General features: G+C 41.9%; 1 protein-coding gene across 1 annotated transcript; it reads left to right on the top strand.

Annotated features, from left to right (window-relative positions):
• Positions 1–31723: 31723 nt before the first annotated feature.
• oprd1a (opioid receptor, delta 1a) lies at positions 31724–51013 on the top strand. Its single transcript, XM_076011714.1, has 3 exons — positions 31724–32246; positions 49261–49616; positions 50303–51013. The coding sequence occupies exons 1-3, from the start codon at positions 31987–31989 to the stop codon at positions 50830–50832; spliced, it is 1146 nt and encodes a 381-aa protein (XP_075867829.1). The 5' UTR covers positions 31724–31986; the 3' UTR covers positions 50833–51013.
• Positions 51014–72089: the final 21076 nt, after the last annotated feature.

The following is a 72089-nucleotide window of genomic DNA, read 5'->3' as shown; positions in this document are numbered from 1 at the left end:
AGACCTTTCACGTGAGTTATAGCTGCTCTGCTGCAGTGAGTCTGGTTTAGCCGCTTTGATGAAGATGTTGAAAGGAGGAGGAAATACAGGGAGATCTACAAGCTCCGTTTCTATATAGCTTGATTTAATCTAGAGTCTGTGTCTAATCAAAAGGGTACTGTCTAATTTGAATGGCACACAAAGGGGTGCCAGCCAACATCAAATGCAATTATAACTGTGATTAATGCTGAGCTGTGCATAAAGGGTTTCTGAGACACATCCATGTTAAATGAATTATCTCTTTCAACCCAATCAAAACTGGGTGTGCATTCTGCCGCTTGCAAACAAACCACTTGACCTGCAGTGATGCCATCACTTTTCTGAACGCATCACAGATTTAAAAACACTGACCCTTTCCTATCTCCTTTCTGTCTCAAAAACCCAATGTTATCTCATCATCTTCACAAAGCATGCAGACCGATGTGTCCAGAGCAAAGACAGCCTGAGCACTGGAAGTGAGTCCTGCTGGTTGGATCGCACACAGATGCGTCCAATGGATTCTTGCATCACCTTTAATTTAACCACAATCACAGCTGGCAATAATTGAGAGTAATTTTGCCTTCTGATGTAACAGAACACAATTGTGTGACGCTGACGGTGAAATGGCCTCATCAGGTAAAATTACAACAATTTCATGTTTTTTTTTTAAATAGTCTGGTTCAACAGAAGCAACTGAGACTTTTTAAACACGCCAAGTGTTCCAACAATTTTTGCAACCACTGTATCTTGAGAAGAAAGCAATGCAAGACCAGCGGCATATTTTAATGAGTTTGCACCTAAGCAAATCCACAAGCTTTAATCTGATGCGCACAGCATGGAAACTTAAATTGTCTCACCGTGCTTGCCGCCTTGTTGGAACCACAATCAATCCAGAATTAATTTTGCTCTCTCGCTGAGAAGAAAATGTCAACAAAAATAATGAGGGGGAAATTGTCGCTCATTTTAAATTTCAATTAGCCTCTTAGAGCACCGTAAATTTCATTCGCGGATGAAGAGAAAAAAATAACACGTGGCCATAGGCTCACAAAGGCACCATAAAAAACATTGATCGTTGAGTCACTATTAAGGAGTGCTAGCAAGACCGCGCGGGCTAAGAAGATTAACAGACCGCGTGGCGAGAACGTTTATTTCCCCCTCGATTTTATTTACCTTGGCTTATCGACAGACCAGATATCTAGTCGCGGATACAAAGACACCGGCTGATGTTTTCAACAAATGCAACTATCCGTCTCCGGCACTGGAGCCGACATCCCAGCCTTCGGCTTGACGCGATGTCATAGACACAGCGCGGCAGATCAATAGCGCGCTCCAAACATTGCCGGCTGCGCTGCGCACATATTGCGCAGCTGATTTACGAGGTCTCCGTCTGCGGCAGGACAGAGAAGCCATGCAGGACAGTGACGGAGGGATCTCCATCAGAGGTCAGGTCCAAGTTAAACCCGCAGGACCTTGCAGCGAGCACGTCGTAGCGTCTGCCCTGTCCACTTTACACATCAGCCAGATATTTTACGCGTTGCCTCGGGAATTTATTTTCATGGTAGCAGTCAAAGCCATTTTTTATTTGCCAGTGTCAGCAAATCCGTTCAGCTGTTCCCTTCAAGGGTCCACGGTGAATTGATTAGCATGTTGGTTTCCCTTCCTGACACAACCCTTGCATTTATCCAAGCTTGGGGACTAACACAAGGAGGACACTCAAGGAGCGCCCCCATGATGCTTTATCACTGAGGCGCTGTGCTCCTCTCATCTACATTGCCCTCTCCCTAGTATTATATGTGAGGCAACGAACACCCACTTAGTGAGCAAGGAAACTGTGGAGTGAAGATGTAAATCTAGGAAGCATGGAAATGTCGAGTGAACAAGCTACTTATCAAACGATGCTGGATTTCACCGTAACTCTGGAGGGAGCATTGTTTCCATTGTTGTGTTTTCACAGGGGTACCTGTGTCAGTGACGGACCCGCCTCCAACTCAGAATTTTGCTACCGTGCAAGACTTTGACTCTATCCGAAACCCACCAATCATTCCCTACTCCCTTTATAGGGAGTTGTATATACAGTATAGCATGTAGCCAACAAGAGTATATCAAGCACTCATTAGCAATTTATGAAAATAAAAAGGAAAAATAAAACATAGTCGGATACCACAATAAAGCCATTGCGGTCACAGTATTAAAACGCCCTGTTAGCAGGTGGCAATAAATAAATATACAATGCGGGACCTTTGAAATAGAGTGACCATCGGTTATACACTACTTTCAAGCGATGCTTTGGAGGACACATTGAGTGGACTATATACTATACTATACTACTACACTACACTATACTGTGGTGAATACCTATGCTCACTCCGAATTTCACCAACCTTTTAGAAGCTGAGAGCTACTTCATGGCTACTGAGTCATACAAAGGGCAACCAGTTTGCTACACTCTCCTGATATAACACATTTTCTCAGTTAGTCTTTGGTTATATATTATTAATGATACTGATATTTGTGAAGACACTGATCACGTTAATTTCTCTCAATAATAATCAATGGCTCAACAAGGTTGGATACAGATAATATCAATGTTCAACACTTTATTTCTATTAATCGGAATTCAACCAAACTTCTCTACATGTCTAATAAAATATTTTTAATCATTTCATTTTTAAGATAAAATTGAATTTTAGACGGAGCTCAACGAGTTGTGCTATTTTTTAGAACAGGCCTGCGGGCGCTTCGTGGTCTGTGTGGGCTACCTGGTGCCGGTGGGAACCTTGTTGGCATATGCAGTGTACTATATATTGAGTAGGGTGAGCGATTTTGGATACAGCCTTTTTCTTTGGCCAAAGTTAGTGAAGGTAAAACAAACTAAAACCACTATTTCAGTCTGGTCAGCTGCTCTCTTGCTGCTCAATCAGCACACCTGCCGCCTTCTCTCATCTTCGGTCTGTACCACTGCAACTTTCCGGCCACACCTTCCAACCATGTCACACCTGACAGAGAGGGCGTGTGATGCGATGCTCTACCCCATATGAAATAACACCACTTCACCATTTTTTTTAAGATTAACTTATATCTGACAGTGAAGAAACATGGTTACACTGATTACCCCTTTAAATAGAAGTGTTGTTTCTTCTGTCCTCTATTGGTGCCACAACAACAGTTGTAGCCAGAACAGTTTGAGCGACTTCAAGCAGAAACCTAGTTTGGCAGCTCCAGCCGTGCAAAAGTAAACGGTAACAAAGCAGCTGTCGTGATGTCCTCTCAGTGGTTGTTGGCTTTCCCTTTGATGGGAACATGACTGAATGCTTAATGAAATCCAGTGCTGTCCCTTTGAACAAGTTTTTTTTTTTTTGGCTCTTATGATGTGTGAGACGTGACTTGATTTCTCCCTAACTTAGCCTTCGGATTCAGCTCACCCACACTGAGCTACTCGGCTGTCTTGCTGTGTCCTAGATGAGTCACCTTGCTAATGTCTGAATGGACTGTTTGAGTCTGAATCAACTTAGTATCCAGCTGTGTTCCAATCCAACCAAGCAATTTAGGAGTCAGTCATGCACAAACTACAAGTCAAAATATCAATTGGATGTGCTCTGTTTCAAAAAGAGTTTTTGTATTTGGTACACATCTAGCAGGGTGGTTACGATGAAATGAAATTCCTTACAGTGGAACATTGAACCTAGATATTGTTAGCAGAAACTTTTTTGTAAAAAGAAAAGCTTTTTTTTTTTTGCAAAAAGACAAACTTTGGTTTGGGCTCATAATGAACATTCCAACTTCTCTGTAGGAACCACGATCTGAACAGTGACTCACAACAGAGTAAAACGCCGTAAGGCCACATGGCTTTAATAAAACATCAAACTGTGAGAATCTTCATTTATTTATCGATCAAAAACACTGCATTCAAAAGCGAGATTCAACACCAGCTTCCTCGTTGGCTTGGGACCGTAAATAATTCAAATATGATTTCACAACTAGAAATGCAAAATACATATTTTATTTTTCACTTTTTTAAATAGATTTAATGATGGATTTTTTTTTTGTAGTGGTTGTCATGACTGTTTATTTTGCATTTTTAAAGTCTGAGCATGCAAATAAGTGTCTGCCATGACGAGGAGGTCATTGACGGAGTGCTTTCCATTCCTGGCTGGTGACTGAGAACATATTTCATATACAGGGCAAGGTAGTCGACGATTCCCCTGAGCTTTCAACCAGCCACACATTGTGCACTGCTGTTGGTTATTAGTTCTGTTTGTTCTCTTTCAGTCGCAGGGCTGGGAGTGGGACTGCCACTTCTTATTTTCTCCTGATTATATTTAGTTAAGTAGAAAAGAGTTTGGTCCTCTAGGTTTTGCTGTTTTTGTTTGGACATTTGATTACTTAGCAGATTGCTTTGTTTGTTACTTTAGCCTTGGCGCACCCTGAAATCACCATCAGCTCAACTTTATACTTTTAAGAACGATTGATGATCTTATTCAATTTATTTTTAAGTTTATTTTATTATTATTATTATTATTATTATTATTATTATTATTATTATCATTATTATTATTATTATCATTATTATTATTTTATTTTTATTTTTTTTAAAGCAAACTTGGGACTTGGGGAAAATGGAGTTTTTTATTGTTGTGCCTCAGGCACCCCAGAATGGGCATAGCGGGGATGTAACAATTTCTGACTTTCTAAACTTTTATCAAACTTTTATGTTAAGAAATATTGAGATAAATGGCAGTTTAGCAATGGATGGCGCCGGAGGAACATACCGTTGCAAAATTACCAAAGTCAGCCACACGGGAAATAAGAAGTGTTGCCAAACTCATACATTATTTAATAGAGGGATTTTTGTTTGTTCCCTATTTCATTCGTTTACTTTTTGTTCTTGGAACCTCGGCTATACTTGGGAGTAATTTATACAGCTTGAACTCTGAAATTAAAATTTCCTGTGAAAGGTGTAATCTACTCACTCTCTTTGTCTTTTTTTCCCCTTTAAACAGTGACATTAAACGGGTGCTGAAGATGAAGATTTTTCTTGGAAGAAAACTTTTTTTGTTTTTTCATTCTACTCCCAAATGCCCTCTGTGTTGCAGTTGGATGCAGGGTGGTGACACGAGGCTTTTGTCCTGCCTTGCACCAACGGACTCTTGCCACATTAAGCGAGTGCTAATACATGCAGCTGGTCTGTTTTGATGTCATGGACAGGTGTGTTCGCTCGATCACACAAGTTTTGCCTCTCCATCACACACCCCTTCTATGGGCACTTTATAAGATGCACACAGGTTAAGTCAGAGGAACGAGATCAAATTTACAGGAAACATTTTGTTATCACATTAGATGACTGACGAGAGGGAAACATTTCTAATCACGCATCCTTTACTTTTAGGCCTTCTAAACAGATTTGATTTTTTTCTTGAGATGGGTAAGGAAATCGTTAAACAACCATTGACAGTGGATGCCGGTATGGAAGTGGAAGTGGTATGGAATTACTTGAATTAATATGCATGTGTAAAATAACAAGGTCAATCAATGTTGTCATTTAATAAAGATAAAATAGTTCTAGTAGGAAAGAAAACACACACAAAAAAAGATGTGAAAATGAAGAATTGAATTTACCACAGGTTATGATCACATTTATGGAGTGCATTGGGCCAAAAAAGTGTGACAACGACTGAAAAACACTCCCGCCAAGAATGTCTCGTCACTGTGGCCTAATGGAGGCTGAAAGGAGTGAGGATGTGGAATGCTGGAGAAAAGCAACAAAGGGATGCTGAGCAGTTTTCTTTTTTTAGCAGCTTGGGGTGGAGTGCGACGCAGCCCTTACGCAAATTCCACCGCCTTTGAAAAAGAATGTTCAGAGCCCTTACATGTTTTGTTGTTTTGTTTTTCACTTTGGCACTGATTCAAATTGCAGATGAGCGTTTCATCTCACCTACTGATCGTACCTTGTGGTGCTGGGATTTTCTTTGTTTGTTCTTTTTCTGTTGGCAGCTAGTTGAGTGGACTTTGATCTAAAAGTAAGAAAGTGGCGCATCTAAAGTATAGTTTACACAAACACACACACACACACACACCATATATATATCGCTTCCACTCTTTTTTTTTTGGTTTTTGTTGAGCTACACTTTTTTGTTTCGCTTTATGACTATTTTAGAAATGGTTGACGACTTAATGAAATTAGTTAAAATACAGCTGCACGTCAGTCTAATGCAGGGGTGGGCAATTATTTTTTGCAAAGGGCCACATGACAAACCTGAATCGTGTCGGTGGGCCACGGAAGTTTTGTCGACGGACCCGGTGGGTGAAATCGCGCTTTCGTTGATGGGGACTGGGGAAACGCGCTATCGCTATCGTGCTAACGTGCTGACAAGCTTTCGGTGACGGCGGCGGCGGGGGTGAGGGGGGGGGGGGGGTGATCAGCCTCACGCGGGCCGGACAGAGACACGCAGCGGGCCGGATGTGGCCCGCGGGCCGTACTTTGCCCAGGTCTGGTCTAATGCAGTACAATTAAGAAACACTTCGCTAATGGCTCAGATGTTTCTTCACCTGTAGGTCACAACCGCTATGCAGGTTAGGTCAGGAAATGTAACTCTAATACTGTAACTCTAATGCAACTCTTCCCCAATTACCTTTGGTTATGTTTTGTTGAGTTTTGGTTGCCTTATTAAAATGTTCACCATAAACACACAAGCACTTTCTATTTCATTTATATAACTGAATACTATATTTTGTTTAGCTTAACAGCACATTCATTTAATTGCATTTAGCTTTTTTATGAATTTTATCTCATTTTATCTATCCAGGAAAAAGCTCTTATGTATACAGGAAGAGCAGTCAGGACATACCAACTGTCTGTTTCTTTCGATTACTTTTGGATATTTTTTTAGATAATTTACTCTGTGTTTTTTTTTTTGTTGTTGTTGTTATTTTGAGAATCAAGTTGTTGTGTAGTGTTTGCATGTTAACTCCCTGGGATATTTTCTGGTCTCAGCAGTATCAGCAAGTATGTAAGTTCCCCAATTGTCACTCTAAGGTAATTTTCACACCTACTAACTCATTTGCTCAGTAGCTTTTCCCCCCGTCTCCACTCGTCTGAGAGGGCATCGCCTCACGGGAAACGCTCACCTTACATCCAGTCGGATTTGCTCCGGCAACCCTTGAGCCTGATAAGAATAATGATTCTAGAAAATAATCAGGCAGCCAGTGCTATCGCTGTGGCACGCAGCGACATATTGCAACACCTTGCTCTCCTCTTTAACGCTCCTCTCGTCTTTAGCTCCAGCCGTTTCCTCCCACACGGAAACCCATGAACATCCCATCACCTGCTCGCTGTCGGTCCAGCGATGATCCCCATTATCGTGATGGATGCCTTCTGTCAGGCCACTCCACAGGGCCACTCAGTCAGATTGTTACATCAGTTAGTGCTCATGCAGCAGCTTGCTTGATGAGCTAGTTTGTCTACCCCGGGACTGAGAGAGGCTTGGCTGCACCAGCTACTGAGGGACACAGAGAGGAGGATTTCTTCAAAGCAATAATTTTGCCTCGGGAGAACCAAATTTTAATCTGGCCCTTATCTGAAACTAAAAACTGCACAGTATATCTATGATCTAAGCAGCATCCATCTGTCTCGACACTTTCATTGCATTTTGCCCTGTTACACATCTGCAGTGCACTTATACAGACTTTGGGATCACAGTTATGACTTAGGTAGGACTTTTTTTTTTACGGTTTTCTCTTTGTGCAAATAAACAACAACACCTTGTTTCAGTACCCAGGATGGGCACTTATGGCCGATTGATGAGATTTATTTCCTGGAGACTTGCTGGCCAATTTAGTAGATACCCAGTACATTCATACAATAGAAGCTATACTGCAGGCTGTAACCAGTGGTTATTTGAGCTCCTCTTGTCTCCCTGGTCTCCAACCAGTGTGTCCATGCTGACACCTGACATTAACAAGGCATTTTTCCTCCACACAACTGGACATTTTCTCTTTTTTAGACCATTGTCTGCAAACCCCAGAAATAGTTATGTGTGGAAAGTCTCCCGTAAATCAATGTCTGTCTGTACAATACACCCACCAGTCTAAATATCATGCCAAAGTCCCAGAATTTCTGCATTTTTCAACATCTATACATGAACATTTCACTTAATTAAGGGGCCAGTGACTGGAAAAGAAAAGGGGTATGTTAGCACGGGATATGCTTTCCACTTGAAAAATAAACCAGTGAACTAAGTAAAATAGCGTTACCAAATGTCGTGTTAGATCGATAGTATATTAAAAATTGTACTATAATTTCAGAGAAGGCATACTTAAAATATTTAGAAATTAAGAAAACTTTGAGTATCATTTGAGTATTTCACTACTAGGCCAAGTGTCTTGTTTTTTGGCAATAAACATATGGTTACGTAAGATCTATGATTCTAAGGGATAGAATTGTATAGCAGTTATTGGCTTTATTTTATCGTTATTATTATTTTTTGTTTGCTTATTTGTTTTTTGATTGGCTACAGCTTTGCAAGACAGTCAGCAGCAAGGTTAAGGACTAAATGGAGTAAATGTGCCATATATATATATATATGTATATATATATATATATATATATATATATACATTGGTATTTTGGTAACTGTTTTTCCACATGAAGATCTGGAATTGATATTGTGTGTATATACATATATATGTATATGTATATATATATATATATGTATATATATATATATATATATATATATATATATACATATATATATATATATATATATATATATATATATATATATATATATATATGTATATACACACAATACCAAAATCAAGTAATGGTGTTTAGAAGGAAACAAATGAAAACATAAAGGAGAAACTTAAAACAAAAAAAGGCGATACTGATATTGAAATGTTTTTTTCCTCCTTCCTCCCTCAGCAGCTCAGCAGCAGTGCAACAACTCCTGCAATGCTCATTCAACCCACTAAAGCACATGTAGAGCACAGCTTTCACTATTAATCACCGCCGTCAAAACTCCCGGGAGCAACATTTTGTTTAACGGACACACACACAGACTCAATGAACTGATTTCATTGTTTCTCATCACTGGTAATTACATGTCCAATGTCCCCCAGACAACATTAAAACGTCCCATGACTAACTGTACAATAATAAAGAAAAGAAAATGAGAATGCAGTACAGTCACACCCCCAGGGACCGACAATAAAGAACCAAGTCTGGCTGGTCCTTCAACGAGTTACTGACTAGATCCAACCCGCACATTTAATCAGTGGATGGCAGGAGTCATTATACACTTCATTAAGTTCACAGCATGACCACAGCTGCGGGAAAAAGAGCCTTTTGAAAAGGAAACAACTATATTTCTCCACGACGGACAATGGGCACTATTCAACAATGTCCCGATGGTGTGGAAAACAGCCCTAATCATGACGAAAGTGTGCGGCCATATTTGGTCAAGTTCGACACGTGTTTGGAGAAGGAGGATTGAAGGTTATTTGCCGCAGCAAAACTTCTTAAATAGCAACATCCAGATTCTCTGTTGGAGGTGATTCAATGATGATAGTAGTATTTAGGAATAAAAAAAAATTGTCAAGCTAAGCGAGTATTTCGCTGTTGGTCATTAATTACACATTAACACTGTGTGTTACTAATGAGCTGTTTAGCTTCAGAATGAATGTTTTAGTATTATTATTATTTATTATTATTTCAGTCATTTTCTACACCCGTGGTTACACCCTGGACGAGTCACCAGTCTATCTAGAAAGAGAAACAACCACCTGCAGTCGCCTCATATGCATGCCTTTGGTCTGTCGGAGGAAGCGGGAGAACCTGGAGAGAACAGGGAGAACATGCAAACTACACACTAAACTTCCAGGCCCTGGAATCGAACCCACGACCCTGCTGTGGAGCGACAGTGCTGACTACTGCACCACTTAGTGACAGAGATTTAAATATATACTTTTAAAACAAATCTCAAAAAAAAAAAACCACACAAACACACATTGATTTTTTTATTTGCTTAACACACAGCAAATAAAAACAAAGGCCAGTCATTTTGAAACATTTTAAGGTCCTCATTGATTTTCACACTTGTCAATCACCTACTTTCATTCTTCATGTTCCCCTGGGGGCTTTTTATGATTAGCTTAAAAGACGGCACCGCTTGATCATTTTCTCAGCCAAAGAAAGCCAAGCCAAATAATGAGGACTTGGAATCCATTGGCTGTGGTAAATGCTTTTCGTACCTGAAAAGACTTTGTGTGTTGACAGAAATGTTTTTCTTGGCTTTCTTAACAGCTTTGTTGGCAAAAACACAGCGGAAAACGCAGGGAGCCGCCGCCCCGGCTAACAAGCTGTCACTTTCCCCGCCACAATGGTTTTTGCCAACTTCTATCTCTGTGCTGTTTTTGGCTTGTCTTTATGCCAGAAGGCTTTCTGTCTCATTCGATTAATCTCATTTCCACACCAGACAAGCCACATGGCGGGAACGCAGGTCAGCCACTGCCAACCAATCTTGAAAAACTGTGCATTTACACTTGAGCCATCGCTGGATTTGCATATAGATAGTCGTATTTTGGCAGAAAGCGAGACCACTAATTGAGGCGGGTCGAGGTAGGGGACGGGGATGGTAGCATTGATATGGTGCGTGCGCTTTATCTACACATTATTCATACATGTTTTGACTCAAAAATTGTTCAAGATTAACAATGATAGGCTGCGTTAGGGATGAGCAGGCATTTCCATGACAGAAGACCCTGAAGGTGACCTGGTGAGCTTTTTTTGCTCTCTGTGACATTGAACAGAGGCCAGTCTGATCCTTTAGCCTCCAGTAGAGCCAGCTGGTATCAGGGCAAGGCCTCCATCTGGTGCGACCATGAGCACCCACTGGCCATGCTGTGCCATTTAACCATTTAACTATTAGCGAGTGTCAGTTGGGAGACTTTTGATTGGCTAAGATGGTGTGTCTTCTTTTACTTATTTTGTAAAATTGTAAAAATATGACCTGTATGACCCTGAGTGTAGGAAGACGTAGACGACGCTGCCATTTGCCACAAGCTTGGACTGTTGCTGTTGTTTTGCCCACTAAAAATCTAATACTTCAAACTTTTTTATGTTCCTAAAGGACGCTGTTTGTTTTTGTTATATCAACACCACCTGAAACCAATTCAATTGGATGATTTAAAGATGGAGCTGTGACAACTAAACCTGCATGGTTGTGAGGTTGGATGTACACGGTATTGCATTCAAAGCTGTCATAACAGCAACTTTCCATTTTAGCTAATTAGTGTGAAAGATGTTAAATTCCAATTGCTGGGTACTGACATCTGTGCAGGTCTCTGGCTCTGCATGATGTGATGCAACATGTTCTCGGCGCGCTGCCTCTATGTGCTGTTTTGCTGGATTAGCTGCGCTTCAGATATGTCCCAAATGACTGCAGCAACTGACGGAAAATGCAAATACCTTTGGCCAAATGTAAATGATGTGAAGACAAAGTCTCTAGACCCACAGAAGCAGATTGATTTGGGACCAAACCGAACGGGCAACCAGTCTCGCCAGGCTTTTAGTGGATGGATTTGAATTTATTCCCTGCGTGAAATTGCTCAAAGCCATTCGGGGAAAAGCACTGAGTCCACCAGTTCGTAAACAGATTCAGACCAAAGCAAAACTCACGACAACATAGAGAATACAATTATTCAGCTCCAACAAGACAATGTGAAGCAAGCTGTAATCCCCGGCCAAAGTCTCAGGGCTGTAAAAAAATATCCTGACACTCTGACTTCAGTAAGTAAGTAAGGTGCTGTTCTGGTCTTGTAATAGCTCTATGTAGAAAGGAAGAATGACCAAAAAGAAACACAATCTTATTTTGAACTTTTAGATATGGATATAACGGATGGACATACAAATTCATGAAGTGTTGCTTAATATATATATACTGTATATATATATATATATATATATATATATACACACACACACGCATATATATATATATATGTATATATATATATATATATATTTATATATATATATATATATACATATATATATACATATACATATATATATATACATATATATATATATATATATATATATATATATATATATATATATATATATATATACATATATTTATATATATATATATATTCCTGAGCAATTAGGAAAATTGGAAGGAATTTGGCTCTCCCTCTCTTTCTCTCTGTTGCCAAATGAGGTTTGTTTTCCTTTATCTCACCCCAACTGTGAAGCCCTGGTCGAGCAGCAACACGCTTTAAGATTAAGCCTGCTGCAGCTGTTGGGGTCCGCTGTGAAGGGAATCCCTTCATTCGCCCATCTTACAAACACGGTAGGATGGCAGGTAAACCCGTTAGCAGCGGCTCTGAAAAGAGGGAATGCGGCCGCAGCGAGGTTGCCTCATTAGACGAGCTTGTAGTGGCCCGAAGTCCGACCGCGGCGTGCTGATCCCAAGAGCTGCGCAATCAAAGGCGTAAAAGTGGTCCCCCATTAAACATGCGAGGGTCACGACAAACAGTCAGAGAACTCGCCAGCGATGCAGCGAAATTAAATGGCGAATTAAGCGACCCGCCCCCTCTTTAAACGCAATCTAGAAATTGAAGTCATCAGTGCTAATGGAAGCAAACCGCATGAATATTAATCGCAAGTTTGATTGCAGTCGCAATTGTTTTGTTTTTTTTGTTTTTTTTCGAAATGTGTCAAGCTTAAATTCAGAGTGATCTCGTGGGACCAAATGGCAGACAAACATTAAGCCGGCGCCATGTGTTTATGTCCTTTGCAGCTAATAACGTTTCATTTTTGAAATGAGGCCATCGATGCGCGACACGATCTATCTGGTTTAAACAGATTTGAGGTCTATGTATGGCCACAAAATTGTGCACAAGGGCAATTGCTGCGACGACAGCAGTGGGCTTTAACAGGAATCAGTTTCATTAGGCCATGGCACATTTTATAGTTGATTATTTGGATTATGTTCTTTGATATGAATTGGAAAGTGCGAAAGGCCAAAAATGTCATCATGTATTCAACTTTAGCCTTAGTTTTGGATGACAGAAGGCGACTACCTTTGGATACTGGGGCAGTGGGCCAGGCGTGCAGCAAAACATTTAGATATTTGTTCTGTGTGTCTTACAAAATGACATTAATTGGATAATGAATACTTTCAGAGAGTGAATGCAAGTGAGACAAAGTACAGGATGTTAATTTTCATGTGGCTGCTATGTAGTTATGTTATTTCTTGACTGGAACAGTTTGCATTGTCTTTACATTTGGATAATGACATACAGTATGTTTTCATTTGATGAACATATCTGACTTACACAGAATAAGCCAATAATTGATTTAAATGTACTATATATCTCAATAAAGAACAAATTCAATGTTGTCATTTATTAAAGTTAGAATAGGTCCAGGAGGAGGAAGGGATATACAAAAATGAAAGATGTCATAAATAGAAGCGGTGGAGTGCAAAAATTAAAAATGTAATTTAAAAATATTTACATGGGTGCTTTAATCCAAAAAAGTCTGAGAACCACTGCATTGCAGAAACTTAAAGTAGCATTGTACTATTCCTATTTATGGTCTCTTAAGTCAGTTCTAAGTTGGGAGTGACTGATGTAGACGCATGAATGTCATTTTTGTTGAGAGCAAACACACACAGCATACACAGCTCGTCTTACAAGCAAGCAAATGGAGTGCGACAAGAGAGTCGAAGAGATGCCACAGATCTGCATCCCTGCATCCCTTGGGGTGCCTTTGATGTGACAAGATTAGGAAAAAGGAAAAACATTATATACACACACACACACACACACACACACCTATGTTTATGGCACATTTCCCCTTTAAAGTCTCCCAAGTGATGGGACTCAAAGAATTTTAGGGGTGAATGAAAATGTTTCAAATAATGGGTTTTCTTTCATAGGGATATTAGGAGGCATTTGAAGTAAATTATTCATTTTATTTGAACATAAAGCAATAGGTTTCAAAGTGATTGTGTGCAACTGAAGTACTTTATTTTAACAGAGTAGACTCATTTTTTAAAAAACAAAACAAAACTTTTTTGTTACTTAAACTTTTTTTGACTTGTTTGAAATAAGTGCTAATGGACTTTACTTTTTTTTCTTTTTCATGTCAACTCTCATTATTTTCGAGCTCATCCGCCGCTTGTCCACCTAAAGGGCTGGTGATCAATGGTGCCACTGAAATCAATCACATCATTTATTCCACCTTTGGTCATTTTGCCTTGGGACAGAGAAATTGGACGATCTACGTAGACGCAGCTTTTAGATCGACTGTTTCCCACGGGACACCATCCTGAGGACAAAGTATAAACCCAGAGGGCACGTCTACACAACAAAATAAGCAAATTCAAATTTAATTGAACGGTCAAATCAATTATAGCCGACCTCATGCTCCCATTTGCATTTTACCACTCGCACAATTCTATTTTTACTTTTTATTTGCATTTAAACGCAACCAAAATGACATCACTGTCCAGTGCATGTCTGTGCCGTAGCTAGAAAATATCCACACATGATGTACTGTTGACAGACTAGATTTTTTTTTCTTTTTCTTTTTAATCTGGGCTTCGTTTAATTGAATTGGCCTCCCTGCATCCAATCTGTTTGACTCAACTGGGAGCGAAAGAAATAACCCCAACTGGGAGTCTTTGAGAATGGACTCGAAGCGCTGCGGGGATGACCTCAGGCAAAGCTTTGCTGTCTGGCCGCCACCTGTTTCAGTCCAGGCATTATTTGCCTCTGGCCCTGTCAGACCCCCTCTGAATAGATGGGGAAAACATGAAGACGGCAGCAGTTTCTACGACAGCCAGTTCCAGACAGAAAGAATATTAGCTCAATTAAAACTCACACATCTCTGTGGATTATTTATTATAATTAATTATAATCATTTATTATTATTATTAAACAATGAACGCTTTACTTTTGGACATATATAACGTCTAGTCTAGGCCACCCATAATTAACTGCATTTGTAACAGGTGTTGATCCAATTCATTTGTGGCTTGAAGAATTAAAACCCGTTTCCATAGCCAGTCACTTGGAAAGGCCCAATGTTTTGTAATGTCATGTGATTGAAGTGGACCAATTCTTCAGTCCTGTGCTGGGTGAAGCATTATGTCAAAGACTAGTGGTGGACATATTGGTCCAAATATCAATAATATTGATACTCATGTTGGTATCATTATTGATTAATATCAGTGCAATGATATCGATACTTGAAATGTATATGTAGATGTTGTATGTGTATATATTGATGACTATATTTAAACTACTAGACTTTCGTTAATGGTTAAATGTTAAAGGTCATAAAATTAATTCTGATAAATCAATTTTATGATACACCCACCTAAATTAAAACATAGCATATTGGTATCAGCAATACCAGCCCTCTATTTACTTGGTATTGGATAGATACTACATCTGGCAGAATCACATGGTATGACCACAGTCTCTGGCATAGCAACTCCACCACACGGCATCTTAGTAGGTTAGTATGTTGTTCGTTGCATGTCACGCTTCCTTCCTCTGACTGGTTGCATCTGTGCTTGTGTCTGGTGGTTGCCTTCAATGAGACATCCTTTGAAAAGGCAGACCATCTCTCAGTTTTGAATTATGAATTTATCTGCTGGAGCCAGACTTTTAATTGACCGCCAAATTCCAATTACAATGATGGCGATAGCTTTTGAATGTTAAACATTCCTGAAAATGTTGTATGATGTCAGGATTCATATTTGTGTGTGGTTTGGTTCCATTTTGTTGAGACAATTTTCACATTTCACATTTGTTCCCAGTGTTATTTTTTCTTTTTTTTTTGTCATTTATTTATTTCTTATTACTTTTTTCACCATGCACTGTACCTTCTCTTGTTCTAAACATTATGTTGGGGGTTAGGATAAGCTGTGTACATACATATATCTAAAATAGCTACAAATTTTCTCCTGTCTGGTGCAGTGACAAAAATATAATTTTATACCTTGGATGAATCTGCTTGCTTTCCAGATTTTATTCCTTTAATTGCTGCTTTGTGGGGAGAGCAGAACACAGCCACTTCAAGATCTCTCTTGTGAAACCCTTTACTCCTTAACCAGACACAATGCTAAATTTAATACAGGCCACCCACAAAGGCAAGCCATCGCCATTAGGTCAATAAAAATCTAAAATCTAAAATCAAACTAATCTCAGGACACTGAGGATGCCAGCAAGGCCATCCAACCCTGCAGGGCAGCTGAAGTGCTCAAATGAAAGCATCCATCTTTTCACACTCCATTGGAACACATTTTCAGTGTGAATTTCCCATTGAGTCCATCACACATCAGTTTACTTTAAAAGCCTTGAGGACATGGCGTGAGTGCACAATCTGACTGCTCTAATCTACTAAGAAAATCCACAAAACAGGAAATAGAAAAATCAGTGAGTTGTGATAATTAGCTGCTGCTAAAGAGACTCGAGTTGGTATCCACTGATGACAGTTTCATCATAACTTTGTGGTATTTTCACATTGAAGGCACACGATTTACATGGAACTGCAGACTTTTCTTGGTGGGCACATTTGTTTGTCTCTAGACTGGCTAAATTACTGGCAATAATCTGATTGGTCGACTACTTCCTAAACAGAAGGTTACCACATAAATGAATTTAGAGAAATCCAAATACTTTGGGGAATGTTTGATTTGGCATGCCAGTTCATGTTATTATCTCTGCAATAAATTGCCAATGCACTCAATGCCTGCAGTGTAAAGCACATATTTTAATATACATGTATTTCTTTACTCTTTATTCCTTATCTGGATCCCTATTAGCTTCCACAAAGTCGTTGCTAGCCTTACTGGGATCCATTTCTGTTATGTTTCCAGTGTATTTGTGATTTTTCAGAATTGCAAAAACAGCTGTTTCGTTGCTTTAACGAGTACTGAGCTCAGGTACCTGTGAAACATGTTCACTGTGTGCTTCAGCAAACAGACTTCCATTGGGAAATAGAGAAATTGAATTTTGAATTAAAAACACCAAGACGGCTCAGCAGTTGTCCCATTGCTCTATTCAATCTTGTCCCCAAGGCAGAAGTGTGACTCTTGATGCGAATATCTTCAGCGTAAATCCAATCCTGATCTCTGCTTACTGACGTTATCATGGCACTGCAGCTAAGAAAGCTTGAGAAGGCCGCAAATGCACCGGAACTGTTGGTGCCGCCTAAAATAACACGAAGAGAAAACTTTCAGGAGGGAAAGCTAAAATGCTAAATGTTAATTCTGAGTGCATACATTCAATACAGTACCTGCGTTTCCATGACAGTTTTTCGCAAAATAAAAGCGTTATTTCTAAAATTTTGACAAAGTACAATTGCGATTTGCAGATGTTTCCATTGAATGGTGTGAAGCGCATAAGCCATCATTTTCATAAAATCTCGAATTCCGAGAATTACGTTTGCTTTTGTTTGTTTACGCTTCTTTGCTGTCAAGAATGGTTGTTGTATTTTTTTCTCATTGGTTACTTGTAAAAAGCATTCCGTCTCCTCCTCCGTCCAAACATAACGTGCCATTTTCACTTGAAGTGAACTGGTCACGTGACCTCATACATCACGTCCAATGATGACACTTTTGCGATATACTTCTATATCAGGGGTGTCAAACATACGGCCCGCGGGCCGGATCAGGCCCGCAAACTGTTTTTTTCCGGCCTGCGAGATGATTTAGCAAAATATAGAAACTGCAGTTTCTCCATGAAAGAAAGTGCTGTTCTAAATATGTCCACTTGGTGTCGCAATATCGTTTCTGCTTCGCAAACAAACTCAATACTGGGGCTGAGCAAATCGGCACAAGTACAGCCATTCACGTCTCCTATTGGCTGCCCTCATTGCCCCAGAACGTCTCCTATTGGCTACCCTCATTGCCCCAGAACGTCTCCTATTGGCTACCCTCAATTCCCCTTAAATGTCTCTGTCGAAACAGACAAAGTTGATGTAGAGCAGTGTTGCCAACTTGGCGACTTTCTCCCCCTAAAAAGTCGCTATTCTCCCATAGCGACTTTTTTTTGTCACAAGCGACAAGCGACAAATCTAGCGACTTTTCCTGGTGTTATTACGTTGCAATCAAGCGCAAATTGTCAATTTTGCAAATTAGATGATGACGTCATTTGGCCACTTCTAGCGACTTTCAGGACAGCCAATAGCGACTTTCCTTACTCAGGAGTTGGCAACACTGATGCTGAGTGCAGAGTGCTCAAAGAACACAAACAAAGTAAAACAAAGAAAACAACTGGAAGTTGTTGTTATTTTTGCGATATTATTACCATACCATGATTTTACTGCTCCGGCCCGCTTGGGAATAGATTTTCCTCTATGTGGCCCGAGGATCAAAATGAGTTTGACACCACTGCTCTATATGGATACGTCTGAACAACCACCTCATGAGACCGTCAAAACCTTTTAGCCATATTTGAGAGGTTTTTCCAAGTTTATGTGTTTCCATGACCAGTTTCTTTATTGCGAGATTTAGTTCTTGCGTAATTCTAGGGGTATTGGAAACCCAGTTAGCGAGTGGATCATGAAACATTAGCTCAGTTATGTCTCGAAATTAGAGATATTAGCAAAACTTTGACACAAAATGCCACATGCTGCACACATTCACGGTTCCACATTGGGGGAAAAGATCCAGTGCCCAATTATTATCACTCTTAATTATAATGACAACCGATAGAAAAGGAAACTCAAGACTGTTGTTTACACCACTCGGCCCACCGTCCTTCACCAGCACGGGGAGCAGCTGGCCTCCAGACTTCAGTAGGTGATCATTTTGAAATAGAAGGTCATAGAATGACTCACTCAGCGTTTCCAAACATTTCTTTTCAGTGTCTGTTTTTATCTGCTATGTAAAAGTACCACATTAACAAAACTTTAAATTTAAAATCAATCTCTGTTCTGGATTTCTGCCTATTGAGCTAATTTGGCCAAATGCATCACGGGGTATTTGGTAGGACAACAAGAGACTGCCAAAAATGCACAGATGTCACACTGATTGAAAAAAAAAAAAATCCTAGGTATGCAGACCTAAGTCCGTTGTGCATCTTTCCCCACACAATGCAATCATGTTACATATCATGCAGTAGGTCCATGGTCAAATGCATGTTGAGGAGCCAGATACATCTTGACCAAATTAGTGACACAACAACATTACAGCAGTACATCTGTTTTTTTTCTTTTCCTCTTTAATTGGCTTCACTCTTTTCACAGTTTAACATTTCTCACCCCTTCACATAGACCGAAAGTGGTTGTTCAAGTAGCTCCACTTCAAGCATCAACTATAATCAAATAATAAGTAAATTACTTTGAACAAAATTTGTATCTTTTAAAGACTTTTAAACACAAGAGCAACAAGCCTGTTTTTCAATGTAAGATGTAAAAAGTACAGATATGCGTGTACAAATGTAGGGAGTAAAGGTCATCAGAAGTCATCAGGAAAAGTAAAGGTACCTGAAAAAAGTAGGTTACAAACACAGCTGGTTAGTCTTAATCTCAAACCAATGCAGGCACCAAAATACATCTAAAGAGAAAAATGCTTGTGGGCATTTGCAAGGGATTTTTTTTTTTTAATATATATATAAAGAAAATCTATTATGGTTGATTATGCCTCATTTCATGGCCCACCCCCACTGAGATATCATTCTCTCTGCTTCTAAACCTGCTTATCAGTGACGCTTACAAAGCAAACTTCTCCTCCCCGTCTTGCACAGGAGCCCCAGACCCTCTCTCTGGGCCACTAACATTTTCCTCCACCAACTACCAATAACCAACAGCTACAGTTAGAGGTCACCGTATTAAAGTAAGCAGTGTTACAAAATGCTAATCAGTCCATCACAAGGCGGCAGCCCGATGCATTTAGGCGTGCGCGCACTGCGGGGACGGCTCGCTGAAGTTCAAAGCGAGCGCCGGGGACGGGAGAAGAAAGGGGATTGGTCGGGAAAAGCAAACAAATCAAAGCTTTACATTGTCCTCAGATGTAAAAACTTCTGTGCTGCTCTTGCACTACTTGCCGCACATCAAAGCAACTCTGCCGTTTCATCGCACATGGGAGCAGAAGCACCTACGAGACGGAGGGCTTTGCTCCATGTTACGGGTGGGAGGTGTGCGTGCGTGCACTCATTAGGCACAAACTCCAATCAAGTAGAAAGCAGTCTGGGACTGTTAGTTACAAGAACTGACATTTCACTACACCAGAACGCTTTGCTTTTCCCCCTCAGAGCTTTACCTCTTTTCTACCAATTATTCCTCCCCCGGCGTTCATGGCGCAGCCCTTGTTCAATGGAGATGGATAAAAGCTCAAGTGTTTATCATGAGGGCATCACGAAAAAAAAAGAAAAAGAAAAAAGAACAGTGAATCTATTAAAAAAACCCTCTCCCACCTGGCAGCACCACGGCCCACAAGATGAAAGAGAGGAATCGTAAAAATGGCGCAGTGGGGACAAGCACTTTAAGATTTATACTTAATTTTGTCGTGCAAAGTGACTCCCACCTCTCTTTTTATTGATGTTGGGGAGCTTCAGCAGCGAAGTGGCTGCCTGGCTGAGATAAGAGATATTTCACAGAAGAGCAAAATAAAAATTTAAAAAAAGCAATACTGTTTTGGCCCATTCTTCTGTCAAAATAATATCTCTCGTATTGGATTCAGGGTCTGTAGGCGTTTCGCTCGATTGTTCAAAACAAAGCTTTCATCGTGGCATTGAAAATGAACAGCAAGGGAGAGTTTAAAAGATTTTCGAGAGAGATACACCATTCTAAAATAAGCTCTTTCTTTTTTTCATTAAGCTGCATTTTTTTACGTTTCAATCACAAGTTTGTTTGCCCGTCAAGTCGCTCTGCTGTTGGCTTTTTCCAACATACGAACCTTGATAAATTTCAATGTAGCTGCGTTTCCAAAATAAAAACAATATTTATCAAATTTCGACAAAGTACAATTACTATTTGCAGATGTTTCCATCGAATGGTGTGAAGTGCATAAGCCCTAGTTCGCGTAAAATCTCGTCCCATGAGACCCCACTTTGAGGAGGATCGAGGTACAAAACATTTTGCAATGAATCTGCATTTCAATGTTGTTTGCTGTCAAGAATGGTTGTTATATTTTTCTTTTGATTACTTATAAAAAATATTCTGTCTCCTCCTCCTACGTCCAAACATAACGTGCCATTTTCACTTGAAGTGAACTGGTCATGTCACCCTGTACATTACGTCCCGCTGACGTGCAAATGTGAAAAAAGTGTTTCCATGACACTTTTGCGATATATACCTCTATATGGATATGTCTTAAAAAAAACGCCTCATGAGAGCGTCAAAACCTTTTAGCCATGTTTGAGAGTTTTTTCTTGGAATTTTAGGTGTTTCTATAACCAGTTTGTATTGTGATATTTAGACCAGCCGTGAAAGGCGGTTGCCACACTCCCTCAAGCCAGACTGTTTGGGGAGCAGATGTGAGCTTGGCACGGCAGACGCTCGCCTCCCGGACCAAGACGGGCACAAACCCAGGGCAACGCTCTGCGGGCAGCAGGGCAACCACCACGCCAGTCATTCATAAAAAAAAAACAAAAAAAAAAAACGAGCTATCGTACCATCAATTTTCAAAAGGGAGAAATGCAATGATGCTGAACGCAAGCTGCTGACAAAAGAGAGACAAGGTTGAACTTGATGGCCGTCTTTTCACTTATGAGGTGTAGTTTTCTGCACTTTGAAAAGGGGAAAAAAAAAAAAAGTATTCCTGGAAATAGTGCTTGAAAATTTCTCAGGGCTGACAGACAGAGGCCACATGGGGCCATGCAAAAGCACATTGATCAAGTGGCTTTTAATGTCGACGACACAGTCTGCCTATAAATCATGTGCCCATGACACAGGACACCACTTCCACAGTTCTTCATCTGGATTAGACTTTTAGCTTTTTTGAACAGCATTTACAATGTCAATAGCAGCAATGGTTTTGCATCAACCAACGTCCATGACCATTTTAGATGCTCTTCAAGGTCCATAAATACATTAATAAAAGAAAATACTGGCAGTACAATTATAGTAATTTGGTCCCCCCCCCACCTCCCCTTTTGAACGTATATATTCGCTGCCATCATGCGCTGCTATTTTTTAAGGAAGCCCAGTATTTAAGGAAGCCCTCCTGCCCTAAATATAAAACGTGCTGTCAGGCAGGCCTCCTTGAATACCGGGCTTCCTTAAAAATTGGACCTTTAAAGCACAAGGCTTTAATTGCTTGCTCACACCCTTGCAGCTGCTGCCAAATACCCCAGTAATGCAATATGTTCAATTGTTGTGTGTTCCCCGCTTCATCGAAAGTCCCTGGCCGACCATATGCCATGGTGCTAATCCAGTCACACTGGCAAATCCGGCACAGGTCTAACGTCCCTTCTCGAAGAGCGTGAAAGAAAACAAGGGAGGCGTTAATGTGCCCCGACATTTCTTCCTCAGCCATCCATCTGGTCCGCCACAGATGAGGAGGAGGCAGCGAGCGAGCCTCCCATTTTCAGCCCGAGGTCCTTCACCACCCACTTCGTCACCAAGCGGTGATCAATACACATTGAGAATTGAAACATCTCTCGCACACAGTTTTGTGCAGTTCTACAGAATAAAGAAATACATTTCACAACTTGGCCCAGGACTGATTGACTGGAGACGGATCGACAGAGGCGGATTATAAAAAGCCTCACATCCCACTTGGGAAGAAGAGGATATTGAACGAGTGAACGACCGAAAACCGAACAACAAAGTGTTTCAAAAAGAAGGAAGCTGTCCGACTCCAGGGCAAGACACGAGCATCCTGCTATCACAACAAAAAAAAAAATAGGAAAAAGCACCACAGTAAACAGAATTGCCTCTTCACTGAGAAAAACAAAGATTTCTTTTTTTTTGTAATCTTGTCATTTTTGAAGAAGTTTCAAAGTCAGATGGTCTTGCGACGTTGCCACCCAACTCTGCCTCAATGTTACCCAGGAGGTAGAGAGGCTCTTCCACTTTCGGAGGTAAGCGGTAAGATTCCCGCCTCCTTCGGTCCACACATCAGTTCGTCCTTGGGCAAGACACTCAATGCTGAAGCCGCCGAAATGGCAGATGGCCGCAGATGGCTGCAGATGGCTGTTCCAACAGTGTCTGAATGCGTGTTAGTGATAGATGGGTTGGTCTCCCCACAATTGATGTACGAATGAGCGAACGTGACCTGTCGCATGAATCTGTGAGTGATCAGATTGCATGGAAAAGCACAATGCAAGTGCCTTCCATTCAGAAAAATAAACGAATGAATGAATAAAACTGCCAGAGATGTACTTAAATAGTTGACGCCTTTTAAAAGGTGTTTGTGAGATTTGTTAGCTGCAGAAAGAGGTCTTTCAGAGCCACAGCTATGCTATGGCTGACTCACCCTCCTCTGTGCAAACTGATACTTCACCCGCAATTGAACATTTTTCAACGGCAATGGTAATGGTGACATCATCACCTTTCCAGTCTGAACTTTCACAGACAGAACGGTTTCCACACAGTGGACATTATAGACTCAAATGCTAAACAAAAATAGAAAATGTATTGCGTCTTCTTTGTGGAAATCAGAAACGGCAGTCAAGTTTTGAGACAAGATGGTATTGTTTAAAGAGTCAATACAATTGGCACAGCAAATTCCCAAACTTTGGTTTTCATCACGTGTCCTTCCACACAGACTGCAGATGTTGCACTGCGAAAGAAATCAACCTCACAGCATTACCAGAGTGAGATCGATTCATATTTTTCTCAAAGGTCGGCTGCAGCCTTATAAAACGCTGCAGCAACAACTGTGTTGCTCTCTCGTGTGTCACCAAATAGCTCCTAGCAAGGATGCTTTGTGGATATTTTGGCCAAGATGGAAGCCATGGTTTTAACACCGCAACTAGTATTAATTGTTACTCTGGTATTGATACCTGATGAACCTGTCTAGCACTGGATCGATTCTTATAATAACCTATTGATCTGCAACTCGCATAGTGCACATGTGAACACACACATACAAAAACAAACACACACACACACACACACACACACACACACACACAGACGTCATCTCCAATGTGATGAGAGCAGAGATATACAGGCAGTCATGTGGTGCTTTTTCAACTCAGAGAACATCATCAACAGCAACAACATGTATGCCACATGTGTGATCCTAAATTATTCATTAAAAATTCTGACATGAAGCGATGTGAAGATCAGAGTTCCAACCATTCAAAACTTGGGATGACTTTTGCGTCTGTAAGATCTCCTCACACAAGTCCAATAAATTATTTCTAACTTGTGGGCTGTGTCTACGATGCTGTTGTCAAATGTTATTGTCAATACCCTTTAAATATGCACTTCGTCTATGTACAGAGACGTTTTTTTTATTTTTCTTCTAAAGGCCGGCAATGTTTCTTGCAAAAACAAAACAGACTTAAGGGGAAAACTGCCAAGACACTGTTGCACCTTAACTAGAACTTGATTATAAAGACTAACACTGAGAAAATGACCTGATTAATTTTGTTTCAACCAGATACGCTCCCTAAAGTGTTTTAATTTTTTTAATTGGCATCAAATAAGAAAGGGAAATCAGCAACACCGCAGGTTTCTAAGCTTTCTCCTAAGCTCTTTGCAACGCCACCCCAAGCTGCCTGGTGACTTGTTGCGTTTTCCTGCTGTTCCGCGGCTGCTGCCGCTGTCCACTTGGACACATTACTTTCCATGCGTAAAATATTGCAAACAAAACTAACTCACAGCTCGCATTGACGCAATCAAACTTCAAGGTTTGGTCTGAATTCACTCTTTGAGGTAGACATCACAGCTCAAAGGCTAATGTAATTTGTGTCCCACCACAGTCACACAGGTAGGGACCCGTTTCTGCCCGGCAACGTGCCACAAGCATCGGTCCCACTGCTCTGTAAAAATTCACGAGCTTTGAAGAAATGTCAGCAACTTTACCACCACGGCCCCGTGAGACAGCGCAGATGTGTGGATAGAGAAGAGGCGATGACATGAGGGACAGACTCAAGCTCCTGTTTGCATTTCAGCTTCACCTGCTCACTGCAGCACCAGCCTCGACAGTGATGCTCTGTGACAGCAGAATAGGTTTTCTTTTATTCATCGTGTTTGTTTTTTTTTTTTTCAATTTTCTGACATTTTAAAGGGCCCCTGTGATGCTTTTCCACTTTTCTGAGCTTTAAAAACTGTTACAATGTTGAACCCTATCGTCAAACGATCGAAAATCATCAAATAATGAGGGTCATGCGTTTGGACGTGAGCCCTGCAAATTGTTGGGCATGGTTCTAAACGCTCTGTTCACGGAGAACACTGGGAACGCAATGAACGCAATGACATGGTTTTCATTTATTCGGCAAAGACAGTTACCTTGAACTAAGCTCAGAACAAATCACTGTGAATACTGAATTTAATAAAATATTTGACCTACCAAACCAACCTAATTCCGACAGTGTTTATGACCAGTGCTTATAGTAGTCAGTGAGCGCTAATATGCATTACATACATCATCCTCGTGCGTATGGACCGAACAGTACACACAGAAATGATAGAACTACTAACTGGTAGAACTGAACAGTTCATGATTTTCCCGTGAACCGTTCTATCCCGGGTGCTCACCCAAACTCTGTTTCCACTTGATCTGCGTTGTATTGTGGGGGAAAACACAGCTGATCACCTCTTTTGAGTTTTTGTTTTGTACAGCAGGGTCAAGCCGTTGCAGTGTCAGCTGACAGAGGGGAATCTGAGAGCTGACACTGGCTGTCAACGCATTTCCAACTGTTATGGGTGGTGAACACAAGCTCCTGGAGCTGCTATGACTGTAATTGAAGCTTTCAGCAGCCTGACAAAAGTGGTCCAAGCTAAAATCTGGTTTGTTTACCTTCAATAATCATTTATTGATGTTTCCATTTACATGCACTGTCCCTCCCAAACAAATAAAATATACATCTAAATGTCTAAATAAGCATGTCCACTGTTGTGAGTGCAACGCTCCCAATGTCAAACAAAATAAAAAAGAGGTTTCGTAATAGAGTCAAGATACATCACCGCCATACAAATTGGAGTCGGATGTTTGCAGGACATTGACATTCATGACACCTTATTCATTCATATACAGCCATTGAAAAACAAATTAATTCCCACTTTTCAGCAACTATGTTTTGACTAGCCTGACCCTCCAGCGTATATGACTGGGACTTTTGGACACTTGGAACTCCTCTAATCTCCAGAATTTTATTGTGTCTGAAAGTTCGAGAGCGGGAAATATTTGACCAACCTGAATATGACCTTTTGGTCAAGGATAAACAGGTTCTGTTAGCCCTTTGCCGCCTGACGAGAAAGAAAAATCAAAGGCAGCCTGACAAGACTACCAGGAGTGTTTACCAAACACAGAACCTCTTTGCCAGTATTGGTGGCCTTGCTGTCTAAAATGTGTGTGTATCTTGTTTTCACTGCAAGTCCAGTCCAAAGGTCTTGTTATGCTCGTCTTCACCGCTACATGGGGCATCCAAACCCACGTCCTTCATGCATTTGCAGAGTCTCTGACTTTTACAACTTTCAAGACTTGCAATTGTTCCTAAAAATGTTCATTCATTCATTCATTCATCTTCCATACCACACCATTCCTGAGATCAGCGTTACGGGGGTCTGCTGGAGCCTATCCCAGCTGTCTTAGGACGAAGGCAGGGTGACACCCTGGACAAGTCCCCAGTTCATCACAGGCCCACATAGGGCGCGGCCCCACAGCACCGCCTCGCCTCGCCTCGCCACGGTACGGTTGTAGAGCGGCCCCACTGGCCGCTACACGGTTGTAGGGGGCGCCGTTTTGGTACCTCAAGCGCCCAGGGTCCAAGCGAGACGAGGCGAGTTGAGTGGTGACGTCGTGACGAGCAGGGCACCGGATTGGCTCAGTGTTTTCGTCGATTTTCCCTTTCGGAGCGGACACCGACGCCAACTCTTTCGACACGGAACTTCCGTGTTCGCGAGTGTGTTCAACCATATTCGCGAAAACGACGAGCGGCAAACGGCGAAGCGCTCGGAACAAACCATGTTGCTCCTGCGTGAGGCGCGTTAAGTTAGGGAATCCGAGGAGTCTTGAGACGGGAGGAAATACGGATTGGTCGAGAGGACGTGGCTCTTCGCCGCGAGGAAGCCTCGAACACCGCGGCATAAAGTGGTCCTTGGCTCGGTAGGGCAGCTGTTTCAAATAAGGAGTTTTGTTTACTGTCTGTTTGTTTTTAAATAAATGCTATTTCCCGTTGTATCTGTCTCGTGTTTACTTTTGGTGAAGATATAAAGGTTGAACTACACCTTTACTCTCCCAGAAAACGAAACCAGAAATTATAAATGTTGCCTGCATAAATGATCAACTGTGATTTCAGTGAGGGAAACTGTTCTTTCTTTAACAGAAAAGCAACCACAGACCGAGCAGCAGGTATGAAACAACTTCTACTTTGTCCATTGCTGCGCTGTTGTGTATCGCACAGAAATAATGCCGTCGAAAACATTGCCCCGCTTTACCGCGTCGACTCCGCCCACGGTCTCGTGGACCCGGGGCTGTGGGGACACAATCGAACCGTGGCGAGGCGCGGCGTGGCGAGGCGAGGCGGTGCTATGGGGACGCGCCCATAGAGACAAAGAGCCATTCACACTCACATGCACACCCTACGGACAATTTAGAATGTTCAATTGACCTCACATGCATGTTTTTGGAGTGTCAGAGGAAGCCGGAGAACCCGGAGAGAACCCACGCAGACACAGGGAGAACATGCAATCTCCACACAGAAAGGTCCCAGACCCGGAATCGAACCCGCACCCTTCTTGCTGTGAGGCGGCAGCGCTAACCACAGCGCCACCATGTCGCCCCCTAAAAATGTTGAAAGCAAAATTTCTCAAATTGCCAGACCAAGGGCCTTTTTTTCCAGGCTTCCCTTCCACTAGGCAAAAACACGCTGTTGGGCTAAATGGCAACTCTAAATGGTCTGCGGGTGCTAATGTGTTGTTATCTTCCTAGGTCCCTGCCTGGCTACTCATAACCCCGCTTTCGCCACAAGCGACGAGGCCACGGTAGGCTGCAGCACGCCCGTGACCCTCAGTGCAGGAGAAGCAGTAATAGAAAATGGATGATGGATGGGTAGACAGTTGAAAGCAATAGAGAGGGGTCGTCCTGAGATTAGGGAGCAAGTTGAGGCTTAAGGGTCTACATCAGGTTATGTCAACATGTCAGCTGCACAAAGGAAGAATGATGTTTCCTGTTTTATCATCTTTTTTATTATAGCTTCAAACCAGTCAGATTAAAGGTTAAAAAAGCAAGCACGAGTCAGATGTGTGTTGTGGGAGAAACTTTCTCTTAACTATTATTATGAACAACGTCGGCACTTTGCAATTCACTGAGAGCAGGAGGTAAATTAAAAGTGTGCTACCGAGAGCAGAGCTCCACGCTAATTAAATGCCAAACGGGCCTGCTGGAGAAACAACCCTGTTCAATTATGTTGGGATGGCAGGAGGAGAGTCAGGAGAGCAGCACTAAGTGATGCACATCACACTGAGACACAGGGAGAGACAGCCGACGTGCTGTGGCCAAGGCAGAGGCCGTGATGGGAGTCCGAGGGCGAGCGTTGGCCGTGATGCGGCTCATGATCCGTCTTAAATCACTGCTCCCGTGGTGTATTTGTAAGGCTTTTCATTTCCCAGCGGGCACATCGGAAGCATCAGGTAAGTGTCGATCAGCAGTTGAGGCGAAGCGTCAAGAATCAGCGGATTTGCACCTGCCCTGCCTTTTTCTTATTCAGCTCTACCTCTGGGACGCTGCAGTGTCTGGCAGCCCTGCGGAAAGGCAACACGGGTGTCGACACGTCCGACAGTAGCTCATCCCTCACTGGCCACCTTGGTTGAATGTCAGTTCTCAGTCTTCCAGGTCAGTTCTTCAAGAAAAGGTTGGGGAGTCCTATGTATTGAATTAGTAGAAGGAGGTTGGAGGCGGGCCTGAAGGCTATTGGTCCCTCCTTTTGGCAAAGGTGTTCATTAGGCAAATAAGGTGTAGCCCAGGTGGGTCATTAGAAACTAGGAAACTAGTAACTTATTAACTATAATTGATAGTTACTCGTAATTGTAACTATTATTACTAGTATTATTCTATTATTTACGAGTATAGCTGCACAAAACATGCACTTTTGAAACCTCTGCGCCCAGTAGGAATGTCTGGAATATCGTTGCAGCCACAAACAACTTTTGTCTGAATGTTACATTATTATTTTATAAGTTGGCAAATGTGAAGGTCACAACATGTCCAGCAGAGCATTTTGGAGTAGATGGATTGTGTATTTCTGGGCTGATGGACCTCCATTGCATTGGCTGAGCAGCTCTGCCCCGTGATCTTAAAAAAAAAAAAAAAAAAAAACAGCCACAGACAATTACAGAGTGTACCTCAACCGACGATGGTGATGTTTGACTGTCTAAAAAAATTGAACTATCCCTTTAGGAATAAGGGGAATGGTGACAAGCTAAAAAGCTATATTCTTATTCTTCAACACTAAAAGTCTAATACTGCATATGAGGCACCAAATAGTCCAATTGCAATTGGGCTGGGTTGCAACATTCATCTGGCCCAACAATTTGAATGTCACACCTATTGAGCGGTGCTAGTTTTAGGAATGATGTAGTCGGCCGTCCCTTCTTGTGTGGAATACAGACAACTCAAACATCCTGGGACTGCAAAGGACTAGTTGGTCAATGCTAGCAACTGAACTTGCTTTCAAAGCTCTCGATTACTTGAAATGTGAAGCCACTCAAACACTCTGTTTCGCTCTACAGACGTGAAAACCACAGAGCTACAGTAATGTATATCTCTTATGCGCTTGTCAACTTTCTTTTGGTTAAGACAGTTTTGTGTTTGAAGCAGTTTCCTACTGAATGGACATTTGGTGCATTAGAATTGCTGCGTTGCAATGAAATTACTCACGCAGATAAAAGGCGAAAGTGGCAGAAAAGTTTTTTGTGTGAATTTATTCATAGTTATATTATTCCATTTTAGGTCCAACAATTTATTTCTGAAATAAGCAGCAAAACATAATGTAGCTTGTCTGAAAATAACTCAAAATGTTGCCTGCCATAATCATTTAAACATTGAATTTGCTGAGGAAATGTGTTTTTTTCAACCAAAAACCAGATCTTTTTGCGTAATGAACGTTTTTGATTGCTCCTTTGTTTTTTCGCTGCAATTTCGATATTCGACTTTGAAGCGCGTAAGATAACCCGCAGTCTAGCAATTTTTTCAAAGACCGTGCAGAAGACCACTTTCCCCATTATTGCAGCGCACGGCGAAAAATAAAAATAGAACTCAAGGGATGGATCCATAACTAGAATAGCTGCAATTACACAGCTTTGAGGCGGCAGGCTGCTGCTTGGTGTATTTTCACCAAAGACGTGTTCCAAAGACAAATTAACATGTAGCCCGACTGAAACTCTTCTGGCAAATGACATCACTTACAGCAAAAACAAAAAATTGTTTTTCCACCCTAAAATTTCATTGAATTCTATGTCTTAATCCGGTTGCCTTCCTGACACTCTCCGCCAAGTATATGACTGTATAAGTATAGGACACCATTCTATACTGTAAAAGTCACAGTTTTTAAAAAGGTTTCAAAACTACTACATGGCATCACTTTAATCAAAAACCAGAACTGCTTAATACACCTGATGATATAATATGCACAAGTCTACACAATGAAAATATCAGTCTGGTTCATTTTTTGAGTTTGAAATCAATGCATGCACTCCTCGATGGATGTCAAGTGTTACTATACCAGCCCTGTGCACAACAATTTGCACCACCTATGATCACCCAGCTGCAATGTCATGAGATGCTTGAACAAACCCCAGACTGCAGTAAACATCGAACACGACCGTTTAGGTGATTTACAGCTGCAGCTGCACCGTCTCTCCTGCTGATCACGTGATCATAGACACCTGTAAAAGGGCCGCACTTAGCGTTTTGTCTTGATTGCCGCCTCATTTACTGCCATGATAAAACCGGCTCTTTGTTACCATGGCAATCAGAAGGCCTTTCTTTCCATCCATCACCTGCTCCTTATTTAGTTTATTGATTTTGGAGAGTGTTTTTTTTTTTTTTTTTGTGGCCGTAGGGGCCACCTCTGTTTCTGAGCTGGTGAGCGTGTGCATCATTTCAACTGCAGCCGGTTTCAGATTGTTTCATCCGTTACAAAGCGTTGCACGGGCTGACCCCCGGGTAACAGTTCCCCGGTTGTTTCTCATCCCCCGTGGATACACCGCTTAATCACTGCTTTCCATTCCACGCACATGGATCAATAACGGTGAAAACAGTGCAGGATTCGTATTTGATTTAACGGTAGAATAAATTTCCTCTAATTTAAAACCCTTGTGAAAGCCCAGGTCTGTTCCCAAGCATGAGATAATTTGCACAAGAGCATTCTGAAACTCTTTCAGCTGATGGCCATTCATGTTATTTTCAATTTCATACATTGCCCTGTGCAGGCTTTTCATGTGCGGTTGTGCGCGTGCATTCATCGTACCCCTCCTACTGTTGACGCTCGCGCTGCGCAGTCCTGACGTCGACGCGCGTCTATAAGAGGGCGCGCCGCGGCTCCGAGGTGGAGATCTTGGAGAGTGAAGAGGCAGCACGAGCGCATCTCAAAGGGTCTCCTCGTCCTGACATCACCCACTGTCACTCTGCCGGGGAGGGCGGTTTTTGGACTTCCGGGAGAAAGTAGCGCGGATTACCGCCCCCGCCGGGGAAAAAAAAAAGAAAAAAGAGAAAAAAAAAGTTCCCTCCGTCGACTTTAAGCGCGCAAGTTTCCCCCTCTCTTTCCATTTTACGCGCTACGGACAAGTGGGACAGCAGCAGCAGCAGCAGCGGCGGCGGCGGCATGGAGCCATTCACGGTCTCGGGGGCTCAGCTCTCGCTGTCCGACCTCTACTCTGTCATCCCCTTCAACGTCACCTTCCAGGACGAGGAGGGCGTCTTGGTGGGCGACGGGCTGCGCAGCGGCAGCAACTACACGGAGGTGCCCGGTCCCGTGCGGAGCGCGGGGGGGCTCGTCATCGCCATCTCCATCACGGCTCTCTACTCGGTCATCTGCGTGGTGGGACTCCTGGGCAACGTCCTGGTCATGTACGGGGTGGTGAGGTAAAACGCTGCTTCTTTATCTCGGCACGGAGAAGAGTCGAGTCGCTTGTTGCATTTCAACTTGAGGCAAAATATTTAATGATTTAATTTTTGTCATTTATTTTTTTGGGGTGTTTTTTTTTTTTTTCCCCCTCGCAGATTCCGTCTATTAAAAGTGCACATATGGTATTTTATTGCACATTGTAAGGATTTTTTTTTTTTTTTTCACAGGAAAAAGCTGTGAGCTCCCATTCACAGCCTGAAATGGTGTGAAAAAAAATGTAAGAGTCTGAAAAAGTCTGTACATCGGATCATTAAAATGCAGGATTCCAACCACTGAGCGAGCGCAGAGGTGGAAAGTTGTGTTTGTGAGCAAGTCGCAGAGTTGGTCCTGTGCGGCATCTGTCTGAAAAGAGTTGGGCAAGGTGCCTCCATCTGCATAAAAACATAAGGCACAGCTGTTGAATTATTATTCTGTGCAACTTCTTGCTATACGGCTAAAGAATCGGGGTGTGGGTTCGGCTCGGTGTGAGTCAGCAGCTGCACGGGGGGGTAATCAATCACGGGGGTCCCTTTTTGTTCGCGGATGATGATGTTCGGTGCCAATTAGTTACAGTCGTATAGGCATATAGCATTAGTTAGAAAGAGGGAAATCCTGCATAGGAGATGTGCTGGAGGTCAAGGACGCAAGCACGCGATACTCTGAGAAGCTGTAAAAAACCCTTTTGCGGCTTAAAAATTCTCACCAAAACCTTGAAATGAGAAAAGAGACCCAAATCTGGGCCGCAGACAACATTAAACGTGTTTGTAAGTGTAATTATCCGTCCTGCCCCTCCCGCTCAGCTTTTACAGCAGAGTGACACACCCGGACTTTGTCACCGAATCCGGGCGCCCTGTCATTTCACTGAAAAGAACATCCCTCTCTGCTTGTTGGAAACTCAGAGCGCTCGTATCGTTTTTGCAGCAGCTCGCCGTGTCCTCGCTCATCACATTAATTACCCTCTAATCTCTCTGTGTGTGTTTCTCCCCTTATCATCTGAAGGTGTTAATTAGACCTGCCGGGAGCCTGCTAGCGTATTATACGAAGCCAGCGGATTCCATTTAGAGTTCATGCATAGAGGGAGGACACCACCAGGTGTAGAGGCAGAGTGTGCAAGGCTATGGTGGCCAGAGGGTCAGTGGAATACATGAATGATTGATTCATGAGTGCGGTTTGAGGAGTCAGAGCAAAGGAGACAAGCAGGGACTTGGACAAGTGGAAAGGAGGGGTGAAGGGGATTGAATAAAGAGGAAAAGGTGATTTTCTCAAGTGATCTTGTTTGGATACAGAGCAAAAGGGGGGGGGGGGGCACAGAATAAATATTTATGAGTTTGCCTATTGTAAACATCCAGGGCTGAGAACAACTGGCAGAAAAATGGACAGAGTGAAGGAGTGGGGAAAAGGCAGAATGCGGCAGAGCTCAGAGGAGGTGTCGAATGAAATTGTGCTTGGAGATTCGCCCGGTTTTTGTGCACAAGAGGGAGGGAGAGAGCTGAACGTCCCCAGAGACTGAGCCACAGAGAGAGAGTGAGGGCGAGGCTGAGCACATTGACTGTGGCCATCAGGACGTATAATCTCCTGGGGAACGTCAGAGAGCTCCTCAGGATGGGGAATCTCAAGGAATTTAGACAACCTCAAATTAAAACCCCATCTCCACGTCACTGCAGGAAGACGAGGGAGGAGGATGAGCCACCGGTAATCCTTAATCTCTCTTCAGTTCCCCTCTTTGTGCATCACAGATCTGTTACAATTGGTAGCGTGTGCTTAAGTACGATTCTCAGGGCGGCAGTAAATTACTTTTGAGGCACAATTAGATGGTAGATATAAACTATGGTGAACATCTTTCCAAGTGCAAACTTGCGTATTGGGTACTTGATTTGTAAGCACATCTATTATTTGTTTATTGATTGTGCAGTCATACTTTATAAATGATGAATTGCGATAGATAGAGGTTAATGTGACACACCCTGACCTCAATGCATAATTGATGAAGTTTGGATGTGCCAATCAATAGACACATCACAGGTGTGCTCTCAAATCAAGTGACACAAACCGAGTTTCTGCATTTATAAAGGACAAACAAGTAATGTTGGAACAGTAACTCAACATGCGCCAAGTGATTTGAAAACAAGTTGTCAAGGTCTTTTAGCGCCCACAGCCATACAATGAGAATCAAGCTAGTGGTTTAGCTACAGGTTGGACAGGTGTGTAATCTAAGGTTTCATACTGTAGTCCTCCATCAGGCCAGCAGGGGGAGCCGTGTCAGTGGGAGCAGGTGCCGTTCTCCCACTGAGTTACAGAATTTTATTTAAATTTTTTATGAAAATGACTGAAAAGTTTTATTTTAATGTATAAAAATTATTTTCTTTAACTCTAAAAGTTAGCCTTCACCTTGAATGTCAGTTTCTAAACCACCACATTATCATTATGTCTTTAATCAGTAACGTTATTTCATCAGCACAATAGATGAGGGTATGTCCTTCAAAAGCAAAGCTAAAAAAAGAAAAAGAAAAAAAACACTGACATACGAATAAAAATGTTGAATAAAAGTTTCAATGACTGAAAGAACAAGATGGCGAATACAAGCGGCCCAAATGAGTTTCCTCTGCAGGGTGACTGGGCACCCCTTATGAACCGGGTGAGGAGCTCAGTTACCCAGGAGGAACATGGAGTAGAGCCACTGCTCCTCCACATTGAGAGGAGTCAGTTGAGGTGGCTCGGGTATCTGTTTCAGATGCCTCCTGGAGGCCTCCCTGGTGAGGTGTTCTGGGCATGTCCCACCGGGTGGAGGCCCTGGGGAAGACCCAGGACACGCTGGAGGGACTACGTCTCTCGGCTGGCCTGGGAACACCTTGGGGTCCTGCCAGATGAGCTGGAGGAGGTGACTGAGGCCAGGGAAGTCTGGACATCTCTGCTCAGACCTGTTGGCCCCGCGACCCAACTCCAGATAATGCGGCAGAAGAAGAAGAAGAAGAAACTTGAACCTTCCAAAAACCTTTTACACAATTTGGTAGAAGAAGGCAAAGAATAAAACACAAATATGATCATATGAGTTCTTGCACGCACAGTATCTCACTTCAACTGACCGTTGCATTCATCAGTCTGAGCAGCTGTGATTTTACAGTGAGGCATGCTTCAGTGCGCAGAAGCCCCTTTTAAAGCCGAGAGAGCATGTGCGCTCACGGTGGCATAAATTGGGATTTGGGCTGCTGTCGCATCAAGAGCCAGTGCAATTAATTGTTGGACGGAGGCGTCGTACATGCCTGAGACAGTCGGAGAAGGGAACGGGTCAGCGGCACACGGGGCTCCTCTTATCAGCCGGCTGCCTCCTGCATCTCGGCTCCCGGCACCACGGTCACACTGGCCAGCCAGGAACTGCTTCAGTGCTCTTCCAATTTACTGTCGAGTGGCAGCCGTTTGAAATCAGTATGATGGGCAGCCGATGGGGAGTCGGATTGGTTTGTGCGAGAGGGGGTTTATCAACCAAGCCGCTCCTCAAGAGGGTGGGGTTGTTCAATCTTATTTCAAAACCCAAAAGATAAGCGATTGTCCAAGGTGCATTTAGGCCAAATCCAGAGTACAAGGAGTGAAGAGTATGGCTGTATGATCGCAGCAGGAAAAGTGCACCTGGCAGTGGTGAAACGAGTAGGACCAACCTGTTACATTTTAGTTGAATTTCGTTTTTTGTTGCCATTTAACTGTAAGATAATTATGTTTTTCACCTCAAATGCTATTTTTTCCTTCGAGGTAATTTCCACAGTAATGGATTTCCTTTCTTTATCGCTTGAGCTGCAGACATACAGTGGTCTATGAATGTACATTTCCACTTCAGCTTCGACAGCAGAATAACCAAGACAACACTGAAAAACAAAGACACTGACTGACACTGTTCTGCTTTGTAGTCATGTAACCAACTTCTCGGGTGGTCCCATTTTTTGAGGGACAGTTTGGGAGTGTTTATCATGGGGACACATGGCCCCGCGCATTAGTGAACCCGGAAAGACTTTCCTAATACAAACCTTCCTTTTTCTGCCAAAAAACAAGATTTCAGTAGAACAATATTTAGTGCTAAAGCATAGATTCTGCCAAAGGACGTGACACCGCCTGCATTCCAATGGTTGTGAAAACCATTGACTCCAATACAATTTAAAACAATGATGGTATATAATGAATGTTCCAAAACGAAGGCCGATGTGGAAACATGCATTCTGAGGGGTGACGTCACTATCGCTCTGTCCATCTTTACGTACAGTTAGCGGTTAAAAGCAGCTTAACTTTTAATACAGTTTTTGCGTCACTCCGGCAGGAAAACCTCCGGACAAAGGCTGCGGCAAAAGTTGACGCCGCTCAGTATATCTTTATATTTAGTATAAAGATAAAATATACTAGTATATCTAGTATATTTTATTGTTTTGATTTAATTTAATTTATTTTGTGTTATGTTAATGAAGCGATGCTAGCTCCAGAATCACATTGCGTTGCAGGATTATGCCTGCATCAGCAGAGAAAGATCATCTCCCTAGAGAGAGACAGTGAAACATCGGCGGGGATAAACCAAGCGTGCGGGTCTCCCATTCTCGATTACGCCAATCTTTATGAAAAGGTCACTTCACCGGAAGAGCAAAATCGACTGCTGTGATATTTTTCCAAGATACTGAACGCTGGATTGCTTGCGTTTGGGTTGCCTATCTACCTAGGTTGGTTCTGCTGCCACGATATGAACATGTATGGCTGAAAGAAGCAACAACAAAAAAAAACTGTTGGGATAAAGCCATGAAATTCAAGTCCATCTCAGCTCTGTACTTCAAATATTTCTGGTGATTTGTGATCACACCTGCCCTTTACAGTAAAAGCCCTGACGGGAGACTTTGCTTGTTTATGTGACAGCACTGCTCCCGTCTCCCGTCTGTGCGATTGGAACCTTGTGTGGGATCAATTAAATAGGCGAGACCGGCACGTCTTCTTATCACCCAGGGGCGGGAACCACTGGAAGGAATTAACCAGAGCTGAGATTTCAGAGCAGAGCTCAGCTACAGGTAATTTGTCAGCGATGGGAGTGAGAGGGAAAAAAAAGGCGAAAAAAAAAGAAGATTTCACAGGTGGTGCGAGCAGGATGGGGAATGGATGCCGCAGGACTTAGAGAGAGGGAAATGCTGGAGTGTTTAAACTGGGTTGTTTGAGACTGTCTGGCAAATAGATGGAGAAAATGGCCAATACCTTAGCAGTCCGGGTTCATTTTCAAGGCCCACTCACCTCGGCCTCTTCAACCTTTTCCTTGTGCCTCTCTGTTTGTCGTCAAATCCAAAATCCACCCAATCGGCTGCTTTCTTTTTTCGGTTCCTGCGGTTAACCCTCATTCGTAATCTGGCCCACTTGTAGGATGTCATCCGTAGCGTCCATCAAATTAAGGGAAACACCACCAGTGGTGGAAGGAGAGTTGCTGCTCTTATCAGGCCACTGTGTTTCCCCATTTTTCTGTATCCGTTTCTTCTCAAAGACGTGGTACCATTCACCATCAACATCTTCAGACGGTGAATCAAGTGATCATCTAAGGTCGGTGTAATCGCTCCTTAATTCCTACTTGGATGAAAATCTGCAGAGCTGTTGATGACAAAGCGAGATGACAGATTAATTTAAGTTTTAACCTACATTTTTAATGAGCTGTTTAATTTCTTATTTAAAACAAATATATTCCTTAAAAAAAAAAAAAAAAAAAACTAAAGTGGCAGAAAGCAAATTTTGTTCACCACTAGAAAGCGCAACTGAGCACAGCACGTAACACAAAACATACTCAGTCAGCCTTGTATGTGAAGCCACAAAAACCCACTAAGCGGGCAAAAAAAAGTTGAGTGATCATTAAAATATATAATATTATGTCGAGTGAACAAGCTGGATGTGCCAACTAAACTTAAAAACTGAAAACTGAAAATAGACCTTTTGTGTTTCAAGACTTTTTGTCTTGAAACACGACATGGTAACGAGTTCTGGTAACAGGAGGTGATTCTTGAAATTTAGACTTATATCCATCAGAAATTTAGGAATCATTTGTAGTGCATTTCATTCTGTTTCCATGCGTTTTCTGTAAGGGTGTCAAAGTTAACGCGTTATTAACGCGTTAACTCAACTCCGCTTTATCGCCGACAATTTTTTTATTGCGCGATTAACGCACACAGTGCTTTTTTAACCTTTGGCCGCTCCGTAGATTGTGGAAACGGGAAATGAATTGACTCACAGCACACAGTCACACGCTTGCAGCCGGCTTGTAAACACAACAAAAAAAGAAAAAGACACTGAGCGTAGATGAGCACTAGGAAGGACTAACATGGATAAGGCGTCAATTGTAAATGGAAAGTTCCACTTCAAAACCCTGCCAGATGGCAGTCTTGACAGGACAAAAGTGACATGCATTTACTGTAACGCTGTATTTAGTTTCCACCGGAGTACGAGCAGTCTTACGTATCACTTGTCTGCGAAGCATACAGCTGACGCGGAGAGCCCTCCGCCCCCTTCTAAGGTAAAGCAAACCACGTTGGATGGTGTGGCACGGAGACCACTGGCTGCGTGCACCACACGCCAACTTTCATCAGCGGGGGCTAAATGGGTGTGGCTACGGCTTGCAGGCCAATTAATGTCGTGGAGGACGAGGGTCTGCACGATATCATATATATTATACTGACTATGGATGAATATGACATTGACTGGATGATTATGGCACTGACTGTGGATTACTATGGATGCTGAACAGCTGTTATAGGCTATACTGCCTAACTGCACTATATCATTTGAGTCCTTTTCTGTATTGCACTGCCCCCTGTTTAATGCACACTTTATTTATTGTTTTGATTTAATTTAATTTATTTTGTGCATCACAGTTTGATGCAATGCAAAAGGGTCATCCTTTTGTGTTAATGGCTGCTGAAAAAAAGGGGATGAATAGTTCAAGTTCAAGTTGAAAAGTAAAATATACAAGTTTTGGTAGTACTAGTAATCATTACTATGTAATGTTACAGTTATGCCCATCTGTTATCGTTGTTGGGCTTGAGTTTATAATATTTTTTTTTACCTTGTGCATTTTTTGTTTTGTTAGTAGTACTTGTCATTGCTCCAACACGAATAAACATGCTGCATTTGCAGAAAGCAAATATTTGCCTACTCCCATGTTGATATGATTATTAAAAAAATGAAAAAAAAGTTTACGGTAGATTTAGAGCAGATAAAAAGAATATGTGATTAATTTGCGATTAATCGTGAGTTAACTATGGAAAAACTATGCGATTAATCAGATAAATTTTTTTAATCGACTGACAGCTCTAGTTTTCTGATGTTGTGCCATCATAGAGATGGTTGCTTCTTGGTATTTATAACGTAGAGAATTTCATGCACTAACGTCCATGGGTGGCCACTAGAGCTTCACGTACCAATTTCTTTTTTTTTATATCCTTACATCTGATAATAATGAAAATTTCGTATTGCCCCTTTAACTAATACGATATGACTGATGGTCTTTAGCGCACTGATAAGTTCATTAGATAGTTGATCCCCTTGGAAAGGAAAATGGCTATCTCCTTATTAACTTAATTAGAATAATCCATTAGTACATAAATGAACTGATTAAAAAAAATGGTAACTTGTGACATCTGGGGCTGCCACATTTGGGAGTTCTTGGTTAGGAATATGTAATCTTTTAATTAATAGATAAAGGTGCAGCACAACCAGAGTCCCTCTGAGCAATAGTCCCCAAGTGGTGGGATCTTGGATGGTGACCTCTGCCACCCAAGTACATTTATACTTCACTCAATCAAAATGAATTTACAGTACCATTTTAAACCATAGAGAGATGCATTTTCCATTTCAGTAAAAAAAAAAAAGAAAAAGGGGGGGGGTCAGGATTGGAGCCTGATTTGTGCATCACAAAACAAAATGCACACAAATGTATTGGTACGAAAATCCGCACAAACGTGAAGACTAATATAAATGCAAATCATATTTCTCTGCAGGGGAACGTGAATCTGTGGAGCTTGTACAAGTGGCAAAAGGGCGGAGAAAGGTCATCAGAGTAATTGAATGAGAGGAAATAGCCATTCATAGGCTGCCTCATTGAAATTCTCAACAACTTAAGAATTTTCATAAATTGATGCATTATTCTGATGTCCATGTCATTGAGTTTTCTGCTTCAGAAGAACATTTATATCTGCTCTGTCATCTCCATTTTTAGAACTGACATGCTTGTTTTTTTTTCCCCCTGCGTGTCCAGTGCAGTGAGAGGTCCATTGTTTGTGTAGGCAAAATGAAAGGCCACCTTTTTTAATGGCACCTACTTAACATCAGCCTTTATGGCAAGGTGCCCTTCTGCACAAAGAAATCTCGCAGACGGTGGAGGTGATTGTTCGCTCAACATTCTGACCTCTTGATTAACAACAGCCAAAGTGTGCAAATGTCAGGAAATGCCATTGAATTGATTGAGTCGCTTCGTGACTCCAACACTGTGCGGCTGTGCAACTCAACCCCATCAAAAGTGTTGCAGCCTTTCAGTCAAGTATGCTTAATGCAAGGGGATTATGGGAAATCTTAGTCGATTGTACAAATCTAACCGAGGCCAAGTCAGCCCAAGCCTCTTCTATCTGTGACAGCGCCACCTTTGGCATAGCACCCTGAGTTATTCTGCAAAGGTTAAACAAAAAAAACACAGGTCAACAAAGAAAAAAAATGCTTTAATTAAGATTACATACATGCATGCATACATGTAAATGACAGCTGGAAAACTTGCAAGTGGTGGACAAAAGCATCATTTTATTCCAAAGTTAAAAAAAAAAAGTTATTCATTTTTAAAAAATACTAAAACACATCCAAAACACAACTAAATATACATCCTAAGCCAACCACAAATACTTTTAGGACGAGGGAGTGAGGGTGCAGGCACGCTGGGGAAAAGGCCAAACAATGCCACTCAGACACAGCAAAACCAATTAGCTTAGCATCTCTTTGCAGTGCAAACGAAATGAAAGAGCTGCTGAGCTGAAGAGTCACAGGCCATTAGATGCAGAAGGTTGGGGATTGGGGCGGAGAGGGGGAGAGAGGGGTGGTGCCACACCCACTCTCCCTATCGCACATGAACATGTACAAGAAAAAGCCAAAGCGTACGGGTGTCCAGTATCGTTAAAAAGATTGAAGAAGTTGAGGAGAAACAAGCAAATGATGCAGGTATGCAGGCTGCTGCGTATCTTCAGTAACTGTAGTATCGCGCATTAGGGGTGTTTTGTTTTTTTGCAATGGCCTCTTACGCAACATTTACTAGCCTCTCGCTAAGAGATGCCTGTTAAAAGAAACACCTTTTATGAGCAAAGCAAGCAGCTCTGCTCTCTTTACACCAGGTTTTCTTGTTCCTACTGAATCAACATTAGATCAGCTGTGTAAAATCCCTGCATATAAAAAAAACCTTCCAAAAGTAGATGTAGTATATGTATTTATTTTTAGATTATATTTATATAATCTATTTGTCAATACCCTTTTGTAGAAATTTGCATAATTTATATTCCTTGTAATATAATAATGAATAATTGTATAATTTGTACAAATAAACTACTGATACTATATAAGATTTAAGACTATATTCCTGTTTGCCATGAATCAACATTAACCGATAAGAATACTGACTAAAGAAATTGGACAACAAAGGCCATCGTTATCTTTGGAGGTGTGTTGCATTACTCTCATGATTAGCTTTCAGTATTCTCACTGAATAGAGTAGACATTTGTTTTTGATTCTGCTGTGATACAAAATTCCTCTGATGTGGCACCTAAAGAAATGGAGGAAGGGATCCGGCCTGCAGAGGAGGTTTAACGAAACCGTCTATGATGCATATATGGCGGAAAGGAAAACCGGGGTGAAGACTGGATAGAAAATGTGCCACGCTGCAATTTTGAAAAGGGCGGAACATCGCTTGACATATTTGCTTTCCCAAGTCTTCAAAGAGGAGACAAAAAGGCAAAAGCTTTGCCACATTATAGGGATTATACAGTGAGCAACCCTGACACAACCCCATGAAGAGGAGGGCTTTCCTGTCGCAGTCGGGGTTTTTTTCAACAAGAGACCCAGCTCAGCGGGAAGCCAACAACTACAGCGTTCTTGTTCGCGACATAAGGAAACCGCACTCATGTACCAGAGTCATACTTCAAAAGCATCTTACAGCCTTCAATACCATCCTCCACTGGTGCCTCTTTAATACCACATCCTTTGTTCAGGTGGAGATTTGAAATGACATATCAGGCCCAGGGTGCCTCGATGGTGTAGTGGTGAGCACTGTAACTTTACAGCATGAGGGACTCTGGTTATATTCCCAGGCCTTTCCGTGTGGATTCTCAATGGGTAATGGGAATATGTTTTCCCATCTGGGTGATTTGGAACTCCAAATTGGCCGAAGGTCTGAGGCCGAATGGTTGTTCCACTTTGCGGCAGTGCGACAAACACCTTTTCCTTAAATCCACTGGGATAACCTCCAGTACGCCTGCAACCCTGAGTGCATGAGAAGCTCTGGCTGCAAAATGGATGGATGGATGGACGGATGATGGGGCCAGAAAGCTGCAACAACTAATCTCATTTATTACACCTCATATTTGCATCTTTTGTGTGGGCAAAAAGGACCCCTACAGCGCTGCAGACCAACAGTATTGACGCTCTCCCTGCCACCATTGATTCGCTAATCTCCACAGTGCCCATAACACTACAGGCTGGGCAGTAGAGAGTTTTCACAGCAGCACTTATTTGCTAGTGGCGAAAGGAGAAAGTGGCATTTTGAGAATGCACATGAGCTTTGCCTGCCTGGATTAGCGAGAGAGGCCAGAGCAATTTCTGGGGAATCGTGGTTCAGTTATGGAAAGGACGATAAACCCAATCCCCTACGTGTATAAAAGCGAGGCTTTACGTGCAGAATCCAAAGCTTCGGAGACCTGGGGGATGAGAAGTAGCACATTTCTGTGCAATAGCTTCAATATATATGCTGAAGTTTGAAATTTCAACGACTACTGCAAATGAAGCTTTTTACCGTTAAGGTTGACAGAAACCTTACTGGCGACACTGGCACGCCATGGTGTAATGCAGGGTATATGTGGTTATACCCACTTATTTTTCAATCAGCATTGCATATACCTACTTCTCAGTCCTCTCTGATGGATATTAGGGCATTTATCCTTTGCTGAATGGTTGCTCAAAAAAGGGCATGAATTAAGAGTATACCCACTTCACCAGGGACCACTAACTACCCTACTGCTGGCACGGTAAGTGGCAAATGGTCATAAAGGACAAGAATGCAAATTAGTTTTGCCGTGCAGACTCAATGTATTTGGGTCAGTGGTGTAATAGGGAACACTCGTTATCCAAGTTTACAGTAAGTCCAGTCGTGGCGCCATTTCTTGATTCGTCAAAAAAGAATATGTTTTAAAAATGGGTCATTTATTCCCAGCACAGTGTAAAACTTAGGTGTAATTGCCTGCGGGAAGACAAAAATACACGATGGTGAAAAATTAGTTATTCCTCATGACCATTTTGTCAATTATTTATTGCAATGGGGATTGAACGGGATTTCGGGGACTGAGGGCTGTTCTGTACCACTTGGTTGGTTTCCATGGCACATTCACTCTGTGGCAGTCAGGGAAAATGGCACAGATTGTAGGGCAGTGACAGCTTATTTTTCCAGGATCAGTGCCTTGTTTTCCCCCCACTGGACCTGCACAAATAGGAGGAAAACTTAAAGGGCCAATACGCAATTTAATCAAGGTCAGATATAAGGTAATAAAAAAAGTAGGATAAATGAAGCTTCAGTGGTGGTTATTTCTTCTGGGGTAGAGCGTCATATTACACACCCTACTCTGTCTGTTGATATTGAGCTCTTTTAATGACTTTGTTAAAAAGTAACAGGATACATGCTCCAACCAATTAACTAAAATTACACTCTAAATAACTGATATAGCCCTAAATCTGGAGTGTCATGCTTCCAAGGGGACAGCTATCTGTGATGGACCTTCATCCAACACAGAGCTCTAATAAAATATGAAAGCGATTTGGCTTAGGCTTTACAAGAATACAATTAACCAAAAAGTAGGCCTGCGAAGATGTAGGTTCGTCACTGAAAGTGATCCTCTTGGAAACACAACACGGCAACAGAGTTCTGAGGACAAGAGGGGATTTAGGTTGAGTTTCAGCATAATTATAGCCAATGTTAACATGTTCGCATGCGCACACTTTCTGGATTATGTATTCTAATCATCTCTCAATATTTTCCTTTTGTAGGTTTGATATTTTCCACTTTCAAGAGACACAGACAGGCTTTAATTTAGCAGAGCCAGAATCCATGTTGAGTTTTGATGGATTAGAAACATTGTATCCCAGGTGCCTTTCTTCATTTTTTTATACCAGCTTTGACGTTGGGGAAACTTGTCGCAGTTTGGTGTCCTGATGAGCAAAATATAAGTGACATATACGGCGAAGGTTGCTGAAAATGATTTGCTGCCGCTTCACCTCATTCCTTCTGTGGTGATGAGATTGAGGCAGCGAATGCCACCTCAAGGGTTTGAATACCAACCCTTGCATAATTTCCCAGTTCAAGGAGCCTGATTTCCAAGAAGTGAGGGTTAAGAGGCGCGTTGCATATGAAAGTAGCAGGTTAAGGCTGGAATGTCTGTTGGCAACTTGGCCAGTGGGCAAGTGTGTGGAATATAGACAGCGATGTGGAGAATCAGCAGCACGACGGGATCTGTTGCCACTGCAGGGAGGAGTGTTTCATATGTTGGAAAGGTTGCAGAGTAGAGTATCAGGTACTCACTCCTGTCACACATACTGTATGTACATTTTTGCACATTTGGTCATCATCTTGTCATCGCCCGGTGAAGAGCCTCTTAATGGGGATTGCAAGACACCGGGGGGTGGAGCTGCTGCCACTGGCTCAGCGGAGCTTTCGATGGAGGGTTGAGGGCAGGTGCAAAATAAATAAACATGAGAATGCAAAATTGCAAGACTCCTCACCCCGGCCATGACTGGAATTTTCAACAGAATCACAGGAAAGGGGATTTTAGGGAATAAAAAAAGTAAAAGTTTTTGAGTGACACTTAGGGAGAAGGAAAGTAGACTGAAGGGGAGATTTTGGTTTGTCCACTCCTTCCAGTGAGTAGCAGATTGCGACTGCACCTCGCCTGCTCCAAGATGTATTTCATGCAGACAGTGGGGCAGTTTGTCGAGTTAAATTTGAATTTTGTTTCTCAAACCACACTTAGTGCGGAGGGACAAACAACAAGTTCCTCCAGTGTTGCTGCCGCTGCGTGGGGGAAGGGAGGGTGCTGGAGGGGCAAAACAGCCTCTGGTAAAAGGAAACCAGTGTCAGGATTTTTATTTATTTATTTGTTTTATCTTTGACTGCACCTGACTCTTATTTCTGGGGATTTATACTCCGTCATGCTTTGTTCCCTTAAAGCCTGAGCGCTCTACAGACAGCTGACTGTTGGGGAGGGTGGGTTTGAAGGATTCCGGTTTTAAGCCAAATTGGAGGTGAAGTTTGGAAGCAACAATGTAAAGATACTCAACATTTCATTAAAACATCGCTTGGATCAAAGAAGACCTCTGACCTTAAGCAAGACTTGTTTCTATGTTTTTATTCCCCCCTAATCAAAGCAGTGCATTAATGTTGCACTTACTTCACCGCCCTCTTTCACTCTAAGTGGAACTTCAGCATCTGATTAGGATGATCAAAACAGCCATCTGCTGCTGACTACACTTCTTTTTAGTTTGATTTCAGATTAAAGTGCAAGATAAGATTCATGCCTTGGCCTAATGGACGTGTGATGCAATGATAATATTGAAGAGACGGGCGCTTGCACCTACCACACAAGGGGACAGACATAAAACATTTCCATTTTGACAACATTTCAAACAGCATTTTTACCATAATCATGCAGCTCTGGAGTTGTTGTGATGGTTAAAGTATGTGTTAAAAGAAGAATTAAGCACTTTTGCACACCCCTGACGGTATATCTTACAAGCGACTATATAAACCATTGCTTTTGGGCACCACAACACAAGCACACACCCCATCCAGGTACCGGCAACTCGCCATAATAATTAGCAAGTGCTGCATCCCTTTACGATGACAGAGCCTGTGAAGAGATGGCAACTGACGTTGCTGCTCTTGCACTTAAAAACATTGTTAGAATAATTTGTCTCTACTCTGTGTATTTCTGTGTCTTTGTACACTGCTCTCACCAGCTTTGATTAAAAACAAGTGTGTATGGCCAGGGTCAGAGAGAGGGTTGTAAAGAATTTACAACAGTGACATGCATGATGAAACTCTAGGGGGAGCAGTACGGAGGAAAACAGTGACCAAAACAGTGAAGAAGCGGGCCAATATGCATGGTTCCCCTTCCAAATGATCAAAATTATTGAATATTTTTGTTGGCATATCAGAGAGAATGGCATGACTTTGGCGCAACATACCCAGCTGGCCTGGTAGGGAAGCTAGCTAGCTCATTAATCAACGGTAAAGTAAGGGCTGTTTTGAGAGCGCTAAGGAGACCTTGTTGAAGAAAGTGAGGATGGGAAGAGAGTCTTCTCGCAAGAGGACTAATGTTATAAAGTCCTACACCTGGCAGGTCCGGGTTCAGTGCTGCTCTTACTGTTACAATTTAATGAATTGTCAACCTTCGAGTCTCCAAAGGCTCCAGATCAACTGAAGGAAGACAGCAGTTCCGTGCAAAGAGAGCAGAAAATACGAGATGGGATGTCGCGCACAGAAATGAAAATAAGGATTCCAGTTTACTTTCAGAATTACCATTAAAAAAAAAAAAAAAAGCCTATCATGTTTCACGACTGACTGCTACAGCAGTACAGTACTGTGTAGCTTAATTATTCTGTGGTTGAAAGCAATGCCCTTATATCACGCCATCTTTGATGAAAACAAAAATCATTACAACCAGCACTGGTCTAGCGATTCCAGCAGTCCGCCACTGTGCCACACTCCTCATAAATCTGATAAGCTACTTCCAACTGCATACACAGTAATTTCTGGGTTAAGATTAAAATCACTGCTAATTAAATTGCATATTGACAGTAAAAAAAAAAATACCTCTTGCAATGGGTGTCAGTTTGGTGCGACTACGACGTTGCAGCTGAGAATCCTACTTTGCTGCTGCATGTTGTCATATTGCAACATAGCCAACAATGAAAGGTCACCCAAGACTGATGATTAAGTATTTTCTATCCCCCCCTTTCCTATTATTTTGAGGTGTCAGCTCAGAAAATTGTAGTTTCTTCCATAATTTGAACACAGACTTAATTATATCAGGCTGGGTGCTCGGTGAGCAAATTTCAAGCTATTAAGTCTCCACCAAGGAGTCTTTACATAGAGAGAGAGAGAGTGAAAGAAAAAGAGAGAGAGAGAGAGAGGGAGAGTCTGTTCCCTCGTGCAGACTGAACATTATAAACAACAACAACAACAACAACGTCGGCAGACAGTGTTAAACGTCTTCGAGACAATTCTTGGAAAAACTGTGGCGAGGATCGAACATCTCTTAGATAAAGACGCAGCTCCCTCCTTGTCATCGCCAAGACCCCTTTAGGTTCCTGTCTGAAGTGCTGCTGCGCGAGACGCAAGGAGAACGAAAATCAATAGACGTCAGCCTTGGGTGTGCTCGAATGGAACAGGAACAAATTGAGGCAAGAATATGAATATTCTTCTGCTCCCCCCCCCACCCCCTCTAGTTAAGCCCCAAGATGCATTCATTCAGCCAGTACTTTATTATTCAAATAAAGAAAAAAAATATTCCAAGTATATTCAATTCCATACTGTACTTGAATCAGCCCTAATGTCACCTCTCAAACAGTACTGTGATAATTACATTGTGGGTTTTTGTTTTGTTTTTTTTAACACGATTTTGCAGTTTCTTGCCCCTTGGGTTGCCCGCTAGGCATGGAAGCTGTGCTTTAATACGATGGTTTAAATATTCTGCCCCCTCATTGGAAACTAATTGGCTTAGATCTATAAATACAATCTCGCATGGGTTCTGATGAGAGAGGCCTTTAGGAAGCTAAGCGGGATACCGCAAGGAAAATTCTGATCCCAATTACTCAATATTGCAATAAACAGTTTTGCACAGTTGAGGGTTTTTTCACCCCCTACTCCCATGTACACAGGAGAATCCATTTTCTTCTAACAGTGAGGACGGAGCGCTGGGAGTCGGAATATGTATAATTTATTAGCATCAAATCCAGAGAAGTAGCGTTCGGATGCTACTTCATTAGAAGCCAACTATAACCGTTGAATGAAAACACTCATTTATGAGGGAAATACACCCTTTGACAATAGATGCACTCAATTTCACCTGCTTTGTACTCGAGGACAAGTCCCCCACAATCATATATCAGGTGTTCCCAAGCTTTTCCACGCCATGGCCCCCCAAACAGCAATAGCTTCTGGCCAGGGACCCCCTTCGCAAACCAACAGACAATGTTACAAAATATGTAAAGAAAAATCTAATTTTTAAAATGTTTTTTCTTCAATTTATTGATTTAATAATTGTTGTATTTGTTTAGAATAAGAATACTACCAACTATCATGTTGATAATTATGGGCATTTTTTTTCTATGGGTTTAAAACCATACTTAATGGAGGTTGTCTCATGCTTTCTTACTATAGTAGGCCAATTCTTTGTTTTTTGCAGCAGTGTCTTCCACAGCTGGGCTTTTTGTCTGCTATTTTGCTTTCTTTGTCACAAACCTGTCTATTTTGCACTACCTAGGCTAGCTTGAGGAGCAAATTACCTTGATAAATGGCACAAACTGGCTAGTCTCTCACATGACGCCATGATGGAAGTTTCTTGTCTTCTCTCCAATTTTCTGGGGCAACCCTAACGCCCCCCCCTCTTTGAAAACCTCTGTCATAGAGCTTACCTAGCTTACCGCTCACAAAAAAAAACCCAAAACACAACAACAGCCTCCTCTCTCCCTGCAACCAGGTACACCAAGATGAAGACGGCCACCAACATCTACATCTTCAACCTGGCCCTGGCCGACGCCCTGGCCACCAGCACACTTCCCTTCCAGAGCGCCAAGTACCTGATGAACACCTGGCCATTCGGGGAGTTGCTGTGCAAGCTCGTCATCGCCATCGACTACTACAACATGTTCACCAGCATCTTCACCCTGACCATGATGAGCGTGGACCGCTACATCGCCGTGTGCCACCCCGTCAGGGCGCTGGCCTTCCGGACGCCGGTCAATGCCAAGATGATCAACGTGCTCATTTGGGTGGCGTCCTCCGCCATCGGGGTTCCCATCATGGTCATGGCCGTGACCAAAGTTGCAGACAACGGTAATCACTAAACATTTTTTGTAGGTCTCTGGCTCGAACCATTGCGATTTGCACAGCGGAATAGCTGCTGAACAGCAATCAAAACAAACCCTTCACACGTGCTTTTGTCCACATTATTAGCAACACTGGGCCACAATTGACAATTCAAAACACGTTGTGAGTAATTCTCATTTATTTGTTGCCGTTTTAACCCCCAATTATCCAGCATGGCCACTAGAGACCTGAACACCTGGGCCAGGACTGGTTTTCACAATTTTCCTTCTTGCCCGATGATCAAAGATCATTTCGATTCATCGATTCATAGCCTTGGAAGAATCCAGTCCTAGCAGCACGGTCTTAAATTCCTCCTTTCGCAAAATGCATTTAAAAAAGAAAAAAGAAAAGGTCCCACATTACGTACCTTTCATATCTTTGACCACCTTCCACTGGAGGTACTTCTGATTATAAATTATAAAAAAAATAAAGTTTTTTGTACTTTCCACGAGTGTATTACTAACCAGGAAGCGGTTGTCACATCAGAAAAGGAGGCACACAGAGATGTATTTCGGCACAAAAAAAAAAAAGATAGACTTTGCTTTTGGTGGGGAGTTCACTTGCAAGGGAAGCTTTCCTTAATGCAGCACTTTTCTGTAAGGAAACACAACATTCCGAACAAGTTATTTTCCCTTTCCTCCTCCCCCTGACAGGCAGAACGATGTGCATGTTGAAGTTCCCTGAGCCTGACTGGTACTGGGACACGGTAACCAAGATCTGCGTCTTCATCTTTGCCTTCGTGGTGCCCGTGATGGTCATCACCATCTGCTACGGCCTCATGATCCTGCGCCTGAAGAGCGTCCGCCTGCTGTCGGGCTCCAAGGAGAAAGACCGAAATATGCGGCGCATCACCCGCATGGTCCTGGTGGTGGTGGCCGCTTTCATTGTGTGCTGGACGCCCATCCACATCTTCATCATCGTCAAGACCATGGTGGAGATCAATACGCGCAACCCCTTCGTGATAGCCAGCTGGCACCTGTGCATCGCCCTGGGCTACACCAACAGCAGCCTCAACCCGGTTCTCTACGCCTTCCTGGACGAGAACTTCAAGCGCTGTTTCAGAGATTTCTGCCTGCCGTGCCGGAGCAGCGACGGCAGCCACAACAACCTCAACAGCCGCAACACCACCCGGGAGCCGGTGTCCGTCTGCCCGGCAGCCAGCAGGGAGAAGAAACCCACATGACTAGGCATGGTCTGGGTCCCCCACAGCTCTCGCTCCAGGAGGATCCAGCAGGATCTGCAGTCAGAGGTCACCCAGATCTCCACCACGGAATTCTAGGAGACCAACGAGTCAGTCGTGCCACTTGGTAGTGGCAAAAGAGAATTGAATTTTTTTGGCACCAAACAAAAATTTGAAACATGATTTTTTAATGTATATATATATATATGTAGGGTTACATATACATATATGTATATATATATATATATATATATATATATATATACATATATATTTATTTTTTAAATGTGCCCCCTTTACAAAGCCTTCGCTGTGGATGGGTTGCAGAGCAGTGGAGTAAATCTAGACGTGAGAGACAGTCAAGGCGGATAATTGGCCGCTCATGATTATTTTATGGTCCAGAGATCAGACAACAGGCATACAGCACATTTTTTGATGATACAAAGGCGGAAAGGAACATCACTCGACAAGCAAGAGGGACCATCCCCAAGAGGGTGACGTAATTAGGGAAGGAGTGACTGCCGGGACACGAAAAAATGGTGCTGAGACTTTCTCATTTTCAGACTTGCCGCAGCCGTCTGACGACGAGAACAAGTTAGGCAGGAGTGACGCGAAATTGTTTTGGTCTATTACGAGGCAGGCGAAAAAAGAAATAAAGCTTGAATTTACTACACTTCACCAAGGACAATTTTTCTGGGATCGCGCTAGCCTTAACGAGAACAGCCACGCAAGGATTTTCCACCGACGACTGGATGATGCACGGTCAAGTTCCTCCTCTCAATGCGAGGACCGTTCTTGTTTCCTATTCTGTTTGAGACGCTCGCCTCTTTATCTTTTTCCTTTCTCGAGCAGCTGAGACACTTGTTTTGTCCTGCCGTTTGAACTCAGCATGGAAACGGAATCTCTCGGGTTCAGCATTACACAGATACGAAAAGTCAATTGATTGTATTATAGAAAAAAAGAAAAAAAAACAAACATTTGAGACAGAAACAAATGGAGGCAGCCCCTAGCGGCCAGTGTGGCTTCATGGTGGTGGGAAAACAACATTTATCATTCTGTTTCAGCGGTAAAAGCAAATGTTGAATCGCGGAGCGAAAAAAAAAAAAAATGAAAATCAAAGTCGCTTTGTTACGACGAGGATCACAAAAGCATGTGGCTGGAGATGCCGCCGAGCACTTCAGTAGGGGGTTGGGGGTTATCGATTTGCATTTTGAATGAGTTGAGAGGCTCTGCCACGGTGCCACAGCGAACATCCGCGTCCACGTTGGGGAAGCTGGAAGGAGAGATTTGCCGTGGCGGAGACACAGGGACTCCCATCAGATCGGACGATCAAGTGAAGTGGGAGCCGTCAGTCAGCGGCGGCTTGTGAAAGTTAATGACCACGACGTCCACTTCGCACGCCAGACGAGGCGCCGTCGGGAGATACTGACGCAGAGATTCTGGAACTTTGCTTTGATGTGTAAACACAGGAGACTTTGGAGAGTGTTGAATTAGTGATTTGAACATGTTGAAATATTCTATGTATTTTTTTTTATTATTATTTTATTTCATTTATGTGACAGATGTCGACCGGGAGATGTCGTTCACATACAGCCGAAGGGTCTCGAGGTGTACAGATATTTCAAAAAGAAAAAAGAAAAAACTAAATGAGAACGGGCTCAGGTTTATGTGGCCTTAATTAAAAGAAGCTTGATTTGCAAAAAATGTATGAGAAAAAAGAACAGAAATTGAGAGAAATTCTAAGATAATTGCATAAAACATTGCATACAATTTTAAATACACATCGGCATACACACACACATTGTACACACACATGCACGCACTATACATAAACTTGTAGATATATCAACGCGTTGGCATTTTGAAAAAATTTGGCTCAAGCCATAATTAAAATGACGTTGTGGCTGTTCCGTGATGCTCTTCACTTTCATTACAGTTTCCAGGATTTCACCACTTGTGTTCACGAGTCATCAGAATGCGAGACAAAAACCCGGCACACTCAAATGCTTTTGGCTCTGCTAAAAAAAAACAAAAACAAAAACAAAAAAACAGAACACAGATCCTACTGGTGATTCGAACCGCCGCGGCCAGAGAGAACAAACGCTGAGCGTGCTGTGGGGTTCCAGTGCACATCGTCTTTTAAAGTGACCGTGGCTTTTCACAGTGCTGGCTGGACTCTCTGTGCTTTTGCAACCGTGTTGCTTGCTGCATGTGTGGAACACTGACGGGACGTCTTTCGGTTGCCCTCTTGTTTGTATATCGAAGCGACTTAAAGGCAGAATATTAGAAAAAGGGTGGGAGGGTAATCTCACTGAAGGAACACAAGCGACATTCTCATTGGGGTTAATTGCATATCGCACACAAAGATGTTTTCGGCTTTACAAACAAGCACTCACGAAGGGAGGATGACGGTGGGCGATGTTTAATATTTAAGTACGCTCCCGGGGGTTGGCAAAACCTCAGCTGATATTAATTATTGAGAAGCAAATATTGAAGCCCCGAAAAGTCCCAGCGGTCTGCAAATCACTCCCGTAGAGTGCGTTTTTCTGCCCAACCTGCGCAGCGCTATATTACTCCGCGGACGTAATTGGAAAAATTGATTGCACTCCTCGAGCAAACACAAAGCACTCAATCATCATCAGTTACACCGGTCTTCATTTTAATGAGCACCAGTCACGGCGACTTTGATCAGAGCTTCTGCTTGCTGCAGAGCTGTTGTTTTTTTTTTTTTTTCTTCTTAAATAAATATTGACTAAAATCACAAGTCACAGCCTGAATGCCTGAACATTTTCATTCAGTGGCAAGTCAGTTAAGTCAGTTTGATTGCTAAACTGGGGTTCTGTTGAGGGGGAACGTGACTTGAACTTCATAAGGAATGTCTTTGCCTCCTGGAATTCAACCGGGGTCACTTTTGTTTGTCTTTTAAACACTGAATTTTGAGTTTTATTTAGGGTCGCATTAATTACACATCCAGTGATCTTTACGAACATTTGTATAGCCTACAATACTAATAACTATACTACTTGGTGACTAGCCGACTGAAACCATGAGGAGACCACATGGAAAATGTGAAACAGTCTCAGAAACTCTTGGCAATACACCTCAAGTAAATATGACGTTGTGGGGGGTTTTAGTGGCAAGTAAAGAGAATTGGGTTTGAGGATACATTAACAACTAACGGCCTTAGAAAAAAAGAAAAAAAGAAAAATGATTCATCTATTAAAATGATTGAAATTGTGCTTGCTCCCAGTGTCACAAACAGAATATGCGACCAGATTTCTTCGGCCTAATGAATAGACATACACTAGGTAGCTAACAGGCTTTTGGATCTTTTCATTAGTCAGAAAAATGTTATCTTTATACCAGGTTATTAATTCTGAGCATAGTGTTACTGTCGGATTTTGAGTTGCATTTGTGTTTAGTTAGTTTAAATGAGGGGTGAATGCAGCAGATTTTGTTGGTGCGAATTACAAAATGCAGTTCTCTGTATTTCAACTAGGGTGCTACAGGGAAACCCTTCAGAAGAGAACAGGTTGAAAGAAGCAAGACAGGTGTTGCATTTCCAGAGAACACTCAAATCTGTTTTTGGTTTCTTTTTGAGAGCAAAACCCTACTTCGATCTAATTTCTATAAGATCAAATTGACTGGGAAACCCACTGTAACCATTAGCTTCTTTATGTTGCCGTGTGTTTTAACTTTAAGTAGTAGCAGGACATTGTTCAGTATGTTAGCCTCTCATTCCTGTGTTCAATAAAAGACTTGCACCAACGACAGCTTGTCTTGTTGCTTTCTTGAGAGAGAGTGTGTGTCGCTATTAGAAACGCTAGCAACAGAAATTAAGGCACCCTTCTTGTTTTTCCACATTGTAGCTGGATGATGGCCAAACCCTAATGTGATTTTACTCCCAATACTGAATTAATGGAAGGCAGCATTAGAGCATTTTAACTGGAACGAATGACAAAAAAGATGCACCTTGTATTGACTGGCAATCAGTGGTACTTGCGAGTTACTCTCAATGATTTCACCTTCCATTGTTGCTCTCTCATTGTTCTTCACGATTCAAAAACTATTTTGCCATTCAGCTTTCAATGATGCCGTCGCACTGATTATATATATATATATACTTATATATATATATATACATATATATATATGTATATATATATATATATATATATATATATATATATATATATGTATATATATATATATATATATATATATATATATATTAACTCATGATTAATCGCAAATTAATCGCATATTTTTTTATCTGCTCTAAATCTACCGTAAACTGATATTTTTCATTTTTTTTAATAATCATATCAACATGGGAGTAGGCAAATACTTGCTTTCTGCAAATGCAGCATGTTTATTCATGTTGGAGCAATGACAAGTACAACTAACAAAACAAAAGCATAGGGTAAAAAAAAAATAATTATAAACTCAAAAGGATGACCCTTGCCCGGTTCACACTGGACATGGAAGCGCCGCGAAGAGCCGAGCGAGTCAGTTCGGCGCCCATGTTAATCAACGTAGTGGTTCACACCAGACGCGAACGGGCGTAGGTGTGTGTGTGTGTGTGAATAGAAACACGCACTCAGGTGTCCATCTCAAGACCTCTTTCATAATGATCACTGACCGGCATCTCTAGGATCAAATAGACGTATTTTGATCAAGTCGTATATATATATATATATATATATATATATATATATATATATATATATATATATATATATATGTACATATATATATATATACATATATATATATATATATATATATATATATATATATATATACATATATATATATATATATATATATATATATATATATATACATATATATATATATATATATATATATATATATATATATATACATACATTTTCATATATACATATGAAGTAACAAAATAATAACAGTAAAAAAGAATAGCCGCTTCTCTGAAAAAGTAACTGTGTTCCCAGTCTTGCGCAAACTGTCCATAAAAAAAAAAAAAAGAAAAGTGAGGCTGAAAGTGTATTTTCCATCTGTTCTGGTTTCCTGGAAACGTTGGGTAATGGAATGGCACAAGATTTTTCCGTACATCATCGGTACTCATCATGGAAATTGTGCTTCATGGAAGGCCATTATTCAATTAAAGGGTTCATCAGAATGCTTAATCTAGATATTGGACCGCATAGTTCATTTCCTGACAAAAAGCTCAAGAGATGGCCCAGGGCTTCCCTGGTGTGCTATCAGAAAATTAACCATCACATTCTGCATCTGCTCCACAAAATTCAGGACACATCCCCAGACCGGCCCTGATCTGAGAGACGGCCAGCTCCAATTTAATTGTGGGAGTTGCCCTCACTGGCAGCCACATACCAATTATAATAATGCATACAGAAGATTCAAAACACCTCCCTGCAGATTCTCCAGGGCTGCCCAGTTAAACAGCCGAGGGCAGCGTATTCAGGTCCCTGAAGTGAAATTCAAAGTTATTAAATACAGCGTTATTACTTGGGCAAGCAGGAATTTGTGTGGGTGTTCTGAAAATTACTCCAATCATAAACGGGCCCTATTAAGATCATTTTTGTGGTCTACGTCCAACCATAAACAAGGTTTGTTTGGTCAGAACACTCTGTACAGGCCTTACAAAACTAGTGTTTCTCTCACTCTGCCTGTAGAGGCTGCTTTGCTCCACTCCCGTGTGGAGGTAACAATATACTGTATATGGAACCATTAAAATCACACCACAGTAGTAGGTGCGTTTACACTTTTTGGTTAATCTCAATGAATTGTTTTTTTTTCTTCAAATTGAGAGAGCAGATTGTCCGGTTACGTGGACATCTGCATAAAGTAATGGGATTAATTTGTGGGTTCCCATAATGCAATGCAATAGGACGTAGTCAATATGTGAAATGGTCACATGGCACCACATGCAGCTATATTTAAGATGGAGTTGTTAACTTGACTAATCAATCTTACCAAAGTTCCTTTGGTGTTGCTGTTTCTACAGCAACACCAAAGAAACATCCTCATTGCTTGATATATGAGCAGGGAGAGACGAGCACAGAGTGATTATCTATATCCGCGTTGTGGCACGACCATGACGGTGGGTGGTGGACGTGCATACAAAGCTCTGACAATGAGAAGCAGTCGATTAGCCTGTTACATGGACTCTGATCAGATCAAAACAAAGCTACACCGTCCGACTTTGAGTCGGACTGGGACAGTTTAGTCGGAAAGGAGTATCAATGACACAATTGTAATTGGTTAACATTCAAAATTATCAGAAAAATTTAGATAGATTTTTGATTTTTATATTGGTAAAAACTTACATACTTTCCATAAATACATTAATAAATACTTTTATTTTTATTTTTTTTTTAAAGTATATCCAATTTAAATTGAATATACTTTAAATTTCATTTTAAATTTAAGCTTGTACTCATCTTGAACGATGGCGTCCTTCAATAAACCAATAAAAAAGAAGGTGGACGAGGTATCCAGGTTTGTGTGTACAGGCCACCTTAGTTCACTGTCGAGCACAGGAGAGGGAGGGGGAGTGAAATAACGTTCATTTGGCTGAATTACCACAAACATAGCAATTTGTGACACAAATTACCATTAATTACACAAAAAAAAACTAGCGAATCATTGCAAAAGTTATTCACTTCCAAATGAGATCTGCAGAGAGTGCAGGGAGTCATGGCTAACTGGAAGGACAACAGTGATAACAGATCAGCCTTGCACAGATCAATCCCACCATTCACTCACTTTCAATCATACTCATCCTCCCATTCAGTCCGTCTCTGGAACGGTGTCTTTTAACAGAATCACTGTTCAAATGGCCATTTGGCCATCGATTCTTTTCTCTCTCGCAAAGCAGCTCGCACGCAAGTCAAACGACTCGGCAGTCCAGATACTCGATTCCACTGACCACACAAGGCAGCCTGGTAGAACAAAGGCAGTCCCTGAGGCTAAATACCTTAAAGGGACTGTTCAAGTGGTAAACAAGTGATGTCCAAGGACGACGTAATGCAGCATTTTATTATGAATTCAAGTCAGCAGTCGGGCATGAGTTAGTTTCGGAGAATAACGGCGGTAAATAATGTAATCATCTACGTACGCAGCCACATATACAAAGGAGGGTTTCTGTTTGGATCTTGTGGAAAATACTGGTTGTGACAAGGACAAGACGGCAGATAATAGGTACAGCGGAGGTTTCAGTACAAAGACATGTAGAAAGAAAGGGGTGGAGTTAAGGGAAACGCCCCGGAGGTGAAGGTTCTCATTCAGCCTCCCATCACAAACACCAACAAAGGCCCATTAATCTCAATGTTAACTGCCAAGGTGGCTCTCACATTTTTCTTTGTTGCTCTTCCAGTTTCGGAGTGACCTGACATAATGATGGATTCACGGAGATAAGACAGTGTCCTGATACCCTTGATAATCTTGGCTAATGATTGACTTATTTTAATTTAATTTTTTTGTTTGTTTTAACTTTGGCCTTTTCTTCCGTGAAGGCTAAATACTAAGCAAAGCAAGTCTTCAGTGATAGCAGCAACTCAACAACAACGCCAGTTTGAACCTGTCAACACTTTGTAATTGGGAACAGAAGAAGTCCATTCTTATCAAACGTGATGCATCTGTTGTGGGGCGTTCAAGACCCCAGTGTCACGTCTGATTTGTTCCAGCCCACAACGGTTCAGCAACCAAATGTTCAAACATTGAATCAACGTAAACTTGACAAGAAAAAAAAAAAAAAAAAAAGAGACAAACATGACTAAGAATAATAAAAACAAAATGAAAGTTTGATACAAAGACTAGACTAAAAGTAGAATGAAAACACAACACTTGTATGTACAACTTTTCCCCCAACCTAACCCTCAATATACAGTACTTTCATGTGATAAACCATGTTCCCACATGTATGGGTATGTTGTACTGTCAACTAGTCAACTGGAAGTTAATTTATGGGATGTATGATATGCAATGAGCCCAGAGTCTGTTAGTTAGTCTTGTGCAGACAAAAAAATTGCTGAAAGCTAACTAAGTTTCTCAACTCAACTGCTTTTGTTGTATTAGTGAGTCAGTGTGGCTAAAAAGCAACTTGTAAAATTAAGTTATAACACTTTCATGTATTCATAGATAATTAGTAAAGAATTGAATAATTCATTCAATGATCCTTCGTATTAGCATGCTTAAACATGCTTATATGTCAGATTGCTCTTACCAGTTTCACATAAAATGCAGTTGGATTATCATATTGAGATGAACTATGCCAAGTCACATTTATTAGCATGATATTATATTGATTAAACCAGGTAGGATAGACTAAAAGAAATAAATAAAAGTGAGGCTGTAAGCACACTGTCAACTCACTGCAACTGTGGCTCAGTCAATCAGTGGGAGCACAATTTGAAAAATTATAACATTTTAGTTTCAACATACCCTATTATATCATTAAGGGCAGCTGTCGCTCCCCAGTTGCTCCCTCAGCAAATTGATGATCGAAGGGTTGGCTGTTCAAACCTGGGCACATGTTTGAAGTGTCCTTGGGCAAAACACTGAACCCTAAATTGCTCCCTACGGGGCTGGCAGGGCCTTGCATGGCAGCAGCCACCCATTGGTGGATGAGTGTGAGAGTGAATGGGTCAATGAGAGACCACAGTTAAGTGCTTTGGGGTACCATGAAGGTGCCGGAAAGCGCTATATAGGTGCAGTCCATTTACCAATAACATTATTTGTTATTATTTTCAAAAATGTGGCTAAAAAACCCAGTCACATTTTCTGAGATACACATACATGTAAAAATGCAAATCAGGTTTTAAGTAATTCGTAAGGTTTCCTACTGAGCGACTTAGGATCGTAAATATTCATGTGTGCGTTGACTGCAGATAAAGACGTTTGTATTTGACCATTATGTCCTTTTAATGCTACGCAGCACAGTCTTCGGAAAGTGTGAAAGTTAAACGTAGATGTCGGAGAGAAAAGTTGATAAATTCTAAGATAAATTCAAGAACAAATAATTCCATATATATTTTAAATATTTGTGTTACAGTGCTATAAATCTTTTGACAAGACAGGCCGGTGTCCTTTGCTGCTTTAAAATAGAGTGTTATCTCACCACAGCACAGGTGCCCTTGGACACTCTGTCCTCTCCAACTCCAAAACCCCCGACTATCCATCCACCCATTTGACTACATTATGATTAAATATGCCCGTGCTTTAGCACAAAGAAAGGTGGACCTGACTGTGTGTCCGCGCTCTGCAGATTTGGGTGATTGATCGCTCTCATTTACGGCCGACGGTCGAAAAACACACATCAATGATCGGGAAAATATTAATTGCGTTACCTGTGGCGATCCAACAAAAGCAAAGATTGTACGTTTGTCTTCATTAGGGAGTCACGCTCACCAGGCTTGCGCCCATGTTGCGCACAGTCCGATGAAATTGCGACACAATGATCGACACAACCTGCCAGCAGAAATGTGTCATGCATGTTGGTAAATAAGGTTAAGTTTTACAAAATTACCACCGACATGACATTATGGCAGGATTCAAGGGTGGGGGGGGGCGCATCTTTGGATTTTAGAATTAGACACACACACACGCACACCTCCATTTTGGTGAAAATGATAAAATAGTTTATGTTCTAGTTTCACTTTATCATAAAAACAAAGACGTATTAGAATATTAAGACAGCAAAGGCAACAAAATCTGTACAAACCTATGTGTATTATGCAAATGTTATGTGAGTCTCCCGCACAATAAATCTGGGTCATGAGTCCTGGGTGTAGCTACAATGCTAACTGCTAAGATGCCAAAACCTTTAACTGCAGTACTTGATTATCAGTGCTTACAGATTTTGAAGAATCAACTAATTCTCTCATCATGTCACCCAAAGCTGTAGTTTTCTTTCTGTCACTGAAATTAGACACAATGTACTCCTAAACAGGGGCAAGCTGGGGCACAAGATCACTTTTTTTAATAAGCCAGATTTTTTTTTTTTCTTTGTCATTCATACTTGGCCAGAGGACAGCAAAAGTAAAAATAGAAAAAAATTAAAAAAATATATATATAACATTTGAAAGAAGGCTAATTTTACCCAATTTTCACCTCTACCAGGTGCCAAGGCCTTGAATAAACACCACTTTTTCTCTTTTACGCATGCAAGCCAGCTGGATGGCTCAGATTTCATTTCTCCAATGGGGGGCATTTACTCTAGCACTCTGCAACCTGCCAGCTTTCTTTCAGGTGTGGCAAGTATTGGCATTACAATACTTGCTGCTGTAGGCTGCCCTTAAAAAAACACAGAGAAAACAAAATTGAGGAAGCAGCCTGTCAGTCTGCTTGAACCCTGAGGCAGCAACAGTTTTATCAGCACCGGCTGCGAGTTTCGCAGGGAAATTGGGTGGGCGAAGATCAGCACTGTGGGCCCCAATCGTTGAAATATATATATATATATATATATATATTTTCTTCGCTGAATGACTTTGACAAAAGTTTTGCCGAACTCCAGGCGGTTTAGCAGCTTTCAGGGGGGCAGTAACATGCTCCTAATGAATTGCTATTGGATGCCACAACTTTGATCTTTACCTTCCTCAAAAAAGACAACAAAAAAACTTGATTCATCAGGTTTGTATGTGGCAGGCAGTCTTGTACGATCACCTTTTCGGTTTCCAATTAATTCTTTTTTTTTTTTTTTTTCCAAAGGGCCTCCTCTTTACAAATGCCTCGCACGGTTCTTTACGAGATCGATGTGTGAGGTCATATTAAAAGATAAAGGAATTGTTGCTTCTGGCAATGTTGGCCTGACGTCCAATCCGAAACCTTGTGGCTCTCTGTATCATCTTACTTATAAGCAAGGGAACAAAGGCAGTCAAAGGCCTGGCTGAGCCTGGCTGAGCCTTTCTTAATCTCTCCTGATTAGTTGCCTTGGCAGAATTTTGAAGTTACCTGTGGCGAATTCTCGCAAGAAAACGGCTCAGTTAGAGCGTACGGACATGGTCCAGCATCAGACTCTCGCTAAATATCCTTTTTAACGCCTTCAGCACCCCCGGTTTGAGTCCAGCCTTATCAGCGGTGTACATTCCAAACGCAGCAAAGTGCAAGAAAACAAATCAGATAACCGCCCGTGTCGATATTGCATTCTGGAGTTATCGTACAAAAGGCCTGCCTGCCTGCCCGCGAGAGATCAATTCCCTACACTGCGTTCCACGCGCAGCAAGATGCTTTTCATCTCTCCAAGCCTGCGCCCGCACGAGGCACGCCACCACGAAACAGCGGCCACCCTCATTTATTCATCCAACCAACTGTGATGGATCATTATTAACACGTCGGAATACAAAGGAACCATTTATCAACCGCGCAAACGCACCTGAAAAGGCCGCAACCCTCATTCCACAGTTCAAAGACCTCGCCCAACGATGGCAGCGTTCCCTTTAATGAGCCTGAGTGGCTTCCTCGGACTCGGCATTCAAATCACATCTACAGATCGTTAGATGCGAAAACGGGAAGCACAGGTCAAGGTAGTGGGCCGCGTTGGGTTTGAAGTGCCCATAGTCCATTTGTCCCCAAAGGGCTGCTTAGAATGAGCCATGACAGCAGAGCACCATTGAGAGCCATTATAAAGGTGCAGCGGATGGTTAAAGGCACTATTAACAAGGTAGAACTGGTCGAAAGGGGATTTACGTTTTGCATTTGGCCTGTGAGAGAAGCTCCTCATTGCTGCATGTATAATCTTTTTCTTTATGAAGTCAATGGGGAGAGGAGCTTATGTTGGAGTTCCTTTAATTGAAATTCTCAACAAAAAAAGAAGAAAATCCAGATTTTCCTACATTTTTTCATTTATGTAACATTCAAAGTTTCAGGCTGGCTTCATGCCTGTCTCCGATAGATAAACCCCACCTCAGTCCCCAATGTGTTCTTTGTAAAAAAAAAAAAAAATCCTCTCCACATTGCTAAAGGTGATACAGACAAAAGTTCTAACTTTGGAAGAAGCAAGTTACTTACTTATTCCTCCTATTTCTTTTTTACACCTGGCAGACTGACACAGCTCTATTGGAATCATCAACTGAGGAAACATAATAGAGTACATAATAGAGAACACAGCATAATGTTAAAGTCAATGAAAACCATTTTGTTTTTATCTCATTGAATAAATTACTTATTTGCGGACAAAACAGTCATTCACAGGCATCTTTCAAACCAATCTTTAGTAATGCAGTTTACTAACACGTTTTAACTCACTGCTATGTGAAATATATAGTGACCAGGATAGGAATTCCGTGCATACAGTACAGTACCGCAAATGCACTTCCATTGGCACTTTTATTATCTCATTATTTTTATATTTTATTTTATTCCTTGCTATTTGCTGGTACTCTCAGAACCTAGCCCTCACAAATAGCCAGGGGACCTTAATAATCTAATAGCTAATGTGTAGTTGTCTGGATGTTGCTGTTAAACCATAGATTAATGGCCTGCCAAGTAGGCTAACTAACAAACACAATATGTGTTTGTTAGTTAGTTAGCAGCCGAGGCAGCCCAGCAAGCTGAAATTGAACCCTCGGTCCAGTGGCTAGTTCAGGAAGAGGTGTGCTTCAGTCGAGGAATAAAGAACCAGCAGAGCAGTAGCCACGAGGCAGCAAGCTGCCTGAATGAAGTGGGAGCAGGCGATGGAGCGGCACATTTCCTGAAAGGACATCTGGCAGTGGAACCCTAAAAGGACAAAGTTCTTTTGGGGTTCTATGTCCTCCCCAGCCCATCCAACCTGTGCACTAGGATATTGGAACACATCTTAAGCAGCTGCCCCAAGGCGCTGAGTGAGGGCCAGTATCGAGAGAGACACGACCAAGGGAATCAGCAAGGGGATAAAGGATGGTCAATACACCCAAGCAACAGCCAGGGACATTCTTTTTGTTAAGGAAGGACAGAGGCCAGAGGGAACACCTAAAAACTGCTCTGCTGGTTTGCTCTACACGGCCCAAGACAGGTTGCGATGACAGTTGACCTTGAGAGGCAGCTGAAGATTGCAAGACACATCACCCAGTCCAAACTGAGAACGGACATAATCTTGGCCTCTGAGGCTACAAAGCAGCTGGTCTTGCTGGAACTGACAGTTCCCTGGGAGGACAGGATGGAGGAGGCACAGGAGAGGAAGAGGGAGAAGTACCAGGAGTTGGTGGAGGAGTGCCGGAGGAACGGATGGAAGACCAGATGCATGCCAGTGGAGGTGGGCCGTCAGCCACTCCTTGAACAAGCCCTACGGCACACTGGGTATAACGGGTGCCAACCGAAGTAGAGCCATGAACAACAACGGCGAGGCTGGTGGAGAAAGCATCCAGATGACTCTGACTGAGAAGGAGAGAGCGATGGGGGCAGTAGAATGTCACTTAGGCCCCGTTTGCACTTGGCCATTTCAAGCGTTTTTCGTGTTCCGATTGGCAAAAAATCACACGAAGTAACCAAGTGGAAACAGTCCATATCCGTATTGTCATCCGATCACTCAAAGCACCTCACAGAAGTGGTTTCGACGCTTCGCATAGCATAGCATAGCATTCCTCACGGACGTGTGAACAGAATGCGAGCTCAGTCCACATTAACGACCGCCTACTCCACTCACCTCTCCTGTGTACGTACTTCGCCCCACCTCCCGGCGGTCGTCATTATAAAGTTACAAACAAGAAGGGAAAACAAATCATTTTTATTGGAGTCTTTTATTAAGATGCTAATAAAATTTATTCCGCATTAGCGTATTTTGTCAGTGGAGCAGCGGTCGCAGTTTCCCACATATGAGATTAAATGTGCGACGTTGCATCCGAAAATTTTCCAGCCGCTGTTGATCCGAAAATGAAGTCATCACCACTCTGTCCCACCAGTCGTTACTCCTCGTTCGGATCCATACGCATCTTTCTGGTTCCGCGACTATCAGAGCAGAGACAAATGCTGCAGCCCTCTTTCTTCTCCATGCTGCTCTTCTCTTTAGTCGGTGCTCTAAGACCATTAACCGGCTTTCACTTCCGATAATACTGACGAGCTGCAGTAGGATTAAAACAAGTGACTCGATATAGTCCGCAAACAGGAAGCTGATTCTTATTCGTTTTCAGGTGAAACTAGCCGTAGTTTTGCGCTTTACTGCCCCTAGTGGTTAAAATGCACTAATGCGATCACAAGTGGCACGCTCGAGACGCATTTTAATGCTATGTGCGGACAGATGCTTCAAGATGTGTACTTCGTGATACGATCCCCAAAAACAGTTGCAAGTGACCAAGTGCAAACAGGGCCTCAGACACAAGCCAAGATCTGATCAACCTCGGCCAGGTCACCTGGACGAGGGTGTCTGTTGTGAGACCCGAAACACCCAACGACTCCAGGGAACAACACTGATGATGTGTCCAAGGCTGTGCATCAGAAGATGTTTTAGAAACAGCAAGTGTTAGCGCACCTGTCCAATAACCAACGCATGGCCTTATAGCACCTTTCTTTTATTGAATTTGGAGCACTGTGGAAATGCTGAACCTATACTGACCCATTATTAATGCAGTAATTCTCAAAGAAGTAAATATGAGCATTTTTGAAACAACCAATTTCTTTGTTTTGCTTTTACAATTATTTCAGCATCATTTCCCCAAAGAATTCATTCTGCACCTTTATAGTGGTTCTGTTGTTGATGTAGTTTTGTTTTTGTTTTTTTGTTTTTAATCTCTTTCTTTTTTTGAAATTGTTGTTTAGGCCACCTCATCACCAAAAGCTGCTTAAAATTCAACATGTTAAAAAAGTGTTTGTGATAAGTACAGAGAGAAGGAATAGAAAAGAAGTGGGGAAACAACAGAGATACAAAACTCTTACATAAGCCGTTTGTTCGGCCTCTGTTCATTGTACCACGCTGTCTGAAACGAGTTGCAGTAAAAAGTCTGAAAGTGGTGTAATGCAAAAGTGAAAGTTGGTCTGTTCCCTGAGGCTACAGCAAATAAAGGAAGCAACATCTGCAATTTAAATCTTTTTGAGCCTGAAGACGTCACAAGAACCAAGGCTGACTGTTTTGTTCACAAGTTACGCCTGGGAGACACAGGACAAACGAGATGCTAAGATGCGGCTGTCAGCATTTGACAGAGGGTAACAAAGAAAAATTGGAGAATGTCTGTAAACGGTAGGAACGATATGAGATCTCAGGGCAGTTTATCTGCAGAATGTGATGCAGCAGAACGGGTGAAGGGAGGAGAGGAGGGACAAACCCACAATCCATAACTTCAATTGATTGAATTAATCTAATTTTCTTGATTGGCGTGTTTCCAACCTCTTCTTCTCCTTCCTCTTCTTCTTCATCATCATCATCCTCTTAACATGTACAATACTGTACACAGATAAACAGGCGCATGTATGACAGAGTTTCAAGTTGAGGTTAGTAGCTAGCCACTCTGAACACACAACACACTTGGACAACAAGACATGAAAATGTTAGTTTGTTTCTGTCAATAAAAACCTTGTAGACACAATGGAAATAATCATCTCACCGGCTCTCACTCTACATAAACACCAATCCGAAAGATACCCAAACCCCAAAAGGCAAATGAAAGCCCTTTTCACAACAAGGGCGCGCAAAAAAACGAAGTGAAAAATGTTGAATCTGTCCGTAAAGTCTGTCTTCATAAAATTAGCGGCCAATTTGCAAGAGCCAGAGCTACAAACGTGCTGCCAACGGGCTCCTGACGGTGAATCCCACAATAGCACTGCAAGATTTCACTCATCCGAGACTACCGAACAGCCAACAGCGTCAGTCGCTACACAGCTGCTGCATCCGCTCAGCGATCGCTCCCTGTTTCTGTTTCCTCCAACTGGTGTCCTGGGAAACATGAGGGAGGGGGTGCTTTGCCCTTCGCCGCGATTAATCCTTTCCTCCCCCACTTCAATTTTGAAAAAGATTCCCAAAAGAGCTCATCTAATTCACCGACAAAGAGACAAAGGACGCGGATCCAGCTCCGAGTCGCTGCAGAGTCATTTTTAACGGAGACCATTTCCAACTTTTATTTAAAGGCCGTGACAACGTGACTCTTCGAGCCGCACGGCTTTCATCGGGTTTATTTTAACAAGCTCTGCCTCAGGTACCCCCACCCCTGTTATCGCGCCTGTGAAAATCACTCCCTCATCTACGACTCTCTAATGTTACCGTTGTATACCCTTGGGTGCTGTGGCGTCGGCTCTAAGCTGCCGCTCTCCTAATAAAGGACTGTGAAGGAGGCGTCGGCTCCATCATCTGGCAGTTAAAACCGCTATGTTAAGCTTAATAGAAAGTGAAGTCTCTTTTAGTCAAACAGTCAAACATTACAGTCAGTAATTACAGTAATTGCACCCCAGTGCACACAGAAACGCAGCAGCTACAAAAGATAAAATTGGTGAAATACTTCACTTTTGAGAGAGATTATTGAGATATTTTGATCGTGTTTGAGCCTGAGCATGTGTCCAAAACATTTTCTCCCATTTTGTTTTATGAAACTCAGACTTTGAGTCATATTTTATTGTTATTCGATAACAAACATTGCAGATGCTGTCACTGAGGGAAACAGACAAAATAAATAAATCAAACCACAGAATATTACACTTGGTGCAGGTTGCTGATAAAAAGGCCTAAAATATAACTTTCAATCTTTGTATGCGATGCACAATGCACAAATAAATAAAATACATAAATTGTTGCACATATGAAAATGCAACAAAGATGAAGTTACCACTACTGCTACAGTGTAATTTATACTGAACGATCTCTGGATGTGGGAGTAGTAAAGATTCTGCACATTGACAGAACGAGGAGTTTGGGCACTTTGACAACCGCATCGGAAATCTGACATTCATGGTTACCATTACTGAAATAAAGAGAGAAAATGCTGCAGGTGGGAAATAAAGGCTGTCCCAGACACCAGCCAGCGTTTAGACGTACTTCAATGAAAAGGAGACGATAAGTGGTGGTTGCGCACCAATAGGATCTGTTTCCATTGAACGCCTAAAGACAGTTTAGATTAATTGACATATCGGTTTTGCATCCACATCTGTGATTTGTTGTTATTTAACAGTCGATCAATTGAGTCAATAGATAAAAGGTATGGCATTTTAATGATTGCTCTTGCCTTTTCCTTCAACATATATTTCTCAGCCGTTATCGCAAGTGTCATTACTGTGGCTGGATTGCAAATGTGCCAGGAGTCCCAGAGGTCCCCTAAGGCTTTACCATGCGGTAGCACCGCTTGGATTGGTTGAACACAATCACATGGTGCCACGTAAATGCTAAGGTCAGCGGCGTTGATAGGGTTGATAATATCAAGTCAGGTTTTTGCTTGGTTCACATGGTTTCATCTCATCTCGCTTTCCCTTTTTTATCAGTTGAAACCAATCCACCTTGAACCAGCATCAAGCTGCATTTGGAACCGTTTGAAGCCATTTTGAGCTTTTTGAGAATGTAATTCACAGTATGTTGGCCGAACGAAATCACAACCACAATGAGTGGGACAAGATTTTCCCCAAACTATAAAAACAGCTGGGGGATAAGATAAAACACAGAAATAAGACTTAATCGAAGTCTTGCTGGAGAATCATTATCTACAACTCAAATTGATTTGTTTCTGCTCAGTGTCAGTGTGTGGCTGGAAGTCCAGTTAAAGAGAAGCAACAAGGCATGACCACTTTTAGAGGCTTGGAGGGATTCAATACCTAAGTGTAGGAGTGGTGTAGACTTTGCTTAACTGGGCACTATGTAACAATAGAGTCCAAGCAAATATTATTTCCTGATAACACACTATGCCAAAGCAGCATTAAATAAAGTTATTGTGTAATCTGGTTTTTATTTTCATCAAGCAAAAGCTACCAGCATGGATCAGCAATCTCCCAATTTCCAAAGGTACTGTGTTGCCTGAACCTTTTATTTGAAACAAAAAATAAGTAAGTAACTACAGCACTGTCTGAGGTGTCACTGTGTCACTCCGGCCAGTGGTTTACCAAAGAAGGTAGTTTAGAGTATTTGCTTTGTGGGTAATGTTAGATAATTACACATTATTATCGTCTCATAGCTTATATGACTATTGGGATTATGGCAAAATGTTCAAATGCTCAAAAGTGCTTCAATTTGCCCTTGAATTCCACGGCTGGTTTTCATTATGCCGAAACCAGGAGTCAGAATGTAAAGAGAATAGCAGCGTTAGGATAGATGGATTTTGAAACTCAAAGAGAAATTTGTTTTAAAGAGAAAAGTGTCCTGTGGCTATGACATTTGCTTTAATTCCAACTGCTAATTACAAAACACAGGAACAATAGTAAACAACACTTCTCCAATTACACGGTGTTATGCTTAGGGCTTGTTAAATTGGAATAATCAAAAAGTAGAAAATTACTGCTCTCTATTAAAAGTAACGGTCATTACAGCAAATGGCTGAACGGGGAATCGTTCTGCTTCTGGATAAATATTTCGAAGCTTTGGGCTGGATTTTAAACAGCTCGAACTAAAAAAAAAAGGGGGGGGGGCAAGTTGCACAAAGTGCAGTAAACTTAGAAATGTGTTTAAAACTAACATCACACCTCCTGCTGTCATGGTTTGCTGTCATGTTTGTGCTTAATTTTCGTTTCTCCCCTGAAGGCATCACCACTTCTCTCCACCCAGGTCAATCAGCACTAAGTCTCTTCACCTGCTCTCCATGCCAGACTATTTAGCCGCCCTGCTCCCGCCCCTCCCTGCCAGATTGTCCCTCTGCCATGCACGACACTCCAGCATGAAACCCCGGACTGACTCCTCGGCTACTGACCTTGCCTGTTCTGGTTCTTGCCTCCAGCTTTTCCCCTGGACTTCGGCGTTTGAGTGAGTGTTGTGTTTTGACCTGTTTTTTCCCCAAGAAGAGGATTCCTTTTTTGCTGTTGGCCCCTTTTTGACCTGTTTAGAGCAGTTGTTTCTTTTGGCCTCTTTGTCCCCTCTTTTCGACTGACCAGCCGCCTTCTCTCAAGAAATAAAGCTGTGCCTTTTTTTTTAACCTTCCAAACCTTGTCTGTGTGGTGCATTTTTGGGTCCAGAATATACACACTCCCCGTTTCACCTGCATTGCTTCTCCAATTACCAGCTTTGTAGGGTGAAACATCTTGGCAGTGGGGGGTTTGGGGTTTATTAATATACAGACAATTATCACCTTCTCGTCGAGTCCTATAACTTGTCATTCAATTCAGCCTGACTGATTCTGTCCAAAAGCTACTGTTTCAGCAAACAAACTCTAAAATCTCACAGAGCTCAACAGGTATACCAGAAAAAAAAAAAAACAGTACAATGCTTGGTACACAAGGATCGAAATATTTCACCCTGGAATTAGCAATTAACAAAACAGAGATAGACAATTACGAATAATTGGCCGTACTTTCACCGAAGTACATGGGGGTGAACGTATTCCAGTGGATGTTGTTGAGCAACTGTTGGTTGTGTAAGCGCACATTTATTTCCTAACACGCAGCCACAGGAATGTGTGTGTGATACAGATAAGCCGGGTGGGTGAACCTACAATGCAAGACAGATGAAGTGGATCGAACGTCAAAATGAAAACATTTGTCAGAACTTACTTTGTAGCGCAATCTCATGTTCAGTTTGTTATCTGGACAAGAAGCTAAAGTCGGTTTGCAGCTGGGAAGCAACACTGGGGAATACAAAGAGGAAGTCGGACTGGAGTCGGGTGTTCAGGCACACAAAGCAAAAGTTGGAGCCAACCGGTGTTTGTATCAATTATTAGTGCAGGAGCATTGCTCATTTGAGGAGTATGCAAATATTAAAATGAAGCTCATTGAAGTGATTTATTGGCTCAACATAAAAATATATTTAGTGTAGGTACATATTGAAAACAGAAAACTATGGATACGTCGAGAGGTGGCATCTTGCCAGAGAATCCTTAAACATAGAGTTTATGTTGTTTGTGTTTAGTCGACGAATTAAACGAAACAACAAAAACAGTACAAAGTTGTGTTGTACAGTTTTCTCACGTTGCACGAATCATTAAAGCGACGGTTTTCTTTGGAAAATGCGATTGTTATGCACAGACAATTAACTACCACAACTACTGCATCATAGACTTTTTATTGCATTGGTAAAACTCACTCAGGACCCCCTAGTTTATTGGCATTTTCTTATATTTTAGCACTGACCCTAATGTCCTGGCCACAAACGTTGAATTAAAAAGACATGACAGCAGTCTGGTAGAGTTTTAGTCAAGATGAATCGAGTCTCTAACTTTTGTGGTAGATAAATAAAATTACTAGAATGAACAATCCAGTGTGGGCCACATTCAAAGCAGAACAGGCAGGACTGGAAGACTGTGGGTGGCTGATTATACACCTTGACTGGCTTGGTTCATATGATAGACATTATATGCAGTCACACTATAACTGTAAGAATCAGGAATGGCAAGACTTCCTACCCTGTCAATGGAAACTCCCCTCTTTTAGTATTTATTTTAGCGACACTAGCCTTGAAATGTCTTTCAAACCCACTGCTACCACACTACATTAGAATTGGAATGTAGGGATTCTAAGAAATGTATATTCTTTTTTCCCGTGAATATATATATATATATTTTTATATATATATATACATACCTATACACCCCCCCCCAAGCTAAAATGCAATGACAAGCAATCAATGGCACCTGGACTGAATGAGCCAAACTATCCTACCAGGAAAACAAGCAAGGAGAAACCATCAATACGGCTGTTAATTGCTAGATTAACTCTGCCGAACACCTTTGAGTCCCTGTTTACTGAAGTCAACTAAGCAAACCTCCGGCTGTGTGTGCAGCCCCATTATTGTGCCGAGTGCCGCTGCGACTATAGTGCGCACTGCGGAGTTGCATTCACAAATCCATGTCATCCGGAAATAGTAGAGGCGACCCTTTATTCTGTTCAAGAACACTGCTGAAGTGGACCCTACTGACTAATACAAGTTTTTTTGTGTTACTTTTGTAGATATGCAGGATGTACTGCTGACATGTAGCAGGCGTTTCCTCTTCAAAATTTTAGAATACATTTTTTTTTATGGGTCCCTGAAGTAAAAAGCAATATATATATATATATATATATATATATATATATATATATATATATATATATATATATACCATTCAACCTCTGACAATCATGGACAGGAAATATATGACACTGGCCCACAGGCGAGTGTGTTGGAGCCTCGTGCTGTGTCGCAAGTGTGACAACAGCGGAAAATTACTCTTACTGTCAGGAGGGAGTAAAAC

The sequence above is a fragment of the Nelusetta ayraudi genome, unplaced genomic scaffold, assembly GCF_046127955.1.
Source record: "Nelusetta ayraudi isolate G7.1 ecotype Tasmania unplaced genomic scaffold, CSIRO-AGI_Nayr_v1 ptg000135l, whole genome shotgun sequence".
In the NCBI taxonomy this organism is placed as follows: Eukaryota; Metazoa; Chordata; class Actinopteri; order Tetraodontiformes; family Monacanthidae; genus Nelusetta; species Nelusetta ayraudi.
This window is presented reverse-complemented; position numbering and strand designations above follow the sequence as displayed.

Bases quoted from the DNA above. Each gene is read 5' to 3' on its own strand.
- oprd1a (XM_076011714.1), top strand. From the start codon at position 31,987: ATGGAGCCATTCACGGTCTCGGGGGCTCAGCTCTCGCTGTCCGACCTC. The intron at 32,247-49,260 runs GTAAAACGCTGC...CCCTGCAACCAG, and splicing joins GTCATGTACGGGGTGGTGAG to GTACACCAAGATGAAGACGG. The intron at 49,617-50,302 runs GTAATCACTAAA...TCCCCCTGACAG, and splicing joins GACCAAAGTTGCAGACAACG to GCAGAACGATGTGCATGTTG.